The following is a 70,939-nucleotide window of genomic DNA, read 5'->3' as shown; positions in this document are numbered from 1 at the left end:
AGAGCAAGTCAGAAGATCTGCCCAGTTTCAAGAGGTGTGGGGATAGAATGGTATGAGAAGTGATCTGTATCGATTGAAAGGGGAGGAACTGATGATGGTCACTTTTGGAGACTATCTGCCATTGCCCACCCTCTGACCGCAGCAACTCACATCCCTTCTATATACAAAATAACTCACCCCTTCCCAAGATCCCCGAAAATCCTACTTCATTATAGTATCATGCTCAGGTTTATAGTTCATCTAAATCAGCTCCAGATGTGGATGACACCCCTTATATACAATTCCTCAAATGCAGAGACCAGTGGACTAAAAGAAAAGTTATTTCCCATCTCCATTCTCATCCCCATACATTCAATGGGCAATATTAAGACCAGGACAAGGAAGCCACGATAAACATTTCTATTTGAAAAGAGAAAGAAAGGGAAGCATAAAGTAATCACTTCTCCATAAAAATTCTGAAATTCATCAAAGAATACATTGTCAGGGTCCCCAATTCCAAGAGTAGAGAATGTTCCTTGATTAGGACCCAGTTCTGCTCTCTGGGAGTAGCTTCCTAGACCATTGCTCTCTTGGCTTCACGCTCCAAGAAATCCTTTCCTAAAGGAAAAGACCTGTGTTTGCCCTTGAGTAAATTGGCCTTCTTCATGTCCAAAAATAGTTGGGGACTCAGAGGTTGTGACTGAGTTTGAACTGTGTCTGCCTCCTTTTGTTCAAGTAGGAAGTGCTTTCACCAATGGAATTCTCTTAAAAAAACCTACAGGTTTTCTATGAATCTGATTCTATGAATCCATGCTGCAAATACACATGCATATTTTTTCCAAGATAAACTCTCTCTATTTAGGTATTCCAAACCCTTGTGGGATATTGCCTTTAAGATTCTTAGAGGGTCTATGAGGCATCATCTTAAATTATTATGAGGTCTTCACAAAGGGTTTTACAGCTGTACCCTAGATTTGATCCTTAACCTTGAAGCCATTTCTTACTTCGAAATTCTGTAAAGGCTGGCAATGAAAAATAATTCTGAATAGTACTGAGTTGAAAATATTTCCTAAACTCTGCTTGAAAACTGTTCCTAAACCGTTTCTTCTTTAGCTGATTTTCTTTATCATAAGCTGCTAAAAGAAGGCAGTTGGCACTTCCATGTTCCTGCCTGCAAATCTCTTTAGTTAGATACACTAGTTTGTTAGGTGCATTTTCTGTCTTCAAAATTACCACAGGTGATAGTATTGCCAAATGTTCCACCACTAGGTTACATGTGTCAGCCTTTTTAAAGCATCTAACAGCAATTTCCTCACTGCTAGTCCTGCCTCCATCAAGAATCTCTCACTGTTTTTCCAGCCTCTACCTGACTGGTCCCAAATCCAGTGTTTTAGGTTTCTGTTTCCCACTTCCAGTACCAATAAACCTACCAGTCTGGTGTTCAACAGGGAAGCAGAACTACCAGGAGCTAAGAAATTTATTATTGGAATTCAATTTTCCATAATTGTGAGAGAAGCTCAGGAAGCAAAGGTTGGAAATTTGGGGTCTGAGGATCACAGGAGCCACCGACCGGTCGGTCTGACACTCTGGGAAGCTGAAGTGGGGTCATGGAGGGGGAGCTGGTGAGAAGTCTACAGGAAGCGGGGGGCCTCTGTGGGACCACAGCCAAACACTTGATGATGGGCCCTGAGCTGCTGTAAGCCGCAAGGAGGAAGCGCAGGATATGGAGCAGAAGAGAATGAGAATAAATTAGAACTCACTGGCATCCATGCATTCATTGTTACCACAGTAACCACAATGACCTTCAGAGCATAACGGCTACTGCTTCACTTCCATTTCCCATAGCACGTGCAAGTTCCTCTTCTAGCCAACTGGGGAAGGAGATTCTGGGAAGTGCAGTTCCCAGACTAACTAAATTGACAACAGAATGATTCACAACAACTTTATAGTTACTCTGAGGTCGATTTCATTTTTTTACAGTTAGAACTCTAGTACGGGGAGTGAAGATGGATCCAATTTTATCTTTTCCCAAATGACTATCCGTTTATTAACATTTTTATTATTCCCCACTGATTTCATATGCCATCTTTATCCTATACTAAATTTGCATATGCATTTGGTCTATCTCTGGGTTTCCTATTCTGTTCACTCAATCTTTTCCTGCATTGGTATCGCATATTATAGAGAAGGGGTCCCCAACCTCTGGGCTGCAGACCGTACCGGTCCATGGCCTGTTAGGAACCAGGTCATACAGCAGGAGGTGAGCAGTGGGTGAGCCAGCGAAGCTTCCTCTATATTTGCAGCCGCTCCCCGGTGCTATCATCACTACCTCAGCTACACCTGAGATCATCAAGCATTAAATTCTCATAGGAGCACTGACTGGTCCCTGGTGCCAAAAAGGTTGGGGATTGCCGTAGAGGCTTTATAATGTGTTTTAATATTTGATAGGGCTAGCTCACCCTAACTGCTAATTTTAAGGGCTTTTAAAAAGTGTTTTGTTCGTACTACTTTTTCTGTATTAACTAGGTCAATTTAACCAGCACCAGAAAATAACCTGTTAGTGTTTTCCAATTGAGATAATTTAAGTTTATAAATTAACTTAAAATTATTATCTTTATAATATTCAGTAGTTTTATCCAAGAATATATGTTTTCCTATTTGTTCAAGGCTATTTTTTATCCTCTTAAACCTGTTTTAATTGTGAACTATGACACACTGAAAAGTGAATGCAACAAAAATGTAAAGTTTAATGATTCCCTAACGCAACTGTCCATGTAACCACCACTCGGGGCAGGAATTTCATTACCACCTTGAAGCCTGCCTCAGCCTCCCTCCCAATCACTGTGCGGCCTTCACATTCAAGGTTTAATGTCCAAGAACACATCTATAAACACTGCTGTCTGGGTTTGTCATTTTTGAACTTTATGTAAGTAGAATAATAAAGTATTCTTTTAATCTGGCTTATTTCATTAACCATGGTTGTGTGCTTTGTCAATACTGCATAAAACTATTATTGATTCATTTTCATTGCTCTGTGATATTCTATTATGTCAATATACCACATTGTATTTATCTTTCCTACCATTGATGAACATTTGGAATATTTTAAACTTACTATTACAAAGGATGCCATTGCGAACATTCTTATATATATCTCTTGCTACACATGTGCACACATTTGTTGGAGCGAGCTAGGAGCTAGGATCACTCGGCTCTAGGGTATACATACCTTCAACTTTAGAAGTTGGTGCTAAGCTGTATGCTAAGCATTTGAACCAGTTTGCACTACTATCAGTAATGTATGAGTGTTCCAATGTTTTACATGTTCATCAGTGCTCAGTATTGTCAATCTTTCTAATTTTGGCTTTTTTGGTAGATGTTAAGTGGCATCTTAATGTAGTCTTAATTTGCATTTCCCTGATTACATAGTAAGTATGTTGGCCATTTAGATATCCTTCTGAACAGATTTCTTGCCTGTATTTCTATTAGGTTGTCTGTCTTATTGATTTACAGAATTTCTTTAGATATTCTGGATACAAATCTTTTCTTGGTTATTTGAATTGCAAATATTTACTTCCACTCTGCGGTTTGCCTTTTCACTCTCAATGGTGTCCCAGGATTTACAGTTTTTAAAATAGTCTGCTTTTAATACTCTCCTTTATGGTTACCTCTTCTTGTGCCCTGTTCAAAAAATTCTTCTCTATGTCTTTTCTTCCATTAATTATACAAAGATACCATTAAAAAAAATGAGAGACAAAAAGACAAGTGACGTTTTCAGTGAAGCTAGGAGGCAGCTAATAGGCCAGGCCCATAAACAGGCAAAGCAAAGTAGTTAAAGGGTAGTGGATCTAAAGAGAAAAAGAGATAAAAGGTAGTGAATCTAAATAAATAAGACACAATGGATATCTAATTGTCTAAACAAGCTTTATTAAAATTGAATAACTGTTCTTTCCCCACGACCTTTGATGTAAACCAAATATCCATGAGTGCATGAATTTACAGAGTGTCTAGACTACTGTGTTCGTTTCTTTGTCTCACCGGGTGCCGATACCACACTTTTATTGTAGATATTTTCTCTTTGTCCAGTAGAGCAAGTCCTCCTACTTTTTTTTTTATACTTATACTACATTTTATTTTCACAGTTTGTTTTGAAATTATTGAGAGCTTTAAATATATAATTCTATCTGGAAAATGGCTTACACACATTGACCTTCACATTTAGATGTCCTCTATATAATGAATGAGTATAAAAATATTGTGTTAAGAAAAAAGTTATCATTGCCTTCTGTCCTCCTACTTTTCTTGGAGTCTCAGGTAGTCTTGGTCCTCCGCATTTCCAAATAAATTTTAGGAGGAGCTCACTAATTTCCACACCCACACACACATACACACTTTATTAGGGGTGTTGATTGGTATGTATTGAATCTATGAGTCAGTTTGGGGAGAATCGCTAGCTTCTGATTCTGTAACATAATAATAGTTTACCTATTATTGAACTTCGTAGAAATGGGATCATAGAGTATGTACTGTCTTGTGTCTGTAATTTAGTTTCTTATAATGTCCTCGTCTTTTTAAATATTTGAGTATTCTGTGACCTTATGTGGATTTTCCTGCTCAGGGACTCATTATGTGCATCTCTGTCTCTCCTCCAAAGCTATAGTTTTCTCTCTAATCCTTTAACTACCTTTAGTTCAGCTTCATCCTGATTGCTTTCTTTGTGAGCATGCTCTCTTTATCTGTTTTGGAGGTTTTTGAACTTCAGCGTCATTTCAGTGATTAATTTATTTTCTTTTTCTTCCACTTCTTTCTTAAGCTCTGATAGATTATATGTCATCTCACCCTGTTTGCTCACAATTTCTACCCCAACTGTCGTATTTCTTTCATGTTCTTTTGCTTTGTAGAGACAATGCTTTATTTTTAATTTTAGAGTAAAATGTTTGCCATAAAGTTTTATCTGTTCTGTTACTTTTTTTTTCCTAGTGAGAGTTCATCACCTGCTATATGTTTTTCTTTCTTTTCCTCCTTTTTATTTAGTATCTTTATATAGATACTGTTTTGGATCCCTCTTTTAATTAATCATTTTGGAAAGAGGTGTTTCCAAACCAGTTATTTGCAGAGGTCTGGAGTAGAGGAGATACCAGGGCCATGTTTCAAAGTAGCTGGAATTTTTCTTAGAATCTGCAGTTTTGTGTGGGAAATTTTTTTTTTTTTTCACCCAGCCACTGGAGATAGGAAGTTTTGGAGTTTTCACAATTCAAAATCTCTTCTCCACTGCTACAGAGACAGATTGTTTTCCAAATATAAACTTTGTCGGCATGATCCCTTATCCAGTTCTCAGAATCTGGTCTGCAAGCTCCTGCCACCGGTCATTGCCAAGTTCATATTGTTGAAATGATTGAGGATTTCCACCCCGGGCAGGCATGCCTCCCAACTGTGAGAAGTGTACTTTTGCTGGCTGTTTCTCAGATTTGTAGCCACTGTGTCCTCTCTCCATTGTGTCTTATTTATTTAGATTCACTACCTTTTATCTCTTTTTCTCTTTAGATCCACTACCCTTTAACTACTTTGCTTTACCTGTTTATGGGCCTGGTCTATTAGCTGCCTCCTAGCTTCACTGAAAACGTCACTTGTGTTTTTGTCTCTCATTTTTTTTAATGGTATCTTTGTATAATTAATGGAAGAAAAGAGAAAATCCTGACTTTATGAGGCCATGTTCACATCAGAGACCTATGAGCTTTTAAATCTCAGCTTTACCTTGCCTTCTCTTTTTTTTCCTTTATTGGTCTTTCCAAAAAAAATGTATCGCTTTTATTGATCTTTACAAAGAACTAACTTTTGGCTCTTTTGATCCTCTGTGGCTTCTTCTCTCCTTTTCTTGTTTACTCTTATTTTTCCTTCCTTCTACCTCTGTGGTTGCTTTCCAATCTCTTAAGTTGGATGTTTAACTTACTCATTTTTAGAACTTATTTTTCTAGTACTTTCTTGAGCGTTGCTTTAACTGCATCCACAGATTCTGACATATAGTATTTTCATTCTAATTCAGTTTTTAATTATGTTTTAATTATGTTTCCATTATTATGTTTTACTTGGCACATGACTTATTTAGAAGCATTTTTAAAACTCCAAGTTTACAGGTTTTTAAAAATCTTTTATTCATTTTCAAAACTTTAGCAAACTTACACAGAAATCTCCAAGCCAACACTTATAGGTGAATCTGTCAACTTCAACAACCCTCTGCCCAATTAAACTAAGACAAAACAGCTTCATGACAAGGATTTTATTCAATCTGTGACATGGTATTACAAAGCTGACTGTAAACTGTATCATTCTCACTTATATTATAAAGGCCATGATGAATAATGGGTAAAAAAAAAAAAAAAAGGCAGAAAGCAGATCAAGCCCTGTATTTAAAACAGACTTGGTCTTCCAATGGCCCCCCCTTTCTTTTTAATCAATGGCAAAACATGATTTTTAGATCAAACTAATGCACAGATGACTTTAGATGAAAATGAAAAAGAAAATGAAATACGTAAAAGAATTTTGGATTTTTAAAACTTAAATTTAGAATCCCAAAGTGTTTTTCCAAGTTTGGGTAAAAAGAGTCCAAAAAAAAAAAAAAAAAACCCCTCAATGTTTTCTTCTACCTTATTTTTTGGGTTTAAACTCTCAGACGTTTGATCAAAGTGAGATACCACAGCATTTCAAAGAAATGATTGTTCAGAAAGATAATAAAGGTACAGTCAGGAACAAAGTGGAATCTTGTTAAGCCTTTTGGATCAGAAGAGAATGGCAACAGAACAGATAGTATTTCACCATGGGGCTTCCAAGGAAAGATCTCAGGGCACAGATGTATTTTTCTTTCCCACTGGCTGGATCTGCCATCGCTTCATACAAGTTAAATACAGATGGACCTTTTTGACAGCTGCTGTGTACGTACTGCAGGGTATGGACCCAGAATCTCAGAAGCAGCGCCCATCAATTCTAACAGCAGATGGCAGTGTTGCTCAAGCAGAAAGAAAACCAGTTTAAAGTACTGAAAAGGGGAATTCATGCAAGTGTAATAAATAGATATTTAAAAGTTTTTTAAAAAGCTGTTATGATCACTGCTTCAGTCAGTTGGAACATTCACAGAATAGCCTGAGACTTGAACAACACACTGCCCGCTTCCCCATTTTCTCCAGGCCACCTCAGCTGTCTTCTCTGTCAATTCCAGAACACCACTTCTTGATGGTAGAAGAAAAGCCACATGGCTGAGTCCTAGCTCTTGCCACTACAATCAGACAAACTCTGTGATATGCCAAAGATGAATCGCAACTTGGGTAGTGACAAGGAGGTGAAGGAGCTGCATTGTGTAAAACTTCAGACAGGATTAAAAAGAAAATGAAGACAAACCAACTGCGGTGTAGTTATGTCATGGGCTGCTTTACTCAGCAATGAAAGGAACAAACAAACTAGTGATTCACGCAACTACTCGGATGGCTTTCAAGGGAATTATGCTAAAAGCCAAAATCAAAAGGTTACAAACTGTGTGATTTTGTTTGTATAACACTCTGGAAAAGACAAGCTATAGTGATGGGGACTAGATCAGTGGCTGCTAAGAGGTGGGGGTGGAGAGAGGGTGTGACTATGGAGGGGCAGCATGGGAGAGTCGGGGTGTTGGCACTCTTTTGGATCCTGCTCATGGTCCTGGTTCTATGAAACTATACATGTACTAAAATGCATTGAGCTGTACATTTTCCCAAAAGTCAGTTTTACTGCACGATAATCTAAGAGAGAGAAGCTCTGAACCATTTTCCCAGAAATGAAATAATCTCTAAACAAAAACATTTTTTTCATAACTCTTTATGAATATGATCATTGAATCCCTTATTTCTTTCTTATTTTTCTTATTTTTGATACTGGCCTTTATTTATCTTTAACTTTCACAGCAATTCTTGGCCTTGATTTCCCTTCACATATTTTCAACACCTCCTATTTTCACGATGCTCCCAGATGTGCTAGAGTTTACCCCATATTACCTAAATTTCCTACACATGACACCTAAGGGAATAAAGTCAATGACTGGCCTAGAGAGAAGATTTGGCAAATTTAATATCTGTTTTTAAAAATAGAAGTCATTTTAAGAAATCCAAGCTGCTAAGCCAAATATTTTAATTCTGAAAATTGAAACATGAAACAGAAACATAAAAGCTTCTGTAGAGAGGATAGCATTTCAAAGCTCACTTCTACCAGGTGTCACGTCGCATCCTTTATCCTTTTAAGAGACTTAAAATTATGTATAAACATCACTATACCTACGTAATTTTAGTGAATGGCCGAGAGTTAAAGATGCTTTCAAAAAGAAATCCAAATAGAACAATAAAAATAAAACAAGTTCAACATGATCATATCAATTATGGTACAAGTTCTATGGTGGAAGCTGAAGCAGGCAGGCAAATGGGAGGATGAAGGAAATCGATGTCCATTTTTTCCTATGCGATAGCGTCTTCTCCTTACTCACACTTTTAATAACTTCTTTGATATGTTTATAGTAAACATACTTATTTTATATTCAATAGCTGATTATACCAGTATCTAATGTCTCTGTGGGTCTACTTTTGTTGTTTTGCCATTCATTCTGGCTTCCTACCCTACACATTTATTGTTTATTTGTTGAAACATCCTCAGTGGAAGTTTAATAATGCCTTGGATCAGAGTGTATTTGTATGAAATGGACTCTCATTAACCTCTGCAAGGCACCCAGAGGAAGTAAGGACCCAGATCTACTTTATTTTCCAAGGAAAAACTTTAAATGTCCACAAAGAGACAGAATTGTATAATAAATTCCCATGTTCCTATTACCCCAGCTTCAACAATGATCAACTTATGGACAATATTGTTTCAGTTATACCTCCATCTACTCACCTCCAGTCATACTATTATGAAGCAAACAGCAGACATTATAACGTTCTACCCATAAAGATATCAGTAGCTCTAAAGGGAATCCTTTCAAAATCATAATACTGTGAGCACACCTTAAAAAAAAAGAATAATTCTTTAATATCAAATACCCAGCAAGTGTTTAAATTTCCAATTGTCTTATAAATATCATATTTTTAAAGTTTGTTTGAATCAGGATCCAAATAAGATCTATATATTACAACTGGGTGATATGTTTCGGCATTTGTAATCTCTAGGTGTTACTTCTTTTTTTTTCCTTCACAATTTATTTGTTGAAAAAGAAACTCCGTAATTTGTCATGAATTTGGCTCATTGTGTCCCTATGGTGTCATTTAATATGTTCCTTTATCCCGTACATTTCCTGCAATTTGATAGTTGGATCAATAAAGACTTGATTGGGTTAGATTTAGGGGAGGGCAAGATACCTTCATAAGTAGTGGTATGTTCTTCCATCAGGTCACATGATGTCTAGATGTCTCTCTCTGTAATGTTTGTTAATTTATTTTAAAGCCTACAGCACCTGGTCTTCCTAGATGGTCTCCCATCCAAGTACTAACCGGGCCTGACCCTGCATAGCTTCCGAGATCAGACGAGATCAGACATGTTCGGGGCGGCATGGTCGTAGTACTCTCTATAATGTTAATAGCCAATCAATAACTGAATTAATTCATTAAGGGTTGCAAGAAAGGTGATATTCTAATTTTATTATTCCTTATTAATCTATTATCTGGAAATTTACAATAAATAGAAACATGTACTTACCTATTATTTGCTTATCAGTGTCCTTTTATTCTGATTCAGAGGAAATACCTTACTTTCTTACCCGTTCATGATTTTTAGGATATCTAGTCTGCCATTTCATCTGAAATGGTGAGTCTTTCATTCTTTACTACTGAGTCAAGAGTTCTTTCCTCAGGAAGAGCATCTTAGTGACAGAATTATAGATCACTAACATGTTAGTGTAAAATAGTACAAAAAGTTGACTCCTTAAGGCTAGCAAAGGCTAAATGATGATGACTATTAAAAGTTTGGCATGTAGTAGGCACTCAAATATCAATTCTTTTTTTCTTTTTTTAGGCGAGGTAACCTCACAGATTGTAAGGACCTTGTCAGTTTACAATCTCTTATTTTTTGTTTTTTATGCCTACAGCACCTGGTCTTTCCTTGGTGGTCTCCCATCCAGGACTAGCCAGGCCCAACCCTGCTTAGCTTCCCAGATCAGATGGGATCAGGCTTGTTCAGGGTGGCATGGCTGTAGACTCAAATATCAATTCTTAACAGCTTATAATGCAGTAATTTTTCTCTCTCAATTCTCTTTCTACCAAATACACATACACAAACACAAATTGTAAATGACTCTCAACCTTTCACAAATCAAATTCCAATCCAGCATTTTTATTCACTTACTCATCTATCATTACCTATTTAGCAGTTATGATGTACATATCTTGCTAGATGCTTTGGGGACTCTGAAAGATAATGGTTCTTCTCAAATTTAAATGTGTATGGGGGATGGCGGCGTGAGGCGCTCACTGGACCCTCTCCCTAGCAAAATAACCATATAACAGGTGAAAACTATTTTTAAAAACCTACCATTTAAAGTCTCTAGAAATTGTCCTAATGGCATACAGCAAATGAAGAAACATTTATTCAAGAAAATATATGAAAACTCAAACCAGTGAGCCTCTGTAGCATCTGAGCCTTGGTCCACTCCCGCCTCCACCCCCTTAGGTGGAAGCTCCACTCTGAGAAGATCTGGCCAAGAATATGTGGCCCCCTCTCCCTTCAGCTCCCAGTGAAGGTTGACCATATCTCATTGAGAAAGGCAGGCCGCCAGCATTTCTCATCCCTCCCTAGAGGAACCACAAAGAAAATAATTTAAAAATATATTCTAAAAATCACTAAAAGAATTCAATGTTACACTAGAAAATATTCATTGAATGCAAAGGCAAAAAGGAAAGATCGGAGGAGGAACAAAAAAGGCACGAGACATAGAAAACAAAAAGCAAACGGCAGACATAGATCAAACCATCTCATCTTAAATGTGAATCGATTAAGCCACCCAATGAAAAGTCAAAGACTGTCACACTTGGTTGAAAAAAAATATATCCAACTATATGCTCTCTATAGAAGTCACACTTTAGGTTCAAAGATACAAACAGATTGAAAGTAAAAGGATAGAAAAAGACATACCACGCAAACAGCAATTATAAGAGATCCGGAGTGGCTACACTAGTATCAGACAAAATGACAAAGCAGACTTTAAAAATGTTACAAGAGATAAATAGGGATGCTTTATATAATGATAAAAGTGTTAATCCATCAGGTAGACATAGTTATATATATATATATATATATATATAAAACTAGCAAAAGAGCCAGAAATATGATGCAAAAATGAACAACAGAATTGAAGGGAGAAATGGACATTTAAACAATAATAGTAGAAGACTTCAATGCTCAACTTTCCAGAGTGGATACAACAACTAGGCAAAAGATCAGCAAGGATACAGATGACTCAAACAACTCTACAGTCCACTAGGTCTAAGGGACCTATAGAACACTCCAACCAACAGCAGCAGAATGCAAAGTCTTCTCAAGCATACACAGTACAGTCCCCAGGACAGACCATATGCTAGGCCATAAAACAAGCCTCAATAAATTTAAAATGATTTAAACTACATTCTATGACCATAATGGAAATTAAATTCAGTAATAGAAGGACATTTGGAAAATTCGCAAATATATAGAAATGAAATGTCACACTTCTAATTAACCAATGGTTCAATGAAGAAATCACAAAAGAAACTAGAAAACACATTGAGTAAAATAGAAAATACAACATACCAAAACTTACAGGATGCAGCAAAAGCAGTGCTCAGAAGAAAATTTATAGCTGTGTGTTTTGTATTGTTTTATGAGATGATCAGTCAGGTTCAGTTGTAAGAGGAAACACAGAAGAGGCTTGGGAAAAAAACAAAGTGTATTATACTCATGGGTCCTAGAGACAGGAGTGAGGGCAGGACCGGTAGGGCCACCTGGGAAAGACACCAGGGTGGTCAGGAGGGAGGGGAAGCATTAGGCCAGAGCCTTTATTGGTATTTCCTCAGGAAAGGCAAGAGCAAGGTGATGCCTTTAGGATCTGTTAGTTTGAATAATTTAGGTGGGTTTTGGACTATCGGGAGTGGGTCCTGGATGCCTGGCACCGGCCCTGAAATGATTAAGGCAGAGGAACACTGCCTCCTGGGGTATACCTCTGCAGGGGGAAGCTTAAGGATTAGTCATTTCAAAGGAAGAGTTTACAGACTGACTTGTAATGTGAAAATAGGGAAAGGAAGGCATTGAAGATAGGTCTGAGGTTGGGAGCTCAACTAATTAAAAAAAGAAAGGAAATAAAAATGTGGAATCTGGTTTGAAATCACGAAAGTTCACCCAACCTCAAATATCCAGAGAGATCTGGCAACGTGCAACTTCTGAATTTTCCTGGAAAAATGCAGAGGTTTTCAATGAGAATATATTTATGTGTGACTTCTGTAGCTTTTAAAAAATCCATAAAATATAGCATTTGAGTTCCATACTTGCTGTGTAACTCTGGACACATCTGAGTGTCTTCCAAACTCACTGTATCACCAGGAGTGAGAATATCACTCCTTTAGCCTGTGATTCAAACACTCCATTTATTAAGTGTGGAAAAGAAATCCGTTATCTATCTATTCTACTCGGGTAGCAGTAAGGTGAATGTAAACATACCTCTCGGGGATAATCAATGTCTCAGAAGACAGGGAATGAGTACTAAGCACTGCAGCCCAAGTTTAAATCATCCTAATTCCCCTATCTGCCTTACTATTTTTTTAAGCAACATTTTTTTATTGTGCTAAGATACACATTACATAAAATTTGGCATTTTACAGTGTACATTTCAGTGGCATTAATTAAATTCACATTATTATACAACTATTACCACCATCTGCTTCCAAAACTTTCTCATCACCCCAAACAGAAACTCTATAACCATTACACAATAACTCTCCATTTCCCCCACCCTTAGCCCTGGTAACCTCTAATCTACTTTCTGTCTCCATGAATTTGCCTATTCTAGATGCTTTTTGTTAGTGGAATCATACAATATTTGTCCCTTTATTTTATTTAGCGTAATGTTTCCTAGGTCCATCCGTGTTGTAGCATGTAGCAGAACTACATTCCTTTTGCTGGCTGACTAATATTCCATCATAAGGACAGGCTACATTTTGTTTACCTATTCATCTGTTGATGGATGCTTGGGTTGCTTCCACCCTTTGGCTGCTGTGAACAATGCTATGAGCATTCACATACGAGTGTCTATTTGAGCCCCCGTTTTCAGTTCCTTTGGGTATATTCCTAGGAGTGGAATTGCTAGGTCGTGTGGTAATCCTATGTTTAGCTTTTTGAGGAATCTCTTCCTTATTTCTTTGAAGTCACTGGAAAAACTCATTCCATTTCACTTTCTGTTGTGTACGGAGCAAAATTACGCTCAGTCCTTTTTGTGGAACAGAATGCGAACATCTGGGCTCATTGACATGAAAAGTAGGTAAACTTTCTATTTGGTAGGCATTTCACTTAATCCTCAAAACTCTCAGAGGTACTGTTGTCTCTCGTGTGGAGAGGAAGACGCTCAAGGATCAGAAGTTGAATAGTCTAGCTGGATAAACACCTAAGTTGCTGAACTTCAAAGGTCCATTCTCTTTTACAGAGTCCATGATGGTATTTAACCAGAAAAGAGGCTGGAGCCAACAGAGGCAAAGAATAGAATTAAAATGCTAAGTTCTCTGGAGTGTTTGAGATCTTGCTCCCTAGCATATGTCGTCAGTTCGGGCTCAAATAAACTCATAAAAATTAATTAAATAAATAAAATGCAAAGTTCTCTCTGGGTTAGAAGAAAAACTGCCACAGGTGAGTCACTGACTTGAGATGAGAAGCATATCCTTGCAAAATGTTGGCTGTGTCATTTTTTTAGAACATCAGAGGAATAATTGAGATATTTTTATAAGCAAAAACACTGCAATCTGCCATTAGTGGGACTGTGCACAAACAGGGAGCAGAACCAAACCAGCTTATTTCTCTCTGTTCCTCTGTCTCGCATTTCTATGGAACAGGAATTGTAATTAACATAAGGATGACACTGAATCAAACAAGCTCTCCCCTGATACCTCTTAAAGAAACCTCTGCTGACTTCTCCGGTGAAGGCAGAAAAGAACTGGCAGTGTGACTCTTTTAGAAGGTGTTTCATGTACCTGGCAGTAAAGGTGAGTCAACAAGGATGATTCAGACATCCCAGAGCAAGCTATCTGTAAGAAGACTTGAGACCCACACTCATTAACGAGTTGTACCCACACCTTCTTCCCTGTCAATCTGGGCAGCTGCTGGGGTGAGAATTCCACCACCCACCTCTCTTCCCCAGCATTTGCTCCTGCTCCCTACCCCCATAAGAATTTAACTTTTGCGTGCCTACAAAATTTTAATTATCCTGTCTCAAAGCTGCTACAATCTGGCAAAGCAGCCCTCAAATCCTGGGTGAGGAGAAAGTTTGGCCAAAGTCCTTCCTCTCACCCCACAGAAACACCCATCCCTAGTACTCTCCCTTTCATCAACCTGCTTTATCACAGCTACAGCTCTTGTCACTCTCTGCACCGTGTTTATTTTCTCTCTCTCCCTTGGTGAGAATGCAAGCACCTGAAAGTAAGGACTCTTTATCTTGTTAACAACTATATTCCCAAGTTCTTGAATAGTGCTTAGCATAGAAGCTTAAAAGTATGTGTTGTATGAAATAATGGCTATTTATTCTTATTTTAATTGCACTGACATTCCCTTCTGTTATCCTAAAGTCTTCGATAAAGTTTTATTTCATATTATGTCTTGTTCTTATCTATATCTGGGAGAATCGGAAGAGGGTCTCCTGTCCATACGCAGGCAGAGTGGGATGGGGAGAGTAGTGGTGGCGGCAAAGTGACCCACAGGGAGCAAGTGGGTGGCAACTGGTGAGCTCGTAGGGTCTGGACTGTTTCTATTGGGGTTTTAAAGGAAAGAATGATTTCTAAAGTCTGGAAAGCTTAGGGATATCGATAAATACGTCCTCCACGAGTTACGGAGAGTTATACAAACCACCTTCTCACACTTGAGGAACAGCTCAAGTAGAGGGCAAACAGACATCTAAATAGACAATTACAAGGAACTGCGGAAAGCACTAAGACACTAGAAGCCTAAGGTGTAATGGGAGCACATAACCCAGCCTCATGTGGTGGCTGGGGAAATCTGAGAATGCTTCAAGACCTGACACCTGCAATGAGTCTTGAAGCAGGAGTTAGCCAGGTAAAAGAGGCGGTGGGAGGTTCAAGGAAGTCTAGCTGCATGATGTCGAGGATGAGAAAGAAATCGTGAACTATACCACACTCTCGGCTGGCCTCCCAACACTGACACCTAACAATCCACCAGTAAGCGGGTTACAATGCTCTCCTCCTCGTATCAGACTGTAAGCTCCCTGTCTTTTTCACCACTGTACTTAATGTCTAAGAAAATGCCTGGCACAGAGAAAAAAGAGTCAGTGACTATTGGCTGAACGGAGAAACAAACCACTGCCTCGGTTATCTTGCTCTGTCCATCAGACTGAACGTCTTTGTACAGTGCTTGCCTAAGTCACATCAGAATTTGTTATATACTGTAGCATGATATATAAACTGCCCGACAGCCCTCGACGGATTAATGGTCAGATACAGGTTAAAATGTTTGTCTTGTGTGTTTCACTCCTTGGTTATACACACAGGAAAGCAATACTGTTTGCTTCGTGTCACCAGGATGATCTGGCTATGTGAGTAGAAGCAAACTTCTAAAATAATAGTAATGATAGTAATGATAGCATTTATTTTTATTTTTATTTTTTTACGATAGTATTTATTAAATGCCAACAGTGTGCGAGACAGTTCATTTATAACCCTTACGACAAAACTGCAGGATAGAAACCATCATCTCTCATAGAAGAAGAAACCTAAGCTCATAGGAATTGAGAAACTTTCCCAGGCTTATACCTGGGAGTAAGTAGCTATTAAGAGCTATATTCCCATCAAAATGTACATCTTATACAAAAAAAAGGGCTTTTCTAATAGATTTGGATTCGCACCTGAGCGTGATGTGCATGAAAAAGCAGTAACTATGAGCCCATGGATAAAGCAAACAGACGTCTGAGAATTTACTTGGAGTTGTGGGCTCAGCTAGGTGATCTCTTTCATATCTGCCCAGTGTTCTCCCCTGTCTTCCTAAATTAGTTTAATGTTGCATTCTTCCTCTTTCGAAAATACTCTTCTAATAAATTCATTCATTCAAAAAATATCTTCCAAGTTCTTAACTATGTACCTGTATGGTCCTTGATGCTAGAGATATAGACCTTGCCCTCAGGAGTTTAAAGCCCAGTGAGGAAGATAGACATTTGAAAAATTAAACAAGTTTGTAAATGCAACTGTGATAAGCATTCCTAAGAAACAGGTGGGGATGTTTCAGAGTTTATGAAAGAGACTAAATCTAGTCAGAGATGGGGAGGGAGTCAGGAAAGGGTTCCCTGAAGAAGTGACAGCACCAGAGCTGAGTCTGAAAGGTGAATAGGAGTTGCTAGTCAAAGAATGAAGAGTCTCAGGCAGAAGAGATTGAAAGAAGCTTGGCGAGATCAAACAACAGTAGGGCAGTGTGACTGGAGCAAAGGGAACACCGTGTGAGAGGAGGCTGCAGATACAGGCAGCAACCAGACGGTACAAGGTCTTACGAGCAACTTAATGAGGATTTTGGATTGTATCCTAGATACAATAGGAACGTTTAAAGGGCTGGGAGCAGAGAAAATGACATATTCAGAATTTTAGTCTTTAAAATATATATATTTCTAATTGCCAGGGAGAGATGGGGGTAATGGCGTATGTTGAGACAGAACTTAAAATTTATGGCTTAGACTAGGACTCAGGACATGGAAATGTGGATGGAACTGAAATTGAAGAGGCAAAATTTGTTGAATGTCGGCAGTGAGGAGAGGGAAATGTAGATGATATGATGACCAGTGAAGGGAGTTACCATTCACTGCATGCTAGTTATCACTTGTAAGAGGATGATTATGAGTTTAACTTTGGATGAACTGAATTTGAGATGCCTATTAGATATCCAGGTGGAGATTCCTAGTAAGCTGTTTGACACATGGGTCTGGAGGCCAGAGGGGGTTGGGCTGTGGGAAAATAGGAGAGTCATTAGCTTATGGATAGTATTCAAAGTCATGAGAATGTAAGTCCCTTCTCCCAAAGACCAGACTCACAACCATTGAAATTATATCAAAAATATCTATCTAAAGGGGAAAAAAATGACATAGATGATAAAGGCTCTGTTCATCCCTCTGGCAACCAAATCAAAGTTGTGACGGAAACAAGGAGCAACAGCAAGGAAAAATCGCCTGGGATCTAGATGAACAAGCCACACAACTAGGGAGAAATCTAAGAAATCACCCTACAACGGCAGAAGGTAGGATGGGGCAAGGATGTAAGGCTGCCCGGTCCTGAGCGGCTGAGTGAGACAGAGGCTACAGCAGGATAGATTCCTCCTTTGGAATACCGGGAGGAACCTTCTCTTCAGACAGCCCATCATCTTGTTAACAATCCTGTAATCCAATCATGAAGATTTCCATGTCTTGTTTTCTCCTACCTTCATGTAATCCTCCTTAGATACCCTCCTTAATTTCAAATGTGTAAAAGGAAACTGCAAACTACCACTCTCCTGAGCATTGCAACCACACATGAACTTTATTTCTTTAGCATGCATCTTGCTTTAATCCAAGCTGGCTTTGTTTAGCCTGATAGAACTACGACTCACATGCTTTCTTTCCACCAGATCCTCCTACCTGTACATACACTGTATGTCCACTCCTTTTAATTATTAAGCCTTCAGGACATTAGGTTCAGGTCTATCCATCATGACCAAGATACAATAGCCAAATCTCAGACTAGAATAAGGTTTTAATCAAACTAACACCTTGGCCTCACTTATGTTTCAGCTCTGGACTCATGAAAGCGAATGGCCCTGCGGACCACATTCCCTTGAAACCAGACAGAATGACTCTATGGCTGACATCAGGACCTAATACCATGATTAACTGCCCCCTACCTTAGCCCCCACCAATCAGTAGAGCCCACAACCCCAACTCCTGTAGTAACCATGACTAATGATTTTTCCCTTATATAACCTAGCTAGCCATCTGGGAGCAAAGTTTTTGAAAGCGCTAGCTTACCTGTGTCTCCAGGCTTGATGTCAATTCCTTAAATAAACCTTTACTTTCTTTGCTGCAATCTCCTGTTTGTGTCTTGTTTGGCTTAGATGTGTGTAGGCAAACAGACCCCTTTGAGTCTTGGAAACAGCACTGAGCTCGTGCTTCCCAGCATGTCAGCTTGGCTCAAATAGATTCATAAACATTCTCTACAGGTTTGGACATTTATTGTCAACATTAAAAACCCTTAAATCGTTGAATTGTATAGTTTGTGAACTATGTCTCAATAAAGCTATTTTAAAAAATTACAGAAAGCCTGTAGCAGCCCATGCCTAAACTACTCCAGCCACCCAACAGCGTGGAAGATACTCTGACAGCGGAAGCATAACTAGGATGGAAAATCCCCTCAACTCTGAAGACAAAGAGAAAGGGCAGTTCAGAACCCCCAGGCTTCTCACTCAAGAGCCTGAAAGATCCAGGCACCTGGTAGAAAAGAAAGATTACCCCATGGCACCGCCTGCACATATAGAACTCTGAGAAATTCTTCTCCACTCATAAGCCAATGGATCTTATCTTTTTCCCCTCTCCTAGAGAACTTCAATTCACCCGCCAGCTGAGGTGGGGGGGTCTGAACTGCCCCAGTAAGGCTGGTGCAGCCTTGGGGTATGGGGTAGCCCTCACTGCATGATGCCGCCCTGGCCTCCCAGCCTTCTACGACCAAACGCCATCCGAACTCATCCCAGGAGGAGAGAATCCAGGTCAGACTCTGCCCCAGGCTCCCGAAAGGATGCCTACGGGGCCTATTCCACCCCTCAGCTTTAGGATCACAAGAGACGCGGCAGGAGTGTCTGGCGGAAGGTTGGAAAGGCTCTTTGTGCGCATGTGTGATCCCACCCAGGTAAGAGGAAGAGAAGACATGGGTCAGGGGAGGGGGCGGAGCCTCAGGGGAATGGGAAGGAGCAGAGTGGGCGTTCGCACCTGAGGACCTTAGGATGTAAGGGTAATGAGCAGCGAAGCCTCCCCGCCCTCTCCAGGGACACCCCAACTCTGCCCCCACCACCATTGGTTTCCACTTCTTTCTACACCATCTGAATCTCTGTCTCGCGTTCACTGTGAGCTGAGGGCCCCCTCCCAGCCGCTCACAGGAGGCCACCCCTATTTACTAGCCCCTCTTTCTCCATGTAAGTGGTCATCTCTGCTCTGCCGGTTGAACTAGCCTACCTCGGCCAGGCCCACATAAGTTTCTGCAACTCTGAATTACCGTACCAGCCCTACAAGGAGCTTTCTCCCCCCAATGTCAGGCCCTCCTTCCTTGCGCGAGCAGCTCTCCGGAATCCAGGGAGCCGGGGTCACTTTGGCTGGCCCTCCCTCTCATATTTGAGCGTTACATATCTTTCTTTACTGTAGTTCTGTGATTTGAGGCCTAACCTAAGTCCGAGTGCCTTACCATTTCTTTTCCCCAGCGGGACTATACTTGAGAAGGAACAATGTCCAGCTCAAGTGTAGGGGTCCATTCTTCCAGGGTAGTTTCTGCTGGCCAAAGGAGGCTCAGGGTTCAGCAATCCCTCCGTGGTCACTGGGCACCGGAAGCAGCAGTTCCTGACGTTTTGATCTCAGCCCTGAGCGGCGGGCGCGCTGCCTTGACGAGCTGCCCCAGAGCCTACACTTGTAGGGGAAGTTCAGCCTCATCTTCACCGTCAGATATCGCTCAGTTCGGTTCTCTGACCAGGTCCTGGGGCAAAGCCACACTACCTTGAAGCAGCTTTTCCAGGATGAGACTAAGAGGAAGAAGGAGTGAGTATGCCCAGTGGAGAGAGGGCTCACTGGGCTTGTATTCATTCCATTTTCACTGGAATACGCTTTGCCTCAATGAGGAGGAAGGGAAGCCAGCGAATGATCACAGACTTTTTCCCCGTGAATTCATCACACATCGATGGAGCTCTTGCGTAGTCCCAGCCACCGTGCTAGGTGCTGAGACTACAGCTATGAAGAAAACAAAGTCCCGCTCTCATGGAGCTGACACTATGATGGGAAAGAAAGCAGAAGAAAAAAATGCCAGATATTTTCAGAGAGTTACGGTTGCGATGAAGAGAGTAAAAGCTTGACTTGACTTGATGGAGTAAATGGAATGGAGCAATTCTTTAGACAGGGTGTTCAGAGAAGGCTTCTGAGAAAGTGACATTTTGAGCTGAAATCTGTCAAGAACGGGCTAGGTCATGAAAGACTTTATAAAGTTTGTATCTCTATAGTTGTTAAGAGCCCAGAGGGATCATTGAGTCTAGCTCTGATTATCTTTTAAATAGATAAATGATTATAATGTCAGTTGTGGGACCTAGGCATAAGGGAGAAGGGAAGAGGAACTGAGCCATTAGAACTATTGCCCCAGAGGAAGCAGCAGTAAGGGGAGCAGATAAGAGGCTAAGAAACTAATCTAGTTTAACCTCCCCTTTTTACAAATAAGCAATCAGAGATCCAGAGAAGCTAAGTAACTAGTCTGAAGTCACACAAGTAAATGGTGGCAGAGCTAGGACTAGAATCCAGATCTCCTGGCTGCTAGTCCACATTCAGAAGATAGTCTGGGGTAGGAAACAGACCCAACGTCTGAGCCCAAGCCTTGAATTCCAGCTTCTGTCTGCCCAAGTCTTGTGTTGAGATCTCTTGAAGGAGTCACTGTGGTAATCTCTGGCTTTATTCTCTCCCTACTAGTTAGGATCATGATATTCTAGGAAATAGATCTATCAGTTTACTATGCAGGACTACTATCTAGTTAAGGTTAAAGCAGATTAACCTTCCAAACAATCAGTCCTCCTTGCCCTTAAGTAGTGAATTGTCACTTTAAGGAGAGGTATCTTAAGAGGTTTATATATTTATGAACATTTATTAAGCATCAACTAAGTGCCAGGCACTGGGGATACAGTGGTGAGCCAATACGAAAAGAATCTCTGTCATCTTGAAGCTGAAACTCGGGGGTTAGAGATATATAACCCCACAAACAGCTATAAAATTATAATAGTGACGGGTGTTAGCAGTTAGTTACTCAGGTGCAACTGAGGAGGTGGGAGTTTGATCTGGTTAGGGAGATCTGGATACACTTCCTTGAGGAAGTGACACTTGAGATGGGATCTGAAAGAGAAGTGGAGTTATGTAGGGAAAGTCGGGGAGAGAAGGGGGTTCCAATCTGAGGCAATGGCATGGGCAACCTCCGTGTGGCACCAGGGAACATGGCAAGTACAAGAAGGCCACTGTAGCTGGAGCACAGAGAGCGAGAGGAACTTTCAGTTTCCAAGAAAGGCAAACCAGGTATTAAGATAAATACTTTAGTTGATAAACATTTTAGTTGAAAATAAAAGTGCTAGATATGTCCTCGTAATAACTGTAAGGCGCTGACAAGATAGAATCAGATTAAAATAGAAGCACAATGAGAACAAAAAGTCAGTCCTGCACCAAAGCCACTTGTATATTAAGATGCTATATTTTGGATATATTGGGTTAAGTAAAATATATTATTAAAGTGAACTTCAGCTGCGCCTGTATATATTTTTTAATGTGGCGACTTAATTTTTTTAAATTACATAAGTGGGTCACATATTTTCACGAGAGCATGATGGCATAAATTTTAAGAATTCAATTCAGAACATACGCGATGTTCTAAGCAATAGAAGGAATTTGTCACTTTTTTTAAAAAAGTAAAAATTAGCTTTCAGTAGTACTGATCATTCTGTCCATAATCATTTTTCCCCAGAATGGCTGACAACCCCAACAGAATCTTCCGCAGGAAGTAAGAGCAAACCAAAACCTATGATGAAAATTTCTTTTCTTTCTTTTTAATATTACAGTTGAGAGATAAGCCTGGCTCAGGGCCAAAATTTATCTTCTATGTTTCTGCATTTGCCACCAATCTGTTGACCCCTTGCCCATCCGTTCCCAGCGTCAGTTAAGCAGCCCCTCTTTGATAAGCCTTCCACAGTTTGGGAATTGCCAGCTGTCTTTTGGGAAGGCCTTTCTATCTACCTTCTTTGGCTTCTATAAGTTGCAGCTGTTGCAGCCCATTTTCTTGTCACACAGAAAAGAAACAAATCCTATCTTTGTGGTCCCCTTCAATCCAAATCATTCTTTAGCTCCTGGTGCATTTTACTGTATCTGACTATTGACTATTTCCAGAGCTTTTGTGAGATCCTTGTTCTAGCTCAATCTACTGACTTCTGCCTTGAATTTTTCTTCTTTTCTTTAACCATTCAGCATCATTAGTCATGGTGGATTCTGAAAGAGATCCAGGAATGCCAGAGAATAAGAGTTCCTTGAATTTCCAACTTCACCTCTGCCGAGTGATATTCCAAGGTTTAAACCAACACCCGACGTCTTCTGCCAGACAACTGGGCTTTTGAAGTCCAACCCAAATCCCCTCCCTCCCTTGCCTGCCAGCTCCCCTGGAACCCGCAGCCTGCGGAGGAGAGCAGTCCCATCCCCCAAAGGACCCTAAAGTGTCCAAGGGTGAGGGAGGCCCAGGGCTGGAGTTTGCTGAGATCCAAGGTGGCAGGCTGCCCAGCACCCCTGCCGCCTGCTCCCTTTCTCCCCAGAGGCTCCTTCTCCAAGACACCCTCCAGGATGCGCAGCAGGGCATGAAAGCTACTAAGCAATGGCAGGGCCCTCCACAATTGCCACCAGTCTTGCCTTCGCTGTTTAGGCTTTTTGCCCATGAAGTCATGACGTTCCCCAGCTTTAAATAAACTCGGTCAGTCACGGGCCTGGGTAAAGACTGGCCCTTATACACACGACAAACCACCTGTCTTCTGAAAAGCGCTCTATCTCCACAGGGGAGGAAAGTCATTCTTTCCCTGTCCCAACTACTGCAGTCCTTTGTAAACTGGTTCCTGGGCCAAAAAAAAAATTAGGCCAAGGACATCCTAGAACTGAGGTTCTCAAACATGGCTGCCCACTGGAAACCCTTGGGAGCTTGCAAATTCCAGGGCCCAGGCATTAGCCCAGACCAGCTCGGAACCTCTGGAGGTAGAACAATGCACTGTCATTTTTAATACTCCACAGGTGATTCTGGTGAGTGGCCAGGGTTGAGAACTACTGGCTGGTGAACCCATAGAGCCCAGATCATACTTGAATTTATTCTTCTCTGGCATAGCTCATTTTTCTAATGTATTATTTAATTTAAAACTACATTTTGCTTCTGTTCAAATCTTGTCATCAACTTTCCTTTGCCAGCAGAAAGCAGCAGAAAGAAATGGACTACATAGGAAGAGACAGATCCTGAAACATTTACGTGTTGGAGCACTGTCCCAGTTCTCTGGGGGCGTCTGTAGAGCCCAGGAACTATGCATTTCTTTCTCTGTTGTCATAGGTGGTTTGTGCTTGTTTCGTTTTTTAATCTAGGCCACTACAAATATTATAAAGGAGCACAATCTAGCTGATAGCAATCAGTGAATTCATGCGCAGGTGTGGAAATGGTCCAAATCTTTCTGCAAGGCCTTCTGAGTCTTCGGTAAGCCCCAGTGCACTTTTGGGCAAGAATGGTTGACATCATGAGGGAATGTGACTCTCTGAAAGAAAGTAAAGATGGCCTCATTCATTATTTTGAAGGCTGTCTATGATAATAACAGCTACTATTTATTGGGTGCTCCTTATGTGTCAGATACCACACACCACCAGATACGTACACTATCTCATTTATTCTCAGCAGCCACGCAAAGTAGAGATGTGAAAACCTAGGCTCAGAGAGGTTTAGTGACTTGCCTGAGGTTGCAGTGAATTAACGGTGGAGGCGAGATTCGTATCTCATTGGGCTGAGGCTAAAGATCCAGTTCCACTCATCGGGCTGACCTAACCCCAAGGATTTCTGTTCTTCCAGGTAGGGCCCTTTGGCTTCTGGCTCCCCCACTTCCCACCTTGGCTTCATTTCTATGAAAAGCAAGATGATTTAATTATGTGTTAATGAGTCTTCTGCAGAAGCAGAAAGTGAGAGGTGGCTGTGATAACGTGTTAGAAAGTCCGCTTCCCCATTCTGGGCTGAGAGTCGAGGCCAGCACACTGAAAGGGCCGTCTGGTCAGGCCAAAGTGTATCTTGATGTGGCCTCTGTGTTCTCTGGGGTGGGGATACTCTTCCTGAATCTCCTTCTCACTCCAGTTTCCAGGGAGCAGAACAGAACCCCCTCCTGGGTTGTGGCCCCCAGGACTGTCTGAGGTCAAAAGTCCCTGTGATGAGGACACAGGGTGGGTCCTCATAGCTGAGGAAAGAAGTGTCAGCCCCAAAAGCACATTGGACTTCCCACCCCTTCAAGTCCAGTTTTTGGTGTGTGCAGTGGACCCTGTGTCCACTGGGAGCTGAGCATCTCTGAGTCTCTAGGCTTCCCCCTGTCCTGGCCCAGGGCTTTCTAGGAAACACCTGAGGTTGGGCCTGTGACCTGAGCCCTGTGACCTGGGCCCTGCTCCAGTGAGTTCCCAGAGAGGAGGAAACTGCCATTTCAGGAGCGCCTTCTCTCTGCTGCTCTGTGCTCACAGGGAAAGGAAGCTGGCCACAACTTGTGCTGCTCTTCAGGGGGCTGCACTGTTGTTCTTAAAAAGGAAATCAGTGCAAATGAGCTTAAATGAAACAGAATTAAGGCTGGCAGTTTGCGTGGCAGCTGCTGGCAGACAGATAAAGAAGATGGAAAGGGCAAGTGAACAAAGAAGATGGAATCCAGGTGTGGGGGCAGTGAGGCACCAAGTCCTCGGGGCAGGACCAGAGAAGAGAGTAAAACATCAGCCTTAGGGCGGAGGAGGCCTGAGCAGCAGCAGCTGGCACTGCAGGCTGGGCCCTGCCACCAGGGAATTTCAGCTCAATTCCATTTAAACTGAGCGCCTACCAAGCAGCGCAGGCACTGAGGACATAGCAGTGAACAAGACACCCAGGCACTGAGCTCAGGCAGCTGATGTCTAGGGGGATGGGGCAGCAGGGGGAGAACATAAGATTCCGGTTAACGGTGATAGCTGAGAGAGCAGTAAAACAGGGCGATGTGCATGCGTGCGTGTGAACGCCTTCGAATGGATAGTAGGAAGGCCTCTGTGAACACGGGGACACGGGTGATGCTCATTAAGGACAAATGCCTCCTTTATCCCTTCCTGTGGGAAGGAAATATCAGTACTGCACTATCAGACAATAGAAAGTTCCATTTTCATCAAGTGAAACAACACTTCCAGTTCAGTAGCACAGCCCGGGGAGTCCACGACTAAACCTTACTTGCAGGTGAGGGGGCGTGGCTCGCAGGGACACAGCAGCGGAGGAAATTCTCTACTGTCAGCCTGGAGGAAAGGGCAAGGTTCTATCGTTTCCTGAGCAATTGCTGTGTTGCTCACATGTAACTTATCTTTAGAACAGTTTCCTTTGGGAATATTTGACATCTACAGGAAAATTGTAAAGAGAAAACGGAAAGTTCCTGTAGGCCTCTGCCCAGCCCCTGTGGTTAGCATCTCACGTAAACACAGTGCATTTGTCAAAACTAAGGAATGCACAGGGGTACAATGCTGGGAACTAAATGCTATAGACTGACTGTGTGTGTCCCCCCCAAATTCACTGTTGAGATCTAAACCCCAAGGTGATGGTGTTAGGAGGTGGGGCCTTTGGGAGATGATTAGGTCATGAGGGTGGAGCCCTCATGAATAAGATGTGTCCTTATAAAGAGACCCCAGAGAGCGCTCTTCTGCCATGTGAGGACATACTGAAATGGCCACCTGTGAACCAGGAAATGGGCCCTCACCAGATACAGAATCTGTCAGTGCTTTGATCTTGAACTTTTCAGCCTCCAGAACTATGAGAAACATATTTGTTAAGCACCTAGTTTATGGTGTTTTTGTTCTAGCAGCTTGAACGACTAAGACACTAAACTATGGAAAGAAATTTGGATTTTCACCCTACTTATCTTTTTTTAGTCCTCCAACAACTCTGGCCAAACTGAAGTTCTAAGAGGTTGTGACTCGAGTAAGACAGTACAGCAAGTAAGTGTGGCATCAGTTTGTCACAATTACGGCTCACAGTTCCTACCAGGGTGACTACAGCAGCGTCTGCTCTGGGCCAGCCTCTCTAGGCTGTGACTATATTGGCCCGGCTCTCTACATTTGAGGGGCAGTTCATGTTGCAACTTCAATTTTCTGATGGGACCAAGAAAAGTAGTTGCTTTTGTTTTTTTCTTGCTATGAAGATGGGAATGATGACTTTCAAACCCTTTATGTATTGGAGATGAAACTGGTAGTTGCTTTTCCTTTGGCTTTTGGTTTTTTAAAAAATGCTATTGAGGAATGAGGGCTGAGATGGCAGAATGGCCGTGAATACCCACTTGGCCTTTCAGGAAAGTGTGCAGGGAAGCCAACCCCAAGAAGGAAGGCCCAGGGCTGAACCAATGACCCTTGCTCCTCAGAACCAGGAGTTTGCTTCCTGCCTTTGCTGCCTTATTCTAGTGTCATCATCTCTCGTTTGGTCTGGGCTCTCTCCTCGCTCCAGACCCTACCCTACAGTCCGCCTGGATCCCACCCTCATGGACCTTTCTGTAACACAGACCTAACTGTTATGTCTCTCCCTGCTCAAAAACTGCCCCCTGCTCAAAAACCCTGCACCCAGAGAATAAAGTACAGGTCGCTCTGTGTAGCAGTCAGATCCTCATGGCTTGCCCTAACCTTCCCTCTGCTGCCCACTTCCCACTACTCCTGCACCATGTTGGGGTGTCAGGTATCAGCTCTCTGACCTTGGGCAAGCTACTCTCTGTGCTTCGCAGTCCTCAGCTATAAAACAGATTAATAAATAGGACTAGCTCTTAGGGGGAGAGGCTCTAGTGAAGAATGCTCAGAAAGTGCTGGTTCAGCCCGGCTTCATTCCATCCACACCTCTGGCACGGACAGGGATGTTAGCTCTGCTCCATGGAGGAGGCAGCCGAGGCGCTGAAGAAGTAATGGAGCCATCTGCTTCTTTCCCTTGCCAGCCACTGCCCAGTCCTCTCCCACACTCCTGGAGTGGCCCAGTGGAGGCCCGGCTGGAGAGTGAAGCGGGCTGCATCAGACCTGGCCTGGGGTGCCTACAAGCACCTCAATGATGGAGGTGGTGGCAGTGGCCACAGGGAGTGTGGGGCATGGGGGATGGAGTTGTGCCCCTGCCCAGGCTGAGTCAGCGGATCCTGCTTTGCTTCTGCTCATTCCATCCCCCGTGCAGATGGAAAGAACTCCCTATTTTTTAGGTCATGCTACGTGCCTGGTGAGTACAGAGTCGAGAGCTTTGACGTCACATCCATTCCCCGCAACTCCAAAAGGCTGGAGTTACACTTCCGTGTTGCAGAAGTCTGAGGCCTAGCAGACTGGCATAAAGTACACTGGCCCCCTCTCCTGGGCCTCAAGCTGAGAAAGCAACACCCTTGTACTGTAATTGCAGCCTGTTCACCCCTCACTGTGGTGTGAGGCTGAATCACTGGGTCAGGGCCATTTAGGATCACAAGGACCCTCTGTTATATGTCTAAACAGTTACATAGAGCCTGAACCTTCACTCCACTCATCTCTGCTTAAATTTCTTGGCGCATGCTTAGCTTGCACAGTGCGCAGCTGCTCACAGAGGCTCTGGGAACATTCTCAGAGGAGGGATCTTCTGGGAGCAGACCTACTGAATCCACCCTCTTGAACTCTGGGACCTCAGTCTCTTCCTCCAGCATTTCAGGTGTCCTATTAACTGTTAAACAAACCAGTTTTAACTGGTTCCTAGTCTCCTCTGACTTCTACCCTAAACCTTAGGAAAAAATGATCTACCTTGCAGGACCTCTGGCCTCTCACTCTCATTGGCCTTGGGCTTTCCTCCTGGATCATCCTTCTCTCCTGGGCTCCCTTCCCTCACCAGTCCTTGGCACTGGGTGATCACAGGTAATATGCCCTCAGGGCTGGATTCCCCTACTGCCCATCTTCTTACTCTCACCTCAGAAACATGGTCCTCCCTTCTCCAGCCATGACTGAGTCATTGCTTGAATCCTGCTAGCCCCAAGTCCTGGCCTGCAGATCTGTTTCTGTCCATCTCAGTGAGGCAGGATGAGGCCCCCCTTACCCAGAGCCTGGCGGTAGTCGGACTGCCCAGAGGGTGCTGAAGCCCGGAGGGCTGAGAGCGGTAGCAGGGACCTGGTGCCTTGGGCTTCTCTCCACTCGAGCTTCCCCTGCCCTCATCATCCCAGCTCTGCTCCAACTCCTTGCCAGCTTATAACTAAGAGAATGTCATCTTTTGTCCCATCCCCTACCCCTCAGTCACAGATGACAAACTGGTGGTCCGCACACATTTTGTTTGGTGAACTTGAAGAATCGCCATACCTTTTTCAAGTTTCAATTAGTTGCTATCATTTAATAATTAACTTATTTCACTTAAGAATCCAGAATTCTAGTTTCTTTTGAAAGATCAGAATATCCGGCAACACTAGGCTCCTTTCTGCACAGTGAAGACCAGCTAGAGCTGCTCTCAGCTGTTCCCTTTCTGTGGGGCTCACACTCTGGTTTCTGCAGTTAAACCCTCCCGGTTGCCCTGGCCGCCTATGTCAGCAGCCTGACCTCCAAACCGTATCTGCATGAGGTGGTCCAGGAGAAGGGACAAAAGCCCGCAGGTCTCAGCAGGTAAAGGAGGGCAGAGCATGGCAAACAGAAGAGTGGAGAGGCCCAGTTGGGAGCCACGTCCCAGCCTCTCTCCATCACTGTTTATTGCTAGCAGTGTCCCAGACACCCTGTGTGTCCTGTCTTGCCTGGTGCAAGCCTGCTCTGGGGGCCGGGCTGCTGCAAACACATGGCCTGCTGTCCACTGCTTCATCCTATTGGAGCTGGGCCATGGCCCTGAGGCTTTGTCCAGGACCTGAGTAGCACTGCGGCCTGTAGGTACTGGCTTCCTTACTGTCCAGCCAACTCAGCCAAATGTGCACCAGGGGGTGGCAGTCTTGTCACAGTCCAACATGATGTTGAGAACAGTGCACGGGGCCCCGCCCACAGACAGTGCTGTCCGGGAATCCACACGGTACTTCACAGTGTTCAGGCCCCCCTCCCGGTCCACCTTGAATTGCTCCTGGGGAGACAAGGAGAGAGCATGACCTCAGGGCTTTGTGGATGCCAGGTGTCCACTGATGTCCCAGGACCTTGTCATCAGAGGTCCTGTGACCCCGCTGAAGAGAAGGAGTAAAGCTCAGAGCCACGAAGGCTCTCGCCTGTGGCCAAGCCCTCTGTAAGCAGGGAAGCAGGTATTTTTCAGTTGACTAATATGGCTCCTAGGGAAAAGGCTATTTGAGGAGTGGGGACTCCTGGGTCCCAGGTCTGCCTAGAATTCCCGCACTTTCAGCTGAGCCTCCCCCAACCCAGCCTTCATTGGGTCAGTCGACCCAGTGCCCAGGTGCCCATGGCAGCCACCAAACAGGGCAGGGTATCTAAGCAGAATGCCACGGACTGAGCTGGGCCAAGCAGGGCAGGACAGGGCCAAGCAGGGAAGGACAGATCCATTTGCCCCCAAGGAGAACTTGGGCCTACTGGTTTCCCACGTCACCACCCAGAGGACCAGCCAGTACCTGTTTCTGAGCTGCGATGCGCTTCTGGTCCCTCTTCCGCCAGGCCGGGTCATGCAGGTGGCGAAATGTCTTGTACCCAGTTGTGATTCCTGAGGGGCGGAATAGCTAAGGAGAACAAAGCAAGCTGGTTCAGGCTGCCCTCGTGGAGCCCTGGCCCTCACACTAGTCCCCTGGGGTCCCACTGCCTGCCATAGGCCACAGGCCACAGGCGGGGGCCTGCACTCCCATTCTGCAGAAGAAGTGTGCTAGTGGAGTAGGGCTAGGATCAGAACCACAGTGCCATCTCCAAGCCCCAGGAACATCATCTGAGGGTAGAGAAGAGCCTCAAGGTGGCCATGATGGCGGCAGTGGGGCCCGGGGTATTACCTGGAGCCCGGCTCCTCTGATGCGCCTGTAGAACTCGTCGTCCTCACGACCCCAGCCCCAGAAGCGGTTGGACATCCCGTTGCACTGACACAGAGACAGGCGGCATCACTTGCCCCACCTGCCTAGGCAACTCTCTAGTCTCCCACCGCTCAGAATACCCACCCCAAGCTGGGCCAGGCCCCCCTAGCTGGCAGTTCGAAACAGACACACAGATGCTTAAAGTCCCCACAACCTCTGCAGTACGGAGGATGGTCAGCACATCCCCGTCCCTTTGCCTGTCCTAATGAGGCCTTGAACTTGTGTGAGATACTAGTTTTTCAAAATATCTGATCAGCAGGAGGGGACCTCTCTAGGGAGCCGGTGATGAACAGACATGCCAGCTCTTGCTCGACTTCTGCCTCCCTACTTCCCCTGGGGTGGCTCTGCCCTGGTCTCTTCCTCTATGTGGGACAGTGACAGTTGGGCTCTATGGCAGACATTGATTCTTGCCACCAGGCTCAGGGCTTCATTACATAAAGCTGGCTTCAGCCTTGTGAGGAACAGGAGATCCAGGCGAAGCCACTTGGTTCTTCCCGCCCCACCCTCCACCACAGCGACTGACTCAGGGATGGGCCCGGGACCCAAGTCAGGCCAACCAAGAGCCAGTGTGATGCAGCTCGGGGATTCTTGCTGGCTGGTGGGGAAGAAACTCCCTCTGCCACTGGATGTGGACCTAGATGGACAAGGATTACAGCTATACCCTGAACGTCTAGAGGGAAATCCAGCCTGAAGAAGGCAGAAATGAGACATGAAAAGAGAAATGGTGCCCTGGTGACAATGTCTGAGAGGCTGGGCAAGCCGAACCTGAAGCCAGACTCCCCTCTCAGCCGTGCCAGACTTTCCTGCTTTGAGACCCAATGAACCCCCACTTCTCTGAAGTCAGCGTGTAGCGAGGTTTCTGTTACTGTGGCTGAATCCTCCCTGACCAACCTGTTAGTCCCCCTCCTCTCCAGTCTCCGCTGCTCCTGGGTTTCCCTTCTGAGCCCCGAACTGCCACACCCCCTGCCAGTGCCCCCACCCAGCGGGGCACTCTCTGGCTCAGCGGAGCAGGCTAGCCAGGCCTCACCAGCTGGTAGTGCTGCTTGGAGAGCAGCAGGATGCCGCCGACGTAGGTCTTGTAGTGGTAGAGCGGGTGGAGCTCTGGGGAGGCTACATGGAAGGGACCCGCCTCGGGGAAGCCGTAGTCCAGCTCCGCGTTGAGAGGGAGCAGGTCCACGTCATGCATGGCGATGTAGTCCGTGCTGTTGCCACTCTCCAGGAAGCCCACGTTGATGAGGGCTGCCCGATTGAACCTGTGCGGGGCAGCCGAGACTGGGCAGGGTGTGGGCAGCCAGCTGGCTCTCCCTCAAACTCTGCCTAAGAGCCTATTCTCACAGCACCCACCTCTGCGCCTACACTGCCCTCCAGGCCAACACCGACCTCACCAGGGGGCTGCCCAGCTGCATGTCTGCTCCTATACACATCGCATGAATGTTTACTGAGCACCTACTATGTGCCAGAAAGCGTTCAGAGCGTAGGAGAGACAGCAGTGAGAATTCAAAGCCCTGCCCTCAAAAATAAACAAGTAAATCTGTAACAAGACAGACAGTGCTAAGTGCCCTGGAAAAAAGTAAAGCAGTGTGAGGAGGTAGGCAGTTGTTCTTTTAGATAGGCAGACAGAGGGCCAGGTGATGTGTGAGCAGAAACCTGAAGGCCCAAAGGAACGAGCTGATAGAAATAGTGGGGAGGGGGCAGAGGAGAGAGAGCGCTTGCCAAGGCCTGAGGCAGGACAGACACCAATGTGGCCAGTTAGAGTGAGTGACGGGGAAGTAGAAGATGTGGTCAGAGGTGACAGGTCCCTGAAGGGCTTGGGCTTGGGCTTGGGCCTGGCCCTGGATGAGATGAGGAGCCACTGGAGGACTTAGAGCAGAAGCATGATGGGCTGTGACTTAGGGTGTAATGGGTGTTAAGAGACTGGAGGGCCAAGGTAGAAGCAAGGAGATGAGCTGAGAGACAATTACAATAATTTAGGCAAGAGATGATGATTTAGCTCAGGGAAGTGGCAGTGGATACAGTGAGAATTGGGCAGATTCTAGACAGACTCTGCTGATAGACTGGACATGTTGTGTGAGGCAGAAAGGAGGGGAGGAGGACTCCAAGGCTTTTTGGCCTGAGCAACTGGAAGTGTGCAGTTGCCACTTCCTGAAACAGGGAAGGGGGCAGGGAAGCAGGTCTGGGGTGGACAAGAATTCAGAAATTCAGTTTTGATCATGTTAAGCTGAGATGTCTCTGAGATCAGCAAATGGAGGGTGGTACAGGCAGCTGGACATGCGGGTCCGGAGTTCAGGAGAGTAGGTGGGCCAGGAACACAGCCTCGGGAGCCACCAGGGCAGAGACAGCCTTAATGCCCTGAGCCTAGACAAGATCCCCCAGGGAGTGACTGTAGCCAGCAAGGGGATGCCCAACATGGAACCCCAAAGACCACTAAAACTGCGAGAACAGGGAGATGAGTCAGAACCTGCAAAGGAGACAGGGAGGGCAGCCAGTGAAGGAGGAGGTGACTGGGAGAGTGTTGCCCAGAAGTTAGATAGAGGTGTCTGAGGAAGAAAAGGCCTACAGATGAAAGTGATCAACAAGGTGGGCTCATCGGTGAAGTTGCTGAGAGCTGTTTTAATGGCATGATGTGGGTAAACATCTGCGTGGACGAGGTTCGACAAAGTGAGAGAAGGGGAAGTTTTGCTATAAAGGGGAGCAGAGAAATGAGGTGATAGCTGTGGGTGACGTGAGACCAAGGGGGTCTTTTTTTTTTTTTAGATGGGAGCTACTTTAGCATGTTGTATGCAGATACAAATGCTCCAGGAGGGAAGAAAAAGCTGATCATGCAGGAGAGAAAGGGACACACAATTGGAGTGATGTCAGATGCAGGAAAGGGACCCAGTGGCAGTGGAAGAGCTGGTTCTGGTGGAGGTGGGACAGGGTGTCCATAAGACCCTGCACAGAAGCTGGAATGCGGGTCCAGGAGGTGGGGACGTGGGCAAGTTCTCTTCCAATTGGTTCTGCTTTCTCAAATAGGAAGCAAAGTCACCAGCTAGGGGAGAATGGGGAGGAGAGGGAACAGGCAGCAGCTGGAAGACTCTGAGAGCCTTCCTGGGCCAGGGTTCATTGTCCTCAGCCACATCTGGCACCCCAGTGCAGGTGTGGAGCAGACAGTGAGGTTTCATCAAGTAGAAGTCGTGCCAGGCAGAAAGGGGCAAGGGTGCTGAGGCGTATGCGGAGGAGTGATTTTAACGATGGACCATGAAATCCAAGTTAGGTCAGGAGGAAGTAAGGAGGAGGAAGGTGGGCAGAGAAAACTGGGAGCATCACAGACTAAAGGGACTGGTGGGGTCCAAGAACTGTCGGAGTCTGTCTCCAGTGGGAGAAGGCTGGAGGGAAAGGTCGGCGTGGAGTGTGAGATGCTCCGACTGTGATCATGGAAAGAAGTTTTGGGGAAGGGCAAGGATTTCAGGATACGCCAGACTATGAACAACTTTCGAGCCATGGTGTTGACCCTCCCTTTCCCTAACTCGACAGCCAATCCACCAGCAAGCCCTGTCTATGCTTCCTCCAGCCCTTCTGTCATGCTGGCCGGGCCCCCTCATCACAGGTGCCTACAGTAACCACCCACAGCTCCTCCACTTGTCCTGGTATAATCTACTCCACATACAACAGCCACAAGGACCTTTTTAAAACAGAAATCAGAACAGGGGCTTCCCCAGCCCCAAACTCTCCCCAAAGATTCCTGCTACTCCCAATGAGTAGGGTCTATCGCCTCCTAACCTCTTGTCTGAGACCCACCAGATATTGAACTGCTGCCAGGAAAGGGAGCAGGCTCCAAAGGGCCTAGGAAAAGAGAGGCCCTCAGAAAGGGACAGCTGGTCAGGTGGCCCCTACCTGAAATGATCCACCTGGTTGAGGACATAGATGTGGTGCGGGATCTTCTTCCTGCTCAGGAAGCGATGCATGTGGGGCACAAAGACCAGAAGCTCCTCGAAGCGCTCACGGAAGGGCACTAGCACTGCCAGGCGGTGGGGGCCCCACGATGGGTCTTCTTCCCAGTGCTCAGGGGGTGGCTCTGGCGAGCAGGCCCGGGGTGGGCCTGGGGTCTCTTGCCCTTGTCCCCTGGCTGCCCGAGCCATGTCACCAGAGCAGCTGAGCTGCAGCCAGAGCAGGGAGAAGAAGCCCAGTAAGAGACAGGCAACGAAGAGGTGGAAGACGGAGCATTTCCGGGGGAGGCTGCCGGGGAGCAACCTGGACCTGCGACAAGAGCAGGGACAGGTCAGAGGGGCAGGACTGAGCCGGGGCCCTGTGCTGTCCCCTTCTCATGCTTCCCCACCAGTGGGACACACATGACTGGTATGCCCCAAGCACCTGGGAATTAGTGCAGAAGCAACTTTAGTGCTTTTGCTCATGCTGCTACTGTGCATCAGAATCCTGCTTACTGTTCTAGGCCCAGCCCCTGCCCCCACCTCCAGGAAGCCCTCTAACCACTTCCAGGTCACAGAACTTTCTGAGTGAGTCAGGCCATGAGGATAGGGACGAGGCTCCTTATCTCTAGCACTTGCCCCTCCCCAGGACAGTGGCTCCTGTCCTGAGCTGACGGCAGGAGCCCTGCCTTAGAGATCCCACCCACTGCCTTCCACACCTGCTCCCCTGCAGGTTCACCGCCAGCTGAAACGTTGGCTTTGTCCTGCTTCTCACACCAGAAAGCTCCCCAAGACCGGGACCTATGCTAGCATCAGTCCCCAGTTAAAAAAAAAATTATTTTTTCATTTACTCTGTCTGAGAAGATCAAATCTGCCCCCAAACCAAGGCAAGGCCCAAACTGACAGTGGCAGGTCACTGAACGAGTCTCAAAGCTTCAGTTTGAAAGGCAGCGCATGTGACAAGAAATGAGAGATGGACAAGGGAAAGAAGGACAAGAGTTGGGGCCAGCACCCAGGCTCATTTCAGAAACTGGGAAGACAGCTGGATATCTTAGACATGTGGGTAGCGCTGGGAGAGACTGCCCTAAAGGTTAGAAAATACAAAGAAACAGGTAGAATTCACTTGGTTTCTCTGCCCCTCTCTCTGGAAGTTCCTGAGGATAGTGGAAGAGGAACTGAGGAATCCAAATACAAGAAGCTTCCTCTGTACTCTCCACCCCCAAGTAATCTGCCAAGCAATCTACTTTATAACCTCTAAGAGTCACCAGCTAGCTGCCAGGCTTATAATTCTACCTCCTAAGTGCCCCTTGTCCCTTCCTCATCACTGCCTCTCTTTTAGCTCAGGTCTCATCTGGTCCTTGCCTGGCTCAGACCCCTTCAATCTCATGAATGAGCCCCTCCTGTTTATAACAGCCAAATTCCTTGGCCTGATAGTCAAACCCCTCTGTGACCTGACGCCATCTCCAGTTGCTCCCTATCAACCATGTGCTACAGTTTGGGCAACTCTGAGCTTCTCCACTCACTATATTCTTTCCTGCTCCAGCCTTCACACAGCTTGCTGCTTCTGCCTAAAATGCTCCTTATTGATTCTTCAGGGCCAAACTCCAATGTCATGGCCAGCACTGCCCACCTCCCCACATGCACACAAAATGAGATACCTGAGCCCTCTTTTGTGTTTCCATGGCATCTGGTACTTCCCTCTTTGGAAAACTCGAGTTTTGTGATCAACTGTGTGTCTGCTGGTCTTCCCTATCGGTAATCAGACTCCTATCTGTGGCCCCAGCACAGGTCACACAGCAGAGGGAGTGCTAAGTGAGTTAGAGGAAGGGTTCAAACAGTCAGGGCACACTTTAAGTCACACCAAATCTTGCCTATCTCTAGCAGCACAACAGCCAATCTGGAAGCCAGCACCCCTGAAGCCAGGCCCAGGTCCCATACACAGCAGAGAGAGGGCTGGGCAGGACACCTTCTCAGAGGCCTTCTGACTTACCCCCCATTGTCCTGTGGTGGGGGTTTCCGCTGGAGAGAAGCAGAGCCCAATTCTGCCAGTTGCCTGGGGAGGCTGGAATCTCTACACATTCTCCCTCCAAGATTCTTTCTGGGGTGAGGTGGAGACCGGGGAGATAGACATGGGGAACTATCCCACCTTCAGGGGAAGAAGCAGTGACCATTATCCAAGGGTACAGCACGAATTGGGCATTCCATGAACCTTCAAGTGCTGTTCCCTCACCAGGATCACATCCTATGGGCACTCACATCCTACGCTCAAACCTGGCGTAGACAACTGAATTTAGAGTGGAGTCCCAATTCCTCAGGACAGTGGACACTGAGAATAGTTGCTCATGGTGCCACCTGGTGGCAAACTCCAGATCTGCAGTCCCAGCGGCTCCCAGGCCCAGGCCACCCTGCTGAAGGGCAGACCAGATGAGGTTTTGTCTCCATCAATCTGTGCCCAAAGCTAGAAAAGGGAAGATTCAAACCCAGGCAGGCTGGCTCCAGAGCCACCACTCTTTTAATTGCTATATTAGCCTACATCGGTTGTGTGGATCTTTGTATCCCTGTGTCAAAAGCAAGAATTAACATCAGTAACTTTTTCTGGGAACACAGTTATGTTCCAAAGGTTTATGGAAAGGGACTAGGAAATGGAGATTTTCCCCCTTTACCTTTCCTTTCTTCTCTATCAAATCTCCGTGATACAAAGTTTGAACACTCAACTGCTCTGGTTACAGCACCTCCAAACTGCAAAGGTAACTGGAAGACACCTCTGTGTCAGCCACAATGTCAAGAGTTTTACATATATTATCTCCTTTAATCCTCATACTGCCCTGCAGAGTAGTTATTATGATCTCTGTTTCAGAGATGGAAAAGCCAAGGACAGAAAGATTAAGTGACTTGTTTCTGGTCACATAGCTATTAAAGAGGATTTTTGCCCAGGACTGACTCCACGGTTCAGGCTTTCTTTCTATCATATCCCTGTCTTCTTACTTCAATACCAACTCTGAAAAATCTCCAAAGGTAAAGAGTTGTGCCCACTATATTCCAGAATCTGTTGACACCTGGCAAACTTAATAGATGTAAGAGGCAAGAGGTGTGATTCACAGGGTAGAGACCCACTATGAGTTTTAGGTAAGAAGAGTTTGGGGGCACATCTCAAGACTGAAGTGTCCTCTCAAATGCTGGCAGCCAAATAATTCCCTCACTCCAATTCTGCTTTAGTGAGAAACATTATTAGCCAAGGTCTGGGCCAAGTCCATACCTAACGCATGAAGAAGGCCCCATTCAATTACAGTTATACCGGAAATGAACTAGTGTTATGTGTGAGGAGTGCCTAGTAAGTGCCAGACAGTGGCCAGACAGGCAGAAAAGACAGAGCTTCTGTCTGGTGTTTACTTTTGGGCAGCCAGCAAAGGAAGGGGAGGGTCAGAGCCCACATGGATGTGACGGAGAGGCAGAGACCAGAGGAACAGAATAAAGATCCTCTGAGAGGGACAGACAGAAAGACAGAGATCCACCGAGAGGTTAATGGAGTCAGAGACCCGCACAAAGATAGAAGCCAGTGGAGAAACACAGAGACCCATGAAAGGCAGCGACTTGCAAAGACAGGGACAGAAACTCACAAAGGAAGTCAATGGAGAAATACAGACCCGCGGGTGACGGAGACCTGCGGAGTGACGGACACTGTTAGAGAAAGATACACATAGCGAGAGACACACAGCCAAATACAGAGACAGCGAGTGACCCAACAGAAAAACCACAGACCCTCAGAGTGCCCGGCAGAGACTGAGACGCGACTGCCTCGGGCTCCTAGATTCCGTGCGGTGGCCGGAAAAGATCGGCACCCGGGAGGACCGGGCCTGGGCCAGCCGCTGCCGCTCACCTGCCATCCTCCCAGGGCAGCTGCGCCGCTTTCCTCCGGGAGGGGAACATCGTGGGGGGAGGCGGCGGCGCATGGGGTTTGAGCTCCCAGCCGGGCGGGCCCGGCCTCGCCGGCCTACGCGGCGCCTCCGCCTCCCGCCCCGCCCAGGCTCATCCGCTCCGCCCCTCGTTCCTCCTGGTCCTCCGCTCCGGCGGTGCCGTCTGCTCCCAGGAGCTGCGACGTCAAAGGTTCCGTGTGCCGAGTAACGCGAGTGCTACTCCTGACTCTAATTTTCCTCCCCGCTTAACATCCCGAGAAACTGAGGCCCCAGGGGGGTGCTCAAGTCACTGGCCTGGGACTGAACTTGGACTCTAGATTTCCAAACCGGCGCCCTAAAACAATTTGCATCTTCCTCCTCTTCCCAAGAGAAGTCGGGGAGCGTCGGGATAGACCTGCTGTTAACCCAGGTGCATTATTCCTCCGTAACAAGCTTGGAAGAGAACAAAGCCAAGCTCAGGGCTCAGTCTTAGGTTCAGCTGACACCGCAAGGGGTAGTTAGGAGCCAGGCACTAAAGACAGATTGACTGGATTCGAAAACTGACTCTGCCAATTCAGCTGTTTGGGGACAAGGTGCAATCTCATCTATACTCACACGTGAGTATAAATATTTTCTGATCTACATGGTTGTGGTGAGGATCAAAGGAGAAAATGCACTTGGTACAACTGTAGGCTCAACAGTCAAAGCTATATAAATGACAGCTGTCATCCAGGAGCCGGGTACTTTGGTGGAGTTGAGGTGAGAACTGAAGGGAATACTGTAAGGAGATTGAGTTCCCATATTTGCCCTGTAACTATTGGAACTGAGCCCCCGCTGGGCCAGCTTCCCACCTGGGAAAAGAGCAACAGAATTATTAGTCTTGATCTCCTCTGCTCTTCCAGGCAAATTTCAAGTTTTCCAATAAATAGCTAACATCAAGTTTTTACTACATGCAGTCATTGTTCTAAATTCTTTACTACTGTTATCTCATTCGGTTCTTGAGTATTGTGCTTATTATGCCCACTTTAAAGATGAGGGAACTGAGGCATAGAGACAATTCAGCACATAAGACCAGGTAGTTTGGTTGCACAATCAACGGTCTCAACTACTCTGCTTCCTATGGGCAGGAAATTAATCATTCCCAGCAGCCCCCTTTCTCCCTTAAACACAACAGCACACAACCCGGCAGTCCCCTTCCTGCTGAACTCTCCCAGGACACTGTACCCTATACCAGAATCTTGGCAAATCCAGCTTAGGTTTGGCTGATAACAAAGGTGAGGCTGACCCCTTGCAGAGACCAGTTAAGGTCAAAGATGGAAGCAGGGAGGTGGGACTGTGACCGGGAGGGCACAAGCCCATCTAAAGGAGACAGCTACCGTTCAGCAGAGCTGACTGTTGTTGGATGAAGGCCTACCAGCGTCAGACCCAATTTATCTCAAGAAATCAGATTTCACATAATAATCCAAATTAACTAATTTTAAACTGTGATATCAAGTCATGTTGATAATAAGTACCCTTGACATTATGGTATGAGAATGGAACATTACCTCTGTGGTCTTCCTTGCAAAAACCCAGAACCCCAGTCCAATCATGAGAAAAACAGCAAATTCCAATTGAAGGAAATTCTACAAAATACCTGACCAGTACTCCTGGAAACTGTCAAGGTAATAAAAAACAAGGAAAGTCTGAGAAAATGTCATACCCAAGAGAAGCCCAAGGAGACAACTAATTGTAATGTGGTATCATAGATGGGATCCTGGAACAGAAAAAGGACTTTAGGTAATGACTAAGGAAATCTGCATAAAGCACATTGTTTAGTTTAAAATAATGTATTGTTATTGGTTCATTAATTTGTAACAAATGTACCATAGTTAAGGCATGGCATTAATAGAGGAAACTATCATCACAATTTTCTTGTAATTCTAAAAGTTTTAGAATTTTAATAGAAGTTTATCTTGTAATTTCTAAAAGTTTGTGGAGGTCTGAGTGTTAATGAGCTCAGATTACATACCCCCAGCTGATCAAGTAGTCTCCCAAATTGTCTCTCCTAGTTCCTTTCTCACACACTGCTGGATCAAACTTCCTCTAATTTATATTTAGGGGATTCTCCTACTCAAAACTTTGAACAGTGGGTAATGTACAAATCTCTTAACTGGGGCTCAAGGCCCTTCTCACTTTAAACCTTCCTTTCCAGCCTTCTCACAACCCCTCCCCCACAACTCCAGTTGAAACAATGCCCATCCATCTCCAGACTAGCTGTTTGCCTCTCATTTCCCCAATCACCCCTGCCCTGCTTCCTTTAATCAGAATCCTTCCTCCAAGGTCCTTGCTGAAATCCCATGCTACTGGTTAAGCCCATCAGTATCCTCACCCCTACCAGCCCAAGGATTTGTCCTTCCCACAACAGCAGCATTTCTGTTCAATGCACTCTATCCTAAGCAGGCACTTCTTTGCAGCATAACAATGCTACTGAATCCACCTACTCTGGAAAGGTAAGGAGGGTACTTTATGAGCGAGCTGGTGCAGAGGAAATGGTGTGGATTTGAGCACCAACCCCACAATTTACTTGATAATCTTGGGCAAAACCACTACCCTCTACTGCAAGAGGTATGGAGAAGACGGAGAATGAAGGTCATAGGTGGGTACTCATCTTGGAATGTGAAGTGCTTTGCCCAGTGAAAGAACTGACATTTCCTGAAGCAGCTCACGGTGTTATGCCCACTGATAGTAAGTAGAGTGACTTTACTCTGGACAAGAAGTCTATTTTTTTTTTTTTTATTGGGAAACCAACATAAAAAGCTAGGCTTATTGAAAATGAAATCAGTAACTAAAACTCTGCAGGCCACATCCCCAGGCAGCACCGAGACCTCTGCTCTCTCTGATCCCAGTCCCTCAAGCCCCTCAAAGGACAACCATGTGTAGAACCTGGGGTCAACCTTAGGGCCACTTTCCCACACTGCAGCCCTCTACCCCACCCTCAAATGACACACACCCCCTGGATCAGCGAGCTGGGTCAAGACCCAAGCTAGGAACAGTGAGGTTCCCAAGGTGGCAGGGAATCATAGCTACAACATAACTGCTCAAAATCCAAGTTAGCAAAGGAAGACAAAAGCCTGGCTTGCCCACCCGCTCCCCTCTCCCAGCCAACCCAAACAACAGCCTCGCATCCCTGATCAGTAACACTGTGATTCGGAGGTGCCAAAGGGGGTCCCAGTGGCTTTACCAGCCCCCTAGGAAATTACTGCGAAGGGCCAAAGCCCAGGGGAGAGGACAAGCACTTGTCCCACCACCTGCTCAGTATTAGCTATTCAAGCTGCTGCCCTCAGTTTGTGCCTGGGGTGCCTGTGGCCCCTCTCCCCTCCAGAATATCCATGGCTGAAAACCAGTCCTCCTGCCAGAGAGAAATCAGTTCCAGGAGGCCCTTTCTCCCCCAGCCTTGGGGGAAGGATGGCTACACCAGCTTCTTGGCTTCAAAGAAGCTCTTGAGATGTCGCATCTGCCAGACGCCGATGGCTACAAGGATGAGGGTTTGCAGAATGGACCACCACAGCACCCTCTGGTTGGTGCTCTCGCTGGTCTGACGGAAGCGCTCCTCTCGCCACTGCAGGGGAGAGAATAGAAGAGCCTAAGCTGGCTGGGCCTTCCTGGGACCATTAGAACAGCTGGGTTCCCTCCCAGGGCCAGCCAGCTTTGCTTCAGTTCCAGTCAAGTGCCTGCAAAGAGCCATCCCCCGCAGGGACTCTCTTCACCCTCATATGCCAGATGACCTCAGGTAACCTAAGTCTGTTTCCTCATCTGTCAAGTACAGCCCTCACTTGGTCCTATGGTGGTGCCTAGGGGACAGGTAAAATAGTTGCAGTATCACCATCAGACAGAGCTGTCTTGGAGCACTCAGGAGTGGACTTGCTCTAGCCCTCTGCCCAGGTCTCCCAAACTGCTCCTTGAAGATTGTGGGCACAGGTTGCAAATTGGTGGCCTAGGGGCTAGATCTGGCCTATGAATGTGTTTTGTTTGACTCACATACTGTTTTGCCAACATTTAAAACCCAGGAAATTTTCACATAAAAACCTGAACCCCTAGCTCCTCTTCCAACCCAGGGCTAGCTAGCATTTCTGCAAGGCTGTCCTCAGCTGAAAACAGTAGCTGTTCCTGTTTAAATAGGTCACTATCCTACCAATCCTTATAGTCATAGGTCCATTCACAGTACCTGCCTGGCCCCTGGGCACAGGTGAGTTTGAAACCCCTGGTCCTGGGAACACCTACAGCCATGGATATAGTATTCAAGTGCTGGTATCAATTCTCGCTGTCACTTTGTGTAACTGTGTGACTTAGGGCAATACCAGCCTCTTAAGAGACTGTCTCCTTAATCACAAAGTAAAGTTAGTAATAGCCATCCCACCTTTTAGACTTGCAAAGTAGCACAAACAGATATGTCTTGGGGTTTCATAATGAATCTGACACACAACTCCCGGCTGAGCCAGTGGGCAGCTTCTGGGAAGAAGCCCACTGCTCCTGACCTTACCACTCACCCGCTGGTAGTTCTGCTCTTTCTGGATCTGCTCCACTTGCTCCACCAGCTGTCGCACTCGTAGCTGCAACTCACTTAACTTGTCTTTGGCAGCAATTTCTGCATAATCATTGGCATGTTCACCCACCTGGATGTCCAAATGAACTCTCTGGGAAAAGATAAGGAGTACAGAGGGAATCAGGCAGCCTTGCTCAGTCTTCCTGCCGAGGACTGACAGCTGGTCACCCCATCTTCCTTCATTTGTTTATTTAGCAAACAGCGATGAGGCTTCCTCAGTGTCCAGCCCTATAGGGCTCTCAGCACACAGGAAAGAATAAGCCCTGGCTGATGCTCTGACCAAGGTATGTACAAAGAGCTCAGCAACCATGCCACGGATGTTTACTGAAAACCCAGTCTTATTAGGAGACACAAATCCAACATACTCATCGTAAACCCACAGTACCACCAGTCCCCAGTTCTCACCAGGCACTAGAGGCTAAAAGCTATGAGTCCCACATGAGTCTACTTACCAGCATGCCTCCAGCAAAAAGGGAGAACTTGGTGGAATTGGAGTGAAGACAGATCTGGTGCTCGCCAGGGGTATGGGATGTGAAAGTAAACCTGCCCTCAGAGCCATACTGTCGGGCCAGGATGACCTGGAGAGAAGGGGCTTCAGTGAGCGTTATGGTGGAGACAGGGCTAGAGGCTCTAAGTGCCTCTAAGTTGACAAAAAGAACCTTAGGCATTCTGCAATACTAAAAGGTCCAAAGCCACTCAGCAGCAGTTGCCAAAAGCTTGTCTGAGAACTATCTGGAACAGGGGTGCAGAGTCTGACATTAGGTTGGTATGTGACCGCTTATGGGGCGAGTTTTCCTTTATTCACACCCCATGCCCTTTCCATTATTTTTGTGTAATTTCTTTTTAAAGTGAAAGGTGACAGCATAAGGGTTTGGGTTTTTCTTGGTTCTAATATCCTTATTTGTCAAAATTTAAAGCTGCTCATTCTTTTTAGAAAGCATCTTGCTCTGAAATCCTAGTCTAGATGTCACAGCTTTAGAACTGGCACAATTCTTTTATTTTCCAGCATAACAATTAATCCACCACAATTAATCCTCCCATCACACCTGTAAAATAGATGACCAAGAAAATAGCTCAGGGAAGGTAACTGATTTGGCGAAGTCATGCGGCAGTCAGTAATAAGTTGAGAGGCGCAGCCAACACTGCAACAGCCTAAGTTAGGCCTAGAGTGAACTCCTGGGATCTTCCCACACCACCAACTGTTTTTGGGGGGTTTGTTTGTTTGTTTGTTTGTTTGTTTGTTTGTTAGCAATTTAGCAAATGTGGAAACTAGGAGGGGAAGTACCGGCGTTTGATTGGTCTGGCGCTGAAGTACAGAGCGGAGGGCTCAGCGGGACTAAGGGGTTGACTCACCTTGTCTTCTGGGTCCTTCACCTCCACGAACATGCCAAGCCCGGGGGTGGCCGGCTGATATTCCTCCCGCTGCTTGTCATACAGCTGCGTCCGGTAGTTTCCTAGAGGGAAGCGAGACAAGCCCAGGTCAGAGGAGCGCGAAGTGGCTCCGGGTTCGCGGCCGCCAAGACAGGGCGAGGCCAGCTGCTCCCGGCTCTGTAGCGCTGCTGATTCTCCCGCACCCCGCGCCCCAAAACCGCGGTCTTCTTCCCAACTCTCCCCCTCCCCCCGCACCTATAACCATAGTCTCGTCCGGAATCTCCTCAATAAAGCACTTCTTCTCAGTCTCCCCGATGTGAAAGTAGAGAGCGCCTCCGCGGGCCGCAAACCACAGAAGCAGCAGAAGAGCCCGAACCAACCGATCCAGCCCCGCTCCGGACCAGGGGCCGACGACCCGAACAACCTGCTCTGCAGCCATCTTGCCCTACTAGCCCGCGCAGCCGCAGCCAACCGCGCCACGTAGCCTTGCCGCCGCCGCGGGGCCTGCCGGGACAGCGAGTTCCGCTGCGGGATGTGGGTGTGGATACTGCAAATGGGTGCTACAAGACCCCGGATGCCCCATGGCGTGGCGTGGTGCGGCGGTACCTGATTGGGGCGCAGCTTCAACCCGGGGCCCCAAAGTTTAACAGTTCTTTTGGTTGACCCTCGTCGCAGGCCGGCCACCGGTGGTAATTAGTTTGTTACAGATGATGAAAGTTTGTTTGAGGTCGCTGAACAATTTATGAGCAGAGACATGATTCGAACCTAGGATCCTTGACTTCCCTCGGCATAGCATCCGCCATTCTGGGTTGGCTTCTGTTAAGAATTTAACTTTGAAAAAAATAAATGACACAATGTTCGAATTTATCTTCAAAATTTTTTCGAAAGAAAAAAAAGAAAAGCCATGGTCTTCCTTTATTACTTCCTTTACCACTCCCCTCTTCCCTCCCTCCCGTTGCCCCCCAGCCTATATCACGCTAAAATCTGGCGTGTATGGTCCCAGGCACCCCACCGTCACCATTGCATACTCCTCCACACGGGCTTTGCTGCAGTATCCCGGCCGTGATGGGCTCGTCGCCCGACTGGGATCTGGCGCAGGTTAAGGGCTACTGGGATTCTTGGGGCGGAGCCGCCTCGTTTTGAAGAGATTTGCACTAAATGTGAGATCAGCAAAGGTCTAGGTCTGCCCTTCATGTCCTTCCTGAATTTTACCCAAATTTCAGTGTATTTTGGCACCGCTTCTTCAGTTAGTTTATTATTGTGCTACCTCAAGTTTTCATAGAAGTTGGAGTTTTCTCTCTACTTTGGATTCTCTTGTTGCATTTGGCCCTAAGGAGGGAAGTTTAATGGGAATGTGTTCACATTTCCCATAATCAGGAAGTCTATCTCATTTTTCTGAACAGTAACAATACTCTATTATATGAATGTATCTTATTTTTTTAACCATTCTTTTGATGAAAGTGCTTACTATTTCCCCCTAATTATTTGCTCTTACAAAAACTAGTGCAATAAAAATTCTTGTTGATTAGAGATCACAAAATCGCCTTCCCAAAAACTTTGTACCAATTTACAGTCCCACCAGCAGTGTGTTGGAGTGTTTACCACACCCTGGAGAAATGTTTCCAATCGTTTTAATCTTTGCAAAATCAGAGGATGAACATTTGGTTTTCACTGTTATAATTTTTACCCCTCCTTGGAAACTGAACATCTTTTAATGGTCACTTGTTTTCTTCTATAAACTGCTGGTTGTGTTTTTCTTAGTGCTGTGATAACTACATACTATTACTGCTGATGTAACCACTATTCAGATTAACAAATGATTACAAAATTAATAAATAATAACATTTAATCATATTAGTTTCAGGTATTTTTAAATTAAACTTTTTACATTGAGATAATTATAGGTTCACATGCAGTTGTAAGGAATAATGCAGAGAGACCCAGTTTACCCATTACTCAGTTTCCCCCAATTGTAACAACTTGCCCAAGAATAATACAATATCACAACCAGGATATACATTGATACAGTCAAGATACAGAACATCACCACGCGGATCCCTCATGTTGTCCTATTATAGCTACACCACTTCCCTACCTTCTCATCTCCTCCATAACCCCAGACAGCCAGTAATCTATGTTTTCCGCTACTATAACTTTGCCATTTCAAGAATGTTACATAAATGGAATCATACAGTATGTAACCTTTTGAGATTGGCTTTTTTCAGCATAATTTTCTTGAGATTTATTCAGTTTGTTGCATATTTCAGTAGTTAGTTGCCTTCCATAGTAAAAAGTAACCATTACACACCACTTATAAAGATATAATTTTGTAATATCAACAACTGAAAAGGGTGAGAACAGAGCTTTGAAAAGAGGATAATTTTTTATATTTTATTGAAGTTAAGCTAGTATACATTCAAATTAGAGTGTTATAACTTTAGGATGTTAGATGTAATTCCCACCATAACTACAAAGAAAATAGCTAAAGACTATACACAATAGGTAATGAGAAAGAAATTTAAATGTTTCACTACAAAAAAATTAATTAAACATAAAAGAAGACAATAAATGCAGATGAGGGACAAAAAAGCTTTAAGGCAAATAGAAAACAAGTAGCAAAATGACAGAAGTCCCTCTTTATCAATAATCACTTTAAATGAAATGGATTAAATTCTCCAATCAAAAGACAAAGATTGGTGGAATGAATATAAAGAAAACATGATCCAACTATATGTTGTCTACAAGAGACTGATTTTAGATCCAAAGACACAAACAGATTTGAAAGCAAAGGAATGGAAAAGGTTATTCCATGCAAAGAGTAACTATACTAATATCAGAAGAAATTGACTTTAAATAAAAAATGTTACAAGAGACAAAGGATATTATTTTCATAAAAGGTTCATATAGCAAGAAGATAAAACAATTATAAACATATACATACCTAATAACAGACATACATAAAACACTCTAACAAAAATACACATTCTTCTCAAGTGCATATAGGACGTCTTCCAGGATAGATGAAATATTAGGTATATATTTGGAAATTAATATCATTAGATTTTAAAAGATATCATACAAAGTATCTTTTCTGATAGCAATGAGATGAAGTTAGAAATAAATAACAAAAGGAAAATTGGAAGATTCATAAATTTGTGAAAATTAAGCAATGGATTTTTTGGCAATTAGAGCTATTCATTTATTTATTTAACCACTCTGGCTTGAGCACATATTTCACGCCACATCCAATGCGTGATGTTAGAAATATGTTGGTGATTCAAAAACAGACATTCTCTAGCCACATGATGTTAACAGTCTAGCAAAGGGGGGCTGTATAATTGTAATTACATACTTTTTTTCTTTTAAACAACATATTCTTAAATAGCAAATGAATCAAGAAGAAATCACAAGAGATCTCTAAGAAAATACTTAGAGATGAACGATGATGAAAACACAATGTACCAAAACTTATGGAACACAGAGAAAACAGTGCTAAGGGGTAAATTTATAGCTGTAAATGCTTATATTTACAAACTGGAAAGATCTCAAATCAATAACCTCACTTTACAACTTAAAGAACTAGAAAAAGAAGACAAATCAAACCCAAAGCTATTAAATAGGACAAAGGTCTCGAGGTCTGAGTAATTCTTACTAAATGCTATTAATAGTAACAAACTATTTTTTCAATGCCTTTTTCCACCCACCTATTCAATCAGACAACTCAGGACAGCCACTACATCCCAGAGCCCACTGAAATTATTCAAACTAGCCAATCCTAAACCTGATTACCTTGCCTCACCATTCCTTTCCATGAAAGCAACAATAAAGGCTTTTACACATGCTTTCCCCTTATTCCCTCTGTCTCCTGACAGACCCTGGAGATATTCCCCATGTGGCCTTGCATGTCATGGTATAGCACTCCTCTTGGGAACTGTGAGTAGCAAACTAATTTTTCAATGCCAATCATCTCCTGATCTGTTGGCCTCACCATACTTAAATAATAAAACCTACATTTTAAAACAGAGGGAGAGGAGAGAGGTGGGAGTTGGTGTAAGAGAGGACAGAAAGAAAAAAGGGGGGAAGAAGAGGGAGAAAGGGAAAATAAGTGAGGACATCCTCGTCACTCTCTGCATTTATCATCTTTCTCCTCTCTCCTTCCTCTACCTTGGCCTCCTTCATGTCCTCTCCCCTCCCCTTCCCCCAGGTTTTATCTCATCATAGACAATGAATGGTCTTTGAACCCGAAGAATGAGGCCTCGCATATGCACCAAAGATGGAGAGAAAGTCTCCTTTCAGGGGCAGGAGCAGTTGCAGGTTAGGGAACTTGACAGAAAGAGCAGCGATTAGCAGAGATGATCTGAGAAACCTGCGTCCCATGTCCAGATTCATCTATATGACCCCAGGTGTGAGGGGAGAGGACTTGTTCTTGGGAGCTGAGCCCAGAGAAGTGTCCCAATGTCTCTGCCAAGTCTATGCATTTCTTTACCTGTCTAGAAGAGATGGTTGGAAGACAGTGGAGATCTTTGAAGAGTCTGCAAACACATACTGTGGGAAAGTGTAATGGCATTTTGGCCAGACTAGAGCTGAGACTTAGGTGGGCTGGTATGTGGCATTTGGCTAAATTGACCCTAGCAGTCCTCTGAGTTCTGGAATCAATGGCTTCCTGACTCTCAGGTACTGAAGCACAGCTCAACTATTTCCCTTGATTTTCCCTACCTATGAGAACCCCCAGAGTGCAGGAAGACAGGAGGACCAAGACTTTGATTAGGGTTCAGTCATACACAGATCTGTGAGTGGACTGCCCAAAGCCCCGAAGAGGGATGAACACAATAGGATCACTAAGAAAACTCACCAGGAGTAGAAGGATTCTGTCAGAGGGACCAGTGTGAGCCTCGGGGGTGGGGGTGGTGGTAGTGAAGCAAGTCCAGTAGTTGGTTCCAGGTTCAGCAAGACATTGTTTTTGATGTTTCTGGATTCAGCACATGCACCCCCTCCAGTGCCTAGGTGTTCTGAGACAGAGAGCACAGGGGAAAGAACTCTCATAGAAAATCTCTTAGTAGAAATGGTCACAAGGAATAGAAGGTATTTTTTCCATGGGCCAAAAGGAAGATGAATGTAGAGGCCAGTGGTCTAGAGGAAGGGACAGTGGCATGGTGGTATCCTGGGGATGGTGTGGAGGTCACCAGTAAACTGAAAAAATCCCCCCAACACCAGAGCAGAATTGCACGTAGCAGCTCTGATTTCATGTGCAGAACATTCTATCCATGATGTGTCCCCACCCTCACCCTCCCAAGCTCATGGTGCCTAATGAGAAGATCAGGAGGGGACACCACAAGAAAAGCCAGGAATATATATGAAGATGCTGGCTGTTCCTATAATTATGACTCACCATTACTCTTCTTTCTCTCCTCCCTCCTTCATCCTTGATTTCTTCCTTCCTCCCCTTGTCTCTCTCTCTCTTTCTTCCTCTATCTTCTCTTTCTTCTTCCTCTCTCTCTCCCCCCTTTTCCCTCCATATTCTCTTTCTCCTTTACCTCTTTCCTTCTCCTCTCTTCTGTTCTTTAACCAAACATCCACTTCACATTCATGTTGTTTCTAGTTCTTTCCTAGGCTTTGGTGAGCACAGAGATAAATATATGGCAGAATCCTGTATCTTTATCTCTTCCAGCTATCAGCCCTTGAGTAACTTGTTTGTGAACAGACAATTACAATTTAACGTGGTTAATGCCATGATAGAGAGATGTACAAGGCTTCAAGGGGCCCAGGGGAGGAAACACCTAAAAGAGTACTGCTGGTCTCGAGCCTGAAAAGAATGAGTAGGAATTAGGCAGGTGGAGGAGGGGGCAGGCATGGGTGAACAGGGCTTCCCTTGGAAAGGGCACAGCCTTTTTGAGTCTGAGGTCTTGGGAGAAGCACAGATGAAGCAAGTAGATGTAGCTCCTCAGTGTCTCATTTAAATCTCACAGATGGCATCCACATTCAATGGTCTCAGTAGCCAGTGTGGAATGAGATCTCTGCTGAGTGGGAGGATCCCAGAATGGCGAGCTTACGGCTTTCATATTCTCAGTCCTGTCGTTCGTCAGAAACAGGTTGTTCTTTCATCAGCACAATACGTCTGCTACTTGCGAAGCCACATCCTCCATCCTAATATCTGGGTCTAGGCCTTGAAATCTTGCTGTGAAGTCACTGGTGCACTCCTCACATGCATGTAGCTGCTAGGTGTAAGAATTTTCCACTAGTGTTTCTTTAGGGGATTTCTGTGGCATTCTGACTACTGAGCCTCTGCCATGGAACAGTGCTACTCACAGCGGAGTCTGTGGCCAGTGGGGTCCTGGTCCACGAGTGCTTGTTATAGGTCTGTAATGAGGTAAGTACAGAAATTAAGTGTTTAGGAACTAGAATAGAAATTTAACATTGATGTAACATCCAAGCACAAGGATTACTTTTAATTTTCTACTGTATTTTACAGAAGTATCGGTTCATGAGGGATCGGAAATTTTATTAAAAACAAAACCAAACCAGTTCTTTACTACAGGTGGTGGCACTGGCCCAGAAGGCAGTCACGATTCAGGACCGTGGACAGCACCCTACTCTGCCTCCTGAACACGAAAATCACCTATCTGCCTGTCCCCAGCTCTGGCAAATGCCGCTGGTCACACTCTCAAACCTAATAGATGCTTATAAGCTCTTGTCTTAACTTCTTTTTCTAAAGAGTTTGACTTTTGTTAACATCTGCATCTTTCATTTTTGTTTAAAGATGATTCCCATTGAAGGAATAAAAAACGTTCCCTGGGATTATAAACAAACCACACCACTAAAATTAGGAGACACTTCCTGGTAGCTAAAACACATTATTAACCTTAAAACACTGTATTGACATTATTCTTTTGCTTTTCAATAGACTGTTAGAGGGCAGGAGATGGGTCTTATTCATTTTCAGTCCAACATATATCATAAGGCGTGGCTCATAGTTTGCATGAGCAAATGCCTGACACTTATCAGTTGGAGGACTTTGGGCATGTTATTACTCAACTTCTCTTTGCTGCTGTTTCCCCAGCTGTTAAATTAGAATAACATTAGGGTCTACTTATAAACTTTTTAAATGATTAATTCACTTAATACACTTAAAAGTGCTTAGAACAATGCCTAGCTCAGAAGAATAAAGGGTATCATTATCATCATTAAATGCAGCTGAATTGGTTTAATGAGCATCCATTATCACCAGGAACTAGGAGGTGGAGGACTTCGTCCTGTCACCTAGGTAGGGCCACAGCTTTATGTTGACATGTTGGAGTCTACACTGCTCAACCCAGGGCACCAGGAGATTTGGAAGTCTTGAGATTTGCTTCTCTTGGGTCCCCATCTTGTCAAGTTGGCCCCACTCTCCAATTCATTTCAGTTGTGTACCCCCTTTCCTTTTCCAGTCGCATTCCTCACACCTTCTTGCATCCTCAGGCTCACCCACATCTCTTCTTTTTGGTCCCTGGTGCAGAAGGAAACACGCTGGATGAAGGGCCCCACCTATACAAGTGGGCCTGGCAGGTCCTGCCCTTCAGTGTTCCAGCCCCACTTACTTCCTCCCTCTACGTTCCCATAGCCTTTCTTTCCCTAGTCCCTTAATTGGTCTACTGGCTGTGATAAACTCCTAGGTCCCTCTATCTAAATTGTTCTTGTCCCCCCATGCCCATTCTCAGGGAGACTTTTAACCATCCTTCAAGGAGCAGGTCGAATCCACCTCTTCCATGAAAGCCTCCACATTTCTCCCTCCTCTTCTGGAATGATTACTTCTGCCGCTAAAACCCATAGGGCTTCTCTGCATTTCTCATTCTGTCTCACCGTGCCACCCCCATCAATTCTAAGCTTCTCTAGGTTCAGGTCCAGGCCATAAATTTCCCCCATTCCCACCCTCTCAGCACCCATCTCATGCGGCTGGCCTGCAAGTTGCAGAGCGCAAGCGCCGTTCCCTCTCTGGGGCTTAGTTACTCCATCGGCAAAATGAGGCTAACAGCATCCGCACTTCACTGGGTTCCCGCGCGGATTAAGGGAGGCGAGGCGGGCAAAGCTCATCAGAGAGCTGCACTGGGAGGTGGGGGCTCGCACAGCCCTTCGGCAGTGGCGGAGATGGGGTTGGGTGGTGGAGGTGGAACGCTTCAGGGACGCGGCTGCGCTCGACCTGCCGGGAGTTGTAGTCCGCGCGGAGTTCGCAGTCTTAGTTGGCCCCGCCCGGAGGCCAGTGGGCTACCCCGGGAAGGTGATGGGGCCCTGCGGAGCGCGAGGCTCCAGGCGCGGCGCAGGCCCGGGGCGAGAACGAGACCAAGCTTGGCGGCTCGGAGTAGTCCTGCCGCTGCTGCTGGGGCAGTTGCTGGCGCTGATGAGCGGCGGGAGCGCGTTCTACCTCGAGGTCCGCGAGCTGGAGAAGTGCTTCATTCAGGAGATGCCGGATGGCACCATGGTCATAGGTGCAGACACAGCCAGTCTCGGCCTTGCCCGCCCCACACTCGGAGTCCTGAGAAGGGTGGGGGGGAGGTGCATCAGCTCAAATCTATTCCCCTCTGCCGAGGGTGGTCGTAGGTGGGAAATGGGTGGACAGCCGTCTGACCAAAGCATCCTTCCCCTTCCCATGCTGGATCTGTGGTCAGGCCCCGAACTCAGACGCCGAGATCTTCCTGAACCTCCCCCGATCCCCACGGCTTCGGGAGGTCCTGAGTGGGCCTTCGGTGGTGGGTGTGAATGGGATGCATCCCGGCTGCCTCTCCATTAGGTAACTACAAGACCGAGTTCTACGACCCCGCTACGGAAAAGTACCAGCCCTCCCCGCAGTGGATCAATTTTTTCGCGTTTGTGAAAGACCCCAAGAACAAAGTGAGGCAAGTCTTGACCCCGGGCTCCAGCGTCAATGCCTAGCCCTCCCTGGTCCTCCATTTTTCAGAGGGCCGATATCTTCACAAGAAAGCTCACGGAGGGCTGTGCTGTTTGCCAACTGTATTGTGTGTGTATTGACGATCCTGGGACTTTGCCCCGCAAACTGATGCCATTTCCCCCCCACCCTCACCTCTGGCCTGGTTTGTGGGGCCCTGGGTTGGGATTGCCCCAGAGTTCCTTTCCTGGAAGCAGGTTCCTGGCCATCTGTGCTCACTAGAGACTGCTTTGTCTAGAACCTTCTGACCCATCAGTACAGCCCTCAGGGCAGCTTCACCTTCACCTCCCAGTCTCCTGGAGAGCACCAGATCTGTCTGCACCTTGACTCCATCCGCTTCTCCCTCTCCTATGATGGCAAGCTGATGAGTATGGCAGGCAGGTGAAAGGGGCACAGAGGGTGGTGCCAGTTTTGGAAGGCTGAGGCTTAACATAAAGTAAGTATGCAGAAAACATCTGAAGAGTGAGAGGGGGACCAAAAGGAAGTCTCTCTGACTGAAAATCCCCCCTGGCCCCTGTCACCCCTGGGATAAAGACCAAACTTTGTACTGTAAAACTCCGAGCTGTTCAGTATCTGAGGGCTCCATTTTCACCTCCTCCCAACGCAGAACTTCTAGTAACTGCCTGTCTCAAACATTGGGTCACACCTGTTTCTCTGCCCATGTTGTCTTGAGCATGGAACTCCATGCAGGCAGTGTCCTGATCTGGTGTTTTGGCACCCAGGGCAGGGCCAGTCCCCCAGTCAATGAATACAAGGAACTGAACTGCTATTGTCAGGCCCAGACTGGGGTTTCTGGCAGGTGCATGGAGCTGAGTTCTCTCACCCCCACCCTTGGCTCCCCTGTTCCCAGGCTATTTACTTGGACATGAAGTTGGGTGAACACACCAATGATTATGCAGAATTTGCAGCCACAGACAAGCTGACCCAGCTGCATCTGTGTGTGGAGCAAGTGGAGCAGATCCGGAAGGAGCAGGAATACCAGAGGGTGAGGGGCTGGGCTGGCCCCATTGGGACAGGGGATGCATAACCTCCCAGGAAGTGGCTCTTCCAGCTCCTCCCTTGGGGTGGCGGGATTCAATCCTAGCCAGGCACCTTCTCCATTCTCCCCATCCCGCAGTGGCAAGAAGAGCTTCCAGCAGACCAGCGAGAACACCAGCCCGCGGGTGCTGTGGTGGTCACAGACCATCATCCTTGTAGCCACTGGCATCTGGCAGATGTGACACCTCAAGAGCTTCTTTAAAGCCAAGAAGCTGGTTTAGATGGGCCCCAAAGACCAGAGACCTAGCCCCCACTCATTCCCCTACTGCTGATGGGCAGTGGCCTGGCCTGGCCTGTCTCCTGGTGCCCTTCACCCCTCCCAACCCTATAAGGCTTGCTTGTTACTGGCAGGAGAACAGAGGACCCCTTTTAACTGGTTTCTCAACCAGCTCTAGGGAGAGGATTGGCTTCCAGCTGGAGACACTTGGGTGGGGAGAGCTGTAGGCTCCTTTATAGGTTTGTGATGCTGAGCAGAAGTGGGTGAGGGTATCCCCAACCTCCATGTTAAACAGGATGCATGAATGATCCTAGAATGGAGAAATAGGGTGAATATAAATGATCACTGCAGACTTTCTGACCCTAACATTTATTGCCTCCTACTCTGCAACTCATTCTGATGTTACATGTGTGCAGCCAAATGTTAACATTTGAGGCCTTGCATGCATTGGTAGGGGACAGATCCCAAACAGGTGAGTTTTAGGGAGCTTGTACCCCAAAAGCCTTAGCAACATATGGAGCCCTTTCTGGAAAAGTCCAATTTTGACCCATCTTTTAGGTAACCTGAGTGCAGGTGGTGATCCTGTGCGCCTGACACTTTCTCTGTCTCTGTCTCTGTCTCTGTCTGTCTGTCTGTCTGTCTGTCTGTCTTTATGTCTCTCTCTCTCTCTCTCTCTCTCTCTCTCTCTCTCTCTCTCTCTCTCTCTCATTCTGGGCTCAGGTCAAGTTCATGTACTATCTCATTCCAGTCACCTGAACTGCTGGGTTCTTCCAGAAGGTCAGATGAGCACCTCTCTTTCTGCTATTTTTTTTTAGTAAACTTGTATCTCTCTTTGTGATGTTGGTTCATTTTTTTCAGGAGATGCTTGTTCTTACAGGAACCCCAAGTCACTGTTTCCATCATCATCAGCATCTCCTGTCACAGTCTCCACATGTGCATGCATGTGTATGTAGATGACCAGGTATCCATGCTCTCATTGCTTCTGCCTGACGTAGCTTATGTTTTACCAGCCCCATGCTGATTGCCCTGTTGGAGTATGGTCCTTTCTCATGTGAATTTGACATTTTCTTTTATAGGGAAATTCACTGGTCGGCACCCTCAACAAAATCAAGTCTAAATTGTCAAGGCCAAGGATGTCAATAAAGGGAGACTCTCCATGAGGAAGAACAGCTGTAACGGCCCTGGCTTTTGACCCTTGAAACAGATGCACACTCTCCTGGGATACTTTTGAGGGATAACTCCAAGCCTTGGGGCACTGCTCACTTGTGGGTCTGGCCACAGTTGGCCTCTGAAAGTACAAGACTTACTGAAGTCTGGGAAGGAGAGAGGGACCACTGGAGCATAACCTCTGACAAGAGAATGTGACCTTAGGGTCTACTTCCCTCACCTGAAACTGGGGATGGAGGTGCTCTGCTGCAGGGAAAGCAGAGTGACCTAGATGGGCACATTCTATCCCACAGAACCTGTAGTATGACACCAAATGAAGCAGAACATTGAACAAGATGTAAGGGTGATATATGCTTCTGAGGAGGAGTACTGGCCTCGTCCACATGGTCAGAGAAAGCTGCTTGTTTGTTTGTTTGTTTGTTTGTTTGTTTGTTTGTTATTTTAATGCCTACAGCACCTGGTATTCCTAGGTGGTCTCGCATCGAAGTACTAACCAGGCCCAACCTTGCTTAGCTTCCGAGATCAGACGAGATCGGGCGCATTCAGGGTGGCATGGCCATAGACAAGGCTGCTTTTTAGAACTGAGACTCATGGTAGGCATTAGCTGGGGGATGAGTGTTCTGGCCAGAGGTAATATACAGAAGCCCTAGAGCAAGAAAAAATATGGTAATTTGGGGAAACAGAAAGAAGGCCACTATGTCAAAATCCCCACTCCAGAGAGACTGCCTGCAGCCAGCCTTCCAAATTATGATTTCCTGTCCAGACTTATCCCTTCCTCAGACATTAACCCCAGAATGACCATCCTTTTCAGGGGAACACTGTCCTCTACTCACAGGGCTGGGACCTTATTCTGACACTTTGGTAGGGAAACAGCTCACAAAAGAGCAACAGTGAAGCCATGGGAGTCCCTAGCATCAGTTTGCCCATCCATTTCCACATGGGCCTTTCACAGTCACTGTGGAGGAAAAGGCACATGACCCATTTTAGAAGCAAGCCAGGTAGTAAGGGGTGGGCCATTCTAAAACCTGGCCAGTTCAACTCGATCCTTGGCATTCTGTTCTCTGCCACAGCCATATTTCCACAAGTAGAGGACAGACCCCATACAAAGAAACCTGATTTTAAAGAGCTGGCAGAATAGATAAAAAGAGCAGTAGTTTCTCGTGGCTGCCATAACAACTCACCACAAAACTTGGTAAATTAAAATAACAGAAATTTATTCTCTCATCATTCTGGAAGCCATAAGTACAAGATCAAGGTGTCAGCAAGGCTACACTCCTTCCAAAGGCTCTTGGAGGAAATCCTTCCTTCCTCTTCCAGCTTCTGGTGGCTCCAGGCACTCCTTGTTTTGTGTCTACATCACTTGGATCTCTGCCTCCATTTTCTCCTCTTTTTTCTCTGTCTTCTGTGTCTTATAAGGACACTTTTCATTTGGGTTTAAGACAAACCAGGTAATCCAGGATGATCTCATCTCCAGGTCCTTAAATTAGCTATATTGGCAAAGACTCTTTTTTCAAATAAGGGTATACTTATAGAGTCTGGGGGTTATGGCATGAACATATCTTTTGGGAGGTAGGGTACCATTTAACCCACAATAGAGAACAAGGAGTGTACACATGATAGTGTACCAAGTGACTTAACAAATAGGGTAATCATAGCTCTCGGAATTCAGGATGGGGAGAGACTCGGATGGATGGATGGATGGATGGATGGATGGATGGATGGATGGATGAATGAATGAATGGATGGGAAGAAAGGAAAAAGGATGTCAAAGAAGTCTTTATAAGGGAGATGATACTTGAGTAGAACATTAAAGGATGTGGGGTTTGAATATGAAGAATGGGAGAAATAAAGTCTATAGAAATGCAAATGTACAAAGGATTTTAATACAATTCAACACCTGTGAATTATATAACATTAGTAAGATAGAGGCTTTGAAAAAGAAAGGAATCAAGGAAAATAAGTTGCATTTAATAGGATGAAGCCAGGAGGGCGGATAGATCAAACAATGGATGGAAGTGAATATACTTACTACAGATTAGACAACTAGAAGCAAGCTATAATCAGAGGCTGCAGATTGGTGACCTGCAGTGTGTTTTGTTTATCCTGCACAGTTTTTAAAAATTTTTAAATTAGTGGCCAACAGTAACAGTGCCACAGTTCCTATAGTATAAATTTAAGGAAGTACTGGATAGGCAAATTGGTTGCAACAGTTGACATAAATGGGACAAAATGACTGTGTGCATATCCAGGAGGCATGATGAAGATTATGAGGAAGGAGTGAGCCTCTCTCCCTGTAGAATACTGTCTCAGACAATCACTCATGGGCGAGAGAGCCTTTATGGAAGTTCAAGTTTCCAGAGAAGAAGTTCCAGCACGTGATTGGAACAAAAAATACCTATATGTGTGTTTGAACACATTGGTGAGGGAAAAAAGAACAGTTCGACTTTACCTGTATCATCTGTCCTCCAAGGCAGCATAGCTCAGTGCCAAGAAATCACTTTCTAGGCTTGTGATTTCTCTGGTGGGATAAAGTGAGAGCATGTAAGTGAGCACCCAGCTTCCCCAGTAGTGCAGAATTTTGCCATAGATGCCCATTTTTTTCTTGTCCCATCAAGAATGACTTGGGGAGAGGCTTGGAGAGCAGCAGATAGGACTCTCAGAAGTCATCAGTGTGACACGAATCCTACTAATTATATCACAAACAACATTAAGAAGCCTACTCATGAGCTACTGGGGACACTTTATCTGTGGATTCTCCCCCAAATGGTCCACAGTTACCACCACTGCTCTGCGTGCCTCACCTATACACACTGCTACCCTGTGGCTAACTTCCTAATGGTAGAGAGAGAAAGCTTTGGTAGACAGTTAGTGAGCATGTGCAGAAAGCTGACCTAAATCTGCCATCCAAGGAGAGACCATAATCTTGAGCTTTAGCTTCACACTTGGAAAAGCAAAAGGGAGGCTATCAGCATCTGGCCTGGTACATTGCAGGATTGAGAGAAGGCATAAGAGCTTAAGAATACTGCCATAAGATGGAGCAAGAAGCGTGGAGCAGGCATATCCACAGAAGGTCTGAGAAAGCTTCAGAACCCCGAGCAGGGCTGATGGAAGGTAATTTTTTCCTGAAGTCAAAGAGTTAAGACTGGAAGAGGTGACACTTCAAATGTGAGGACAGCAACCCAAGACTTCAAGGAACATGAAAAATAAGGAATAATGACACAACCAAAGGATCATAATAATCTGGTAACTGATGCCAAGACATGGAGATCTGTGATTTACCTAATAAAGAAGTCAAAATATCAGTTTTAAGGAATCTCAATGAGCTATTAGAAAACATAGAAAGATCATTGAACCAAGTCAGGAAAACAATACACAAATAAAATGAGAAGTTTAACCAAGAGATAGAAATCATAAAAAAGAGCAAAATCAAAATTCCATAACTAAAGAATACAATGAATGAAATGAAAAATATAATAGAGAGCATCAACATCAGAATGGATCAATCAGAAGAATCCGAATTAGATCACAGGATCTTTAAAAGTATCCATTCAGAGGAGAACAGATTAAAAAGAATGAAAAAGAGTAAATAAAGCCTATGTGACCTGTGGGATAATATCAAAAGAAATTATCTTTTATGTGCAAAAAAATTATCTTTTATGTGAATTATTAGATTCTCAGAAGGAGAAGAGAGGAAAAGAGGGCAAAAAGCTTATTTACATAATGGTTATGAACTTCCCAAATCTGGAGAGAGATTTGTCTATCCAAGTTCATGAAGTTCATCATAGATTATCAAACAAACTCAACTTATAATGTATCCTGGAGAAGATCTCTTTGTCAAACATCAGAGGTAAAGAATATTAAAAACAGCAAGAAAAAAAAAGAAAATAACAAAGATTAAAGCAGAAATAAATAAAATAGAGACCAGGAAAAGAATAGAAAAGATCGACAAAACTAAGAGCTTTAAAAATAATTAAATAAATAAAGACAAAATTAACAAACCAATAGCTAGACTAAGAAAGAGAGAAAATTCAAATAAATGAAATCAGTAATGAAAGAGGAGAATTACAACTGATACCACAGAAATACAGAGGACATAAGAAACTATAAAAAAATTATATGCCTCCCAAATGGATTATCTAGTAGAAATGGATAAATTCCCAGAAACAAGCAACCTAACAAGACTGAATTATGAAAAAATAGGAAATCTGAACAGATCAATAATGAGTAAGGGGATTTAACGGTAATCGAAAACCTCCCAACAAAGAAAGCCTAGAACCAGATGGTTTCCGTGGTGAATTCCACCATTTAGAGAAGAATTAACATCGATTGTTCTAAAACTCTCCCAAAAACTTGAGGAGGAGGGAAAACTTCCAAACTTATTTTATAAGGCCAGCATTACCCTAATACCAAAGCCAGATAAGGAAAAAACTACAGACCAATATCCCTGATGAATATAGGTACAAAAATTGTCAATCAGATATTAACAAACTGAATTCAAAAGAACATTAAAAGGAGCATACACTGTGATCAAGTAGAATTTATCCCTGGAATGCAAAGATGGTTCAATAAAAAAATGTGATATAAATTAATAGACTGAAGGATAAGACTTACATGATCATCCCAATAGATGTAGAAAAGGCATTTGGCAAAAAAACAACATCCTTTCATGATAAAAGAGCTCAATACATTGAGTATAGAAAGAATATACTTCAACATAGTAAAAGCCATATAGGACAAGCCTACAGCTAACATCATACTCAACAGTGAAAGGTTGAAAGCTTTTTCTCTGAGATTAGTAACAAGGTACCCCCTTTCACCACTCCTATTCGACATAGTACTGGAAGTCTTAGTTGGAGCTATTAGGCAAGAAAAAGAAATAAAAGGCCTCCCAATTGGAAAGGAAAAAGTAAAATTGTCTATGTTTGCAGATGATTTGATCTTACATATAGAAAATGCTAAAGGCTCCACCAAAAAACTGTTAGAACTAATGAATGATTTCAGTAAAATTGCAGAATACAAAATCTACATGCTGAAATCAGTTGTGTTTCTATACGCAAACAATGAAATATCTATAAAGAAAACAATCCCACTCATAATAATATCAAAAACAACAAAAACAACAAAATTCTTGGGAATAAATTTAACCAAGGTCTATACACTGAAAACTATAAGACTTTGATGAAAGAAACTGAGGAAGACACAAATAAATGGAAAAATATCCCAAGTTTATGGATCAAAATAGTCTTGTTAAAATATTCATATAACCTAAAGCTATCTATAGATTCAATCCAATGTCTATCAAAATTCCAGTGGTATTTTTCACAGAAAAAGAAAATCCTAAAATTCATATGAAACCACAAAGAACCTGAATAACCAAAACAATTCTGAGAAAAAAGAACAAAGCTGGAGGCATCACACTTCCTGATATCAAACTATACTTCAAAGCTATAGGAATCAAAACAGTATGGTACTGGCATAGATACATAGACCAATGGAACATAATTGAGAGCCCAGATATAAATGTTCACATTTAGAGTCAACTAATATTTGATAAGAGAGCCAAGAATACTTAATAGGAAAAGAATAGTCTCTTCAATAAATGGTGATGGGAACACTGGATAATCACAACAGAAGAATGAAACTGAACCCCTATCTTACAACCTCGCAAAAATTAACTTGAATCCAATTAAAGATTTAAATATAAGACCTAAAACTATAAAACGTCTAAGAAAAAAATAGGGGAACAGCTCCCTGACATTGGTCTTGGTGAGAATTTTTTAGATATGATACCAAAACCACGTGCAACAAAGACAAATATAAATAAGTAAGACTACATTAAGCTGAAAATCTCCTGCACAGCAAAAGAAATAATCAACAAAATGCAAAGGCAAAATGCAAAGGAATAGGAAAAAGTATTCACAAATCATATATCTGATAAGGGGTAAATATGCAAAATATATAAGGAACTCATACAACTCAATAGCAAAAAGAAAACCAAACAAAAAAATACAACAAACTGACTTAAAATTGGGTGGAGGAACTCAATATACATTTTCCAAAGAAGACAAACAAATGTCCACAACATCACTAATCAACAGGGAAATGAAAATCAAAAGCACAATGAGATAGCACCTCACATCTGTTAAAATGGCTATTATCAGAAAGAAAAGAGATAATGAGTGTTGGAGAGGGTGCGGAGAAAAGGGAATTCTTTGTGTACTGTTGGTGGGAATGTAAATTGGTGCAGCCACTACTTAAAACAGTTTGAAGATGCCTCAAAAAATAAAAAATAGAATTACCATATGATCCAGTAATTCCCCTTCTGGGTATATATTTGAAGAGAATGAAATTATTATCTTGAAGAGATATCTGCACCCCTGTTTTCATTGCAACATTATTTACAATTCAGGCCTATCTCGTATTATTGCACTTTGCTTTACAGACTTTGTGTGATAATGATGTGTCATTGTAGGTTCATCAACTGTAACAAATGTACACTTTGCTGTGGGGTGTTGAAAATGGCTGAGGCCATGCATATGTGAGGACAAAGCGTTATAGAAACTTTTTGCATTTTCTGCTCAATATTGCTGTGAACCTACAACGTCTCTAAAAAATAAAATGTGTTTTAAAAGAACACCGTTTACAATGGTTAATACCGAAAAACAGGAAACAAGTATTGGCAAGGATGTGGAGAAATTGGAACCCCTGTGCACTGTTTGTGGAAATGTAAAATGGTATGACACTATGGAAAATAGTAAGATGGTTCCTCAAAAACTAAAATTATAATTACCATATGATCTGGCAATTCTATTACTAGGTTTATGTCAAAAAGTACTGGAAGCAGAATCTCAAAAAGATATTTACATACCCATGTTCACGACAGTATTATTCACCGTGGCCAAGAGATGAAAGCAACCCAAGTGTCTATTAAGGAATTAACAGATTAATAAAATGTGGCATCTGTGTACAATGGAATATTACTTAGCATTGAAAAGGAAGGAAATCATGGCAGAAGTAACAGCAACCAGGATGATGAGGGCTGAGCCCCAGCTCCCCAAGGGCACTCCAGCAGGACCTCTGCTAAAACAGTGGGGATGTGGCAGCAACAACAAGCAGAGGAAAATGAGTGCTTCTGGAGATTCTTCAAGCTTCCCAGGGTCCTATCCTGCAAACACCTACAACAAGACTGGCTAGGGGAACTGAGTGGTGAACCTGCCACAGGAAAGAGGACAATCTTGGGATGGCGACTAGAGCTCCAAGCCAATTAATAGGAACATTAAAAGAGTATAACTTTTTGTTGGTGGGGGAATCCAAGCTGTTCCTGTCAGCATGATGTTATCCATGTAGTACAGTGGTCCTCAACCTTTTTGGCACCAGGGACCAGTGCTCCTATGAGAATCTAATGCCCGATGATCTGAAGTGGAGCTGAGGCTGTGACGTTAGTGCTGGGGAGTGGCTGCAAATATACAGATGAAGCTTTGCTCACATGCCTAGTGCTCACCTCCTGATGTGTGACCTGTGGCCTGGGGGTTGGGGACCCCTGATGTAGTAGACCAGTGTGATGTCCTGTAGGTCAAGGTCACTATGTACTATATTGCTGCCCAGAGCCAGGAATGGATACATCTTAGGACAGCATGAGGTCAGGCATGAACTCCAGCCCCTAAGAGATCATTCACTACAGGCCTTCAAGGCTCACTTGCTGCAAGGATGTGCCTCTTTCTCATGGCCCTGAAGATGCCCCTTCTTTCTTTTCAAGATGAACAACGTATCTAAATTTTGTATAATACTTTGTTTGGAGTAGGGGGACTTATTCTCTTCCCCTCTGTCTTGGTAACCCAAGGATGCTTGAGACAGCATCCTTGTGGTAGCCAGCCTCCAAGATGGCTCCTAATGATTTTTCTTTACTGGTCTCCATGGTCCCATGTGGTCCCTTCTCACACTGAACAGTGTTGACCTAAGTAACCAATAAGATATTGCAGAAACAACAACATATGACTTCCTAGGCTGGATGTCACAGAGGCCTTGCGCTTCCACCTTGCTCTCACTTGGATCACTCACCTGAGGGAAGCCAGCTATCATGCCACCAGGGCACTCCAGCAGCCCTGTGGAGAGGCCCATGTGGTGAGGAACTGAGGCCTCCTGCCAACAGCAGTGTGAGTGAGCCATCTTGGCAGGGAGCCCCTCCAGCACCATTACAGCCTTCAGATGATGCGGCCCCAGGGACATCTCGACTGCACCTCATGAGAGACCCTGGCCAGAACCACTCAGCTAAGCTGCTCTCAAATTCTTGACCCACAGAAACTAAGATTTTAAATGTCTATTTTTGTTTTAAGCTGCTATGTTTTGGTATGATTTCTCACTAAAACAGTCCTTCTCCCCCCACCCCATTCCCCACCCCCAGTTAACTACCTTTGAGAAGCCACCTTCTTACCTTCTTCCAGACTGACTCCCACCCCTACCCCAGTCATGGGCACTGTGGGCGTGAACGGTACAGGATCCCGACGCCCCACAGACTCGGGTCGCTGGGTGTGAGCTCTAGGCCCACTGGAGGTCCTATCCCTTGCTGACCACCACAGCTCTCATCCCTTGGCCTCACTTTAAGCCACGAGATATCAGTGGAACTAGGGAGTGTAGGAATGGGTGCCACTAGCAGACTCCACATCCATATTCTTCCCTAATTTCAATGATTTCCTGGACAACTCTATAGTCTCCAGAGTGTGAGTGCGACCCTTCCTAACTTCCAGTGATACAGAAGAATTTTTCCTGTTACTTCAGTTTGACTATTTCAGTGGAAGGGCTTAAGTCGAAAGCACAGACATGGAATGCCACTTTGGAAAGAGAAACTACTAAAACCCTGAGTTCCAACATCATCACACCTATTAGAAAAGTCACTCTCGGGCAGTGGGTGGCAGGGGGCTGGAAGGGACAAACCCGGAGTTAGAGCGTCCTGAGATGGAGCTAATATTGGCCAACAGAGGAGATGACCTCATGGTTGTGATGATGTCATCGCATTTCCAAGATAAATAGTTTATAAGCTGACTTCTGACAGGGTCCCTGCATTAGTTATGAGAACATTTAAGATGCCCTGGTCTTTAACCCCCTCCTGGCCAGGGCCTTGCTGGGGAGCTCTTGTTCACTACTATTGACCAGAAGTCTTACTGATATACCACATAAACAGTCAATTAACACATTTTATGTTGTATGTATTAAATACTGTATTCTTACAATAAAGTAGGCTAGAGAAAATAAAATGTTATTAAGAAAATCATAAGACACACTTATAGTACTTATTGAAAAAAATCCACATGTAAGTGGACACACATAGTACAAAACTGTATTGTTTAAGGGTCAACTCTATACCTTTCTCCTATTTATCTGTCCTATGTCAATTTAGTTCTCAGGTACAGTCAGAAATCCTAAGAGGACAGAGGTAAAGTTTTGCCTCCCTGTGGTGCTAAGATCTCCATTTACATCTCACGGTCCCAAGAGACAATGCTTTTATCTTCATTTTCTAGATAATGAGACTGAATCCCAGAGAAATCAAGGACTTTCCTAAGGCCCGATAGCCAGAAAGGGGCAGGGTTTAGATTGCAATCTAAGTCAGCCTGACTCCCAAGCCTTTCCACTACCATGCACAGATGGCTTCAAAGAAGAAGAGACCCTTGGACTGGCCCTCAAATGATCAGACTGGCCCTCAAGTTTATCAGATGTAGGACAGGTAAGAGAGAGAGTGCGAACAGTGTTGAGCACATCAAAGTTGTAAGTTGGGGCTGAAACCCAGATCAAGGGAGAGAGAGGTGGGGAAAGAGGCTGCTGCAGGCAAAGGCCAGCTCATGAAGGGCCCTAAATACCAAGACTGGTAACTTGGAACTTATACTGTAGGTGGGAGCCTCCTGGATCATCCTCTGCAGGGATGACACAGTCAGACTTGGTCTTTGAGGACAATCTGGAACAGGATGGGGCTGCATTGGAGCAGCAGATTTAAACATCACTGTAGATCAGAATCATCTGGGCTACTTGCAAAAAACCAACTGGAACCCAGTTTCAAGAGTCTGATTCAGCAGGGCTGGAGAGAGGCCCAGTGATCTGCATTTTAACAAGTTTTCCAAGTGATTCTGATGCAGGTGATCACTTGAAGAAACACCAGTAATCCAGAGGGAGAGAAGAAGCAAGGAGAATAATTATGAGACAGTTACCAGAGACAAATGATCAGTCCTGAAGCCAACGATGGCAAGGAAAATGGAAACAGCCTAACTACTATGACAGGATAATGTTTTCATAATGTTATTCTTTGTTTTTCTTTTTTCTAATTTACCCCCTACCCGCTTTTAAATAACTAGTTCATTCTGTGCTCATTGCCACTCAGGGGTTGGATGTGGCAGGGCAGAAAACAAAATAAGGAATCTTTTGGGTATGATGTGTTGAATTTGTTTCAAATAATACAGGAATTGGGGGTGGGAGTGGGTAGAGGTTATAGATGAATCAAGATTGGCTGTGAGTTGATAACTATGGAAGCTGAGTGATGGCTGCAGGAGATTCATCATAGAATTCTGTTTACATTTGTCTGTTTTTAAAAGTTTTATTAAAAAAAGTATTTTTAAAAAGTTTTTCTAAATTTGATTTCAAAATGGGAAAAGGAGAGACATCTGACATAACTTAAAAGTTGTAAGAAACTTCATGAGGAAGAGGAAGGATGGGGAGACTTGGCCCAGGTGAAGGGATGCCACAGGTGGGACCCTTCTGCACCTGAGAGAGAGAATAACTCACCTGACCAGTGTATTGAGGGAAAATACAATACATACTCCACTCAGCTCTGCCCTTTCTCCTCTTAGGATTTGAATGTCTGCAAGGGGTACACACCCACTGACCCCCAAGCTCTGGGAGAGAGGCCCACCCAGTTAAACATTACTGTGACAGGGGATTAGGGAGGAGTCTGCCTAACTCAGGGGTTCAGTTAGCTATAAGCCCACACTGAGCAAATGCTCTGACCTGGCTTTTGGCAGTAACAAGGTAATAATCCTGCCTCCGCCTGCCTCTCTTTTGTTTCACTTTCCAGTATGTTTAGAACACTAGTCAAGAAGACAGTGCCATCAATTGGGGGTCCTCCAGAAACCCCAAAAATGAGGGCTTCCGGGGTCCGGTGAAAAGGAAGGAAGGGAAAGAGGATGGAGGGAAGTGATGAGAACACAGAGAGGAGCCCTGGAAAGAGCTAAGAATCCAAGAGAGAGGAGAACGTTGTCCTGGGGAGCAGCAAAACCTGGCCTGGAGATGGTTCCAAGATGCGTCTAGGCACAAAGGACCTTAATAACCTCAGTAAGTTTCCCACAGGCCAGAGTGGCAGGAGGTGGGAAGAGAGCTGTGGTCTCTAGCAGACATGTGAAAACAGCCAGGTCTCATGAGCAACCAGTGGGGACCAATGGCATCTCTGGGAATGCCTGCGTGCCCGGATGACCTTGAGAACTTGACCCTTACACACACACACACACACACACACACACACACACACACACACACACGTGTACTAGATGAGGCTCTGGGCCTTAAATAACCCCAGGGAAGGGGTAAAACCCTCAATTAGTTGAGATTAAGTTTCTGCCATTCCAGGAGAATGGGAATTCAAAACAGAAATTAAGTTGAGATATAGAAAACTTTAATTATATTTCTTGCACTGGTGAATTTATGAACAGAGATTCCTTCTTGCTAGAGTAAATATTTTGGAGGCAGAATCAACAAGACTTGGAGGTCAGATAGACGATGGGGTGGAGTGAAAGAGGAAGTTTCTCCCCTCTTTGAGAGTTCTGTTTCCCAAACACCACGGGCAAGTTCAGATTCTTCAACACTGTCTGCCAAGTTTCCATTCCTTCCCCTGACAGTCTTCTCTCATGGCCCAGTTAATTAACGATTAGGAGCAATTACCAGTTACTCTAATAAAGCAATCTACTTTACTACCAATTTTCTATTTACCTCCCAGAAAATGTAGCTGTTAAAATCGCACAGTTCAGACTATTGTACAATGGCTGGCGTAGCAACAAAGTCTGCAGGGCCTGGAAGAGTTCAGGCAAAGTCCAACACACTTGTCTCCAGGGTGCCTCATCTGGATCTCCCTGTTTCATGCCTCCCATATGCCCAGGCTCCATCACCCTCATGAAAGGTCCAATTCTCACCCTTGGGATTCAAGCTCTTTCACACTGAACCCCATCTGTCCTCCTCTCCAACCTTATTTACTCTCCTCTAAACTCCTTCTCCCTCTCTGGGGAAGTGTGGAAATTCTACCCCAAGCTCTCCGGCCCAAAGGTGCAAGACCATTCTCAAGTTTAGAGGGTGGAGGATTGAGGGAGAGGGCAGCAGAATTGATTACCTCTCTCAAAAAGTACAAAGAAAATCTTGAGTTAGGCGAAGGCCCAACTTTAGGACTCAAAGAGAGGAAGGGGCTCTGATCTGCCTTCCTCTGGTGAAGCTAGTTCTTCCCACAAGGTGATGAGCTGGGCGGGGCTGCTCAGTAACTGCAGGAAGGCTGACTGAAGCGCATGTATGTGCGGTCCCTGGGTACTCAACATTCAGCTGTGCGATTGAGAAACTATGCTGAGATAGTAATCTAGTGTGCATTGCCCTTATAATGTCTCCTTCTTTCCTCCCCACTCAAGCAATTACAGGTATACCCCAGAGATATGGCGGGTTCAGCTCCAGACCCCACAACAGAGAAAGTCATAGTCTTTTTGCTGGTGGGGGGTCTTGTCTTCAGTCTGTAAAAACTGCAACATCTGTGAAGCACAATAAAACAAGGCACGCTTGTAGTTAGTTCTGCACCTGTTGCTTGGGGTGGAAGTGGAAAGTATATCACAGGGTGGAAAGCAGGAGAACTGGCAAACCATCCTGGATTCTGAGTTCCAAGCCCAAGGCCTTACAGGACTGAGGGTTCAGGTCAGTGGCCTTCCAACTTTTGCTTGCATGCTCCGTGAAAGCAATTTAAAAACTACACACCCTCTCACACGGCTATGGAAATGGTAGCAACCCAGTCCAAAATTAACACTTGGGCCCCTTGCACAATCATTATTAAGAATTTCAAGAAGGCAATGGCAGGACATTAAACCAAGCTAGAATCCTTCTGAGTGCAGGGCTCTGTGTAGCTGTGCAGGTTGCTCCTCCATGAAGCCAGCCCTGCTCCCACACATTTTTGAGTTAATATAAAATATATATATAAATTCGAACAATTGCAAAAGATGCAATTTCAGTGCATTGTACATTGTATACTTGCTTTAACTGTATTTTCTTCCAGTTCTCGGAGTAGCATAGTAAGCAAATTTAAGGTATGAGAAAATGTTTACCATGATTGCTCATCAACGTCGAATGGAAAATCAAACTGTAGTATTTCCATGAAATGGAGGACTACTCAGCAGTGAGGAGGAATGAGTTACGGCTACACGCTACAACATGGATGAATCTCCAAATATTTATGCTGAGGAAAAGAAGTCAGGTAAAACAGACTACATACTGTAAGAAAATGCAAAATATTCTCAAAGACAGAAAGCAGATCAGTGGTTGCCTGGGTAGAGGGAAAGGAGTATGAGGAAGGATTACGGAAAGGTAGAGCCATGTGGCTGAAATCTCATCAACAAAATGGGAGTGAAAATGACGTATAGTCATTTCTAGGCATTGCTCATAGAAACAACCCATGCAACCCTCACTCTGTCTTCTTTCCCAACTGCCAGCTGAATGAAGAGAACCTAGATGGGGACCAAACCATAAGATAGAGGGGAACTGGGTCCCTGAATGACTGCATGCAGCAAAGTCCCCTTTGACTGGCATTGGGCTGTGACATGAACAAGAACAAAACTCTTACGGTATTGAAGCTGACATGTTGGGATTGTTTATTACGGTGGTTAGCCAACCTTGAGTAATACATAGTCCAATGTAATCTCCCTGCCAGAAAGAGCTGGATGTTCTCCTCAAAGTCAGGTTCCACCCAGGGCTTGGGCTGATTCCTTAAGGCTGCAAATTGGGCTCAGCTCCGAAAATAGAGAGTCCAACCAGGGGAAGAACAGTTTTCTCAGAAACCATTGAGCAAGACCTGAAGTGACTGGGGAAGGAGACTGCCTGAGAACCACAGAAAGAGCTGTACTGTCCACAAGGCTTTAAGGGATTCTTCCGTGGAAAGTCCTTTTGAAGAATATTTCTTTGGGACACAGAAAACCTTATGCTCTGAAGCCATTCTGGGAAATCCGTCCACATTTGTCTTCCTCAAAGTTTCCTGTCACTAAGCCTTTATTCTGTTTTCTTCAAGTCTCTGACCAACACACTCAACCATTATCCAACACCTAGCATTTGATGTGTCTTTACTTCGGGGCCTCTGGGAACACTTCCCTTTCCTAAGTCCTTCAGGCCAGGGGTTCCCAACTCCCAGGCTGTGGACCAGTACCAGTCTGTGGCCTGTTATGAACTGGGCTGCACAGCAAGAAGTGAGCAGCAGGCCATCAAGCAAAGCTTCATCTGTATTTGCAGCTGCTCCCCAGCCTCAGCACCACCTCAGATCATCAGGCATTAGATTCTCACAGGAGCACCGGTCCCTGGTACCAAGAAGGTTGGGGACCACTGCCTTAGGCCATCTCAGAGGAAGGCTGAAACACCCCAGCAATCCACTTCTGGCTGGAGCCAGGTGTAAAGCAGGCTTTAGATTTTTCTTCCTCAGTTCAACTCAATACTGAAGGCATACAATGTACTTATGCCTTAGAGCTTGCTTGGACCCACGCTATATATGTCATTTCCTCTTGATGATGGAGTGCTGGGGCCACCCTGATTTTATGGCTGGGTAGATCAGTTAACATTGTACGTCAGATCACAGGGTCACCAGCTATGTCATGGTCAGGCATCCAATTTCACAGACCCTTGCAGCAAGCCAGGGGCTGTTTCTCAAAAGGAGAACTACTTGGTGCAGGAAAACATAATTTTGTTTCAGAAATCCAGTGCCTGAGTATAAAGGCCAAAGGCAGAACTACTTACTCCGCAGCCTGATCCACTTAGAAAACCCTCCCTCCTTGTATGGTCCACCCTAAAGTTGGCAACTTTCAAGTGACTCAGTAACAAGTAAAAATAATACCTAAATATGTTCTATTTTACCACTCAAGTCTAAAGAAGCCTACCAAGTACTATATCTCTTTCTTAGTGGTAGAGCGTGTGGTATATGGCAGCTTGTCTTTCATTTTGTAAGGACTATTTCAACAAATCCCAGACCCCTAGTTCACTTAGTAGATAGGCCCCTGTGTATTTATGGAATCTATGATCTGCTCTCTGGCACACACATCATGGTCACCAAGTCATTTAAGGTATCTGCTACTTCCTGTTCTCAAGGCCCATCAGGATGATGTCATCAGTGTCACAGATTAGCTTGATATCCATAGCAATGGTGAGATAGTAAAAAAAAAAAAAAAAAATTTCCTGTAAAGTAGGTATGTCCAGAGAGTGAAATATCTCTGAAACAAGACTGTGAAGGTTTCCTGCTTCTCCAGTCAGAGGAACGTGAACTACTCCTGAGGTTTGGTACAGAAGAAGGAGCATGGATTAGACCTACATTGTCTATGAGAGGCCAACAACTGTGCCGATCTGCTCTAAAGATGACCACTCTGAAAAGTGGGGATCCCTACCAGAATAAGTTTATCATAATGCTCTCTCAGTCTTTAAGAC

General features: G+C 44.8%; 2 protein-coding genes, 1 non-coding gene and 3 pseudogenes across 9 annotated transcripts; 1 reads left to right on the top strand and 5 right to left on the bottom strand.

The window, feature by feature from the left end:
* Nucleotides 1-9,427: 9,427 nt before the first annotated feature.
* On the bottom strand, nucleotides 9,428-9,546 carry LOC120616743 (uncharacterized; annotated as a pseudogene).
* Nucleotides 9,547-10,060: 514 nt separating this feature from the next.
* On the bottom strand, nucleotides 10,061-10,179 carry LOC120616736 (uncharacterized; annotated as a pseudogene).
* Nucleotides 10,180-28,496: 18,317 nt separating this feature from the next.
* Nucleotides 28,497-38,107, bottom strand: B4GALT7 (beta-1,4-galactosyltransferase 7). Of its 7 annotated transcripts, none has more exons than XM_039880131.1 (7): nucleotides 37,951-38,094; nucleotides 35,732-35,881; nucleotides 34,042-34,404; nucleotides 31,196-31,421; nucleotides 30,091-30,174; nucleotides 29,725-29,829; nucleotides 28,497-29,231 (listed from the first exon to the last, which is right to left on the bottom strand). In XM_039880131.1, exons 2-7 carry the CDS (start codon nucleotides 35,758-35,760, stop codon nucleotides 29,076-29,078), a joined length of 963 nt encoding a protein of 320 aa, XP_039736065.1. In that variant the 5' UTR covers nucleotides 35,761-35,881; nucleotides 37,951-38,094; the 3' UTR covers nucleotides 28,497-29,075. The 7 variants fall into 7 exon arrangements, with proteins under 7 accessions (XP_039736065.1, XP_039736067.1, XP_039736066.1 ...); XM_039880133.1 differs by having other exon boundaries at nucleotides 34,042-34,304; nucleotides 37,951-38,093; XM_039880132.1 differs by lacking the exon at nucleotides 37,951-38,094 and adding an exon at nucleotides 36,064-36,219.
* Nucleotides 38,108-40,731: 2,624 nt separating this feature from the next.
* On the bottom strand, nucleotides 40,732-44,394 carry LOC120616578 (transmembrane emp24 domain-containing protein 9). Its single transcript, XM_039880138.1, has 5 exons — nucleotides 44,178-44,394; nucleotides 43,905-44,005; nucleotides 43,004-43,129; nucleotides 42,496-42,642; nucleotides 40,732-41,567 (listed from the first exon to the last, which is right to left on the bottom strand). Exons 1-5 carry the CDS (start codon nucleotides 44,359-44,361, stop codon nucleotides 41,418-41,420), a joined length of 708 nt encoding a protein of 235 aa, XP_039736072.1. The 5' UTR covers nucleotides 44,362-44,394; the 3' UTR covers nucleotides 40,732-41,417.
* A 7,815-nt stretch (nucleotides 44,395-52,209) lies between these two features.
* On the top strand, nucleotides 52,210-54,098 carry LOC120616691 (transmembrane emp24 domain-containing protein 9-like; annotated as a pseudogene).
* Nucleotides 54,099-55,706: 1,608 nt separating this feature from the next.
* On the bottom strand, nucleotides 55,707-55,825 carry LOC120616755 (5S ribosomal RNA). Its single transcript, XR_005656671.1, has one exon. It is a non-coding gene; the product is annotated as a 5S ribosomal RNA (ribosomal RNA).
* Nucleotides 55,826-70,939: the final 15,114 nt, after the last annotated feature.

The sequence above is a fragment of the Pteropus medius genome, unplaced genomic scaffold (genome assembly GCF_902729225.1).
Source record: "Pteropus medius unplaced genomic scaffold, Ma_sr-lr_union100, whole genome shotgun sequence".
Lineage (NCBI taxonomy): Eukaryota > Metazoa > Chordata > Mammalia > Chiroptera > Pteropodidae > Pteropus > Pteropus medius.
Note: the sequence above shows the minus strand (reverse complement) of the source record. Positions and strands in the feature narration are given on the sequence as shown.

Bases quoted from the DNA above. Each gene is read 5' to 3' on its own strand.
- LOC120616578 (XM_039880138.1), bottom strand. From the start codon at position 44,361: ATGGCTGCAGAGCAGGTTGTTCGGGTCGTCGGCCCCTGGTCCGGAGCG. The intron at 42,643-43,003 runs GTAAGTAGACTC...ATCTTTTCCCAG, and splicing joins TTTTTGCTGGAGGCATGCTG to AGAGTTCATTTGGACATCCA. The intron at 41,568-42,495 runs GTGAGTGGTAAG...TCTCCCCTGCAG, and splicing joins AAGAGCAGAACTACCAGCGG to TGGCGAGAGGAGCGCTTCCG.
- B4GALT7 (XM_039880130.1), bottom strand. From the start codon at position 38,000: ATGTTCCCCTCCCGGAGGAAAGCGGCGCAGCTGCCCTGGGAGGATGGC. The intron at 34,405-37,950 runs GTGAGCGGCAGC...CTCTTGTCGCAG, and splicing joins CTGCCCTGGGAGGATGGCAG to GTCCAGGTTGCTCCCCGGCA. The intron at 29,232-29,724 runs GTACTGGCTGGT...TTGTCTCCCCAG, and splicing joins GCATCGCAGCTCAGAAACAG to GAGCAATTCAAGGTGGACCG.